General features: G+C 29.7%; 3 protein-coding genes and 2 pseudogenes across 5 annotated transcripts; all 5 read right to left on the bottom strand.

Moving 5' to 3' along the window:
* Positions 1–9,425: 9,425 nt before the first annotated feature.
* On the bottom strand, positions 9,426–10,079 carry LOC111302401 (uncharacterized; annotated as a pseudogene).
* A 4,062-nt stretch (positions 10,080–14,141) lies between these two features.
* On the bottom strand, positions 14,142–22,065 carry LOC111302399 (E3 ubiquitin-protein ligase BIG BROTHER-like). 2 transcript variants are annotated; one of them, XM_022898324.2, is made up of 8 exons: positions 21,422–22,065; positions 20,870–21,029; positions 20,339–20,576; positions 18,675–18,709; positions 18,332–18,376; positions 16,575–16,702; positions 14,583–14,691; positions 14,142–14,430 (listed from the first exon to the last, which is right to left on the bottom strand). In XM_022898324.2, exons 2-8 carry the CDS (start codon positions 21,008–21,010, stop codon positions 14,380–14,382), a joined length of 747 nt encoding a protein of 248 aa, XP_022754059.2. In that variant the 5' UTR covers positions 21,011–21,029; positions 21,422–22,065; the 3' UTR covers positions 14,142–14,379. The 2 variants fall into 2 exon arrangements, with proteins under 2 accessions (XP_022754059.2, XP_022754060.2); XM_022898325.2 differs by having other exon boundaries at positions 20,357–20,576; positions 21,422–21,751.
* Positions 22,066–25,991: 3,926 nt separating this feature from the next.
* On the bottom strand, positions 25,992–32,139 carry LOC111301994 (pentatricopeptide repeat-containing protein At2g22410, mitochondrial pseudogene; annotated as a pseudogene). Its single transcript, XR_016328229.1, has 2 exons — positions 26,992–32,139; positions 25,992–26,326 (listed from the first exon to the last, which is right to left on the bottom strand). The product of XR_016328229.1 is annotated as a pentatricopeptide repeat-containing protein At2g22410, mitochondrial pseudogene (transcript).
* Positions 32,140–34,674: 2,535 nt separating this feature from the next.
* On the bottom strand, positions 34,675–36,891 carry LOC111301840 (uncharacterized). The gene is made up of 2 exons (XM_022897841.2): positions 36,754–36,891; positions 34,675–36,283 (listed from the first exon to the last, which is right to left on the bottom strand). Exon 2 carries the CDS (start codon positions 36,245–36,247, stop codon positions 34,877–34,879), a length of 1,371 nt encoding a protein of 456 aa, XP_022753576.2. The 5' UTR covers positions 36,248–36,283; positions 36,754–36,891; the 3' UTR covers positions 34,675–34,876.
* A 2,560-nt stretch (positions 36,892–39,451) lies between these two features.
* Positions 39,452–46,643, bottom strand: LOC111301839 (copper-transporting ATPase HMA4-like). Its single transcript, XM_022897840.2, has 9 exons — positions 46,359–46,643; positions 45,445–45,731; positions 43,983–44,722; positions 43,347–43,818; positions 43,094–43,261; positions 41,833–42,087; positions 41,055–41,177; positions 40,262–40,759; positions 39,452–40,173 (listed from the first exon to the last, which is right to left on the bottom strand). Exons 2-9 carry the CDS (start codon positions 45,724–45,726, stop codon positions 39,751–39,753), a joined length of 2,961 nt encoding a protein of 986 aa, XP_022753575.2. The 5' UTR covers positions 45,727–45,731; positions 46,359–46,643; the 3' UTR covers positions 39,452–39,750.
* Positions 46,644–72,089: the final 25,446 nt, after the last annotated feature.

The raw sequence follows: 72,089 nt of genomic DNA, 5'->3' as shown, positions 1-72,089 counted from the left end.
CTAAGCCTACTTGGAAATGGATTTCCAAGAAGTTGAAAGGATTCGAGAAGCTCAAAGGCTTTTCGAAAATGAATATCCGAGAATCATTTTAGTTTCTCAAAAATCCATTTTCGAAAACCTTTAAGAATGACTTAATTGAAAATATATGAACTTACGGACCAATTTAGTTGGTCATGTGTGCAAATGGAAGAGATATAATAGTTCTCAAGCATACATAGGCAAAATATGTTCTTATCTTGAGACTCTAGAAAACCAAGAACATCCTTTGGTCAATGTATGTTTGACAACTTGTCTTTAAGACAGGTGCCCATGCATGCTAGTCCACTAACCGAGCTTAAACACCCTATAGAAACAATTTAATTAAAGTCATAAAAATAGTTTAATTACATTGCATTCTCAAAAATAGATTTATGATAATTATATTGTATTTTCAAAAATCAAATTTAAAAAATGCAGTATAATTCTCGAAAATTCATTTCCTAGACTACAATATAATTATCAAAAATTTATTTCTAAGAATTACATGGTTTGTAGGATTTAACAAAGGTTTCAAAATTTTAGTTTTATTTGTAAACATTTAAGGTTTAGCATATGTGAAAGATTGAAGAAAAAAGGAAGAAAAAAAGAAAAAAAAGGAAAAAAATAAGAAGAATAAAAAGAAGGTTTGAGGTGTATAAGCTATTGAAGGTATTTTTGTTATTTACTAAAATCTAAAATTAGTATTTGCTATGTTGGTATTTTTAGAAAAAAATTTAAGAGGTGTACAAAGAAGATTTTGTGGTGTATTTAGAATACCCTTTTTGGCCAAATATGATAGAAAGGATATTTTTGTAATTATAATAAGATAGTATTATAGTAATTTTGGTTAATTACAGCAAAAAGATATTTTTAAAATTATGTAGGAGAGTATTATAATAATTTTGACTAATTATAAGAAGAGAAGTGTTTTCGTAATTATGGCAAAAATGCGTTATAGTATATTTGGATACATGTTAAAATCATACCAAATAAATAAATGGGCATTATAATAATTTTTATAGGAATTATTTTAATATATGTTATTTAAAATTTAATAAGCAATTTAATAAGGGTATTATAGTAAATTTTTTAAAAAAATTCACATCAATTTTTAGCCAATTATATTAGGAGGGTATTTTTGTAATTATTGTAAAATAATAGTATAATAATTTTAACTAACTATAAAAAGAGAAGTATTTTCATAATTATGATAGAAAAACATTGCAATAAATTTGGACACGTGTCGACATTATATCAAATCAACAAAAAATTATTATAATAATTATCAAAGAGATTGTTTTAATATATGTTATTGATTTTAAAACAAAATACCATGTCAACTTCATTAAGTATTAATAAAAGAATTTATGTAATTATGGTATGAGAGGTATTATAGTAATTTTGATTAATTATAAGATAAAGATATTTTCATAATTATGATAAAAAGGTATTATAGTGATTTTGATAGTATTTTTGTAATTATGATATTACGGCATAATAATCAATTTAAGAGAATGGCTATTTTCATAATTGTAGTACGAAAGTATTATAATAAATAATTATAAAAAATATTTTCATGATTATGATATAAAGATAAAATAATCAATTTAGGCACATGTCAATTTTTTATCAAGGAAGAGTAATTTGATAATTTTATTAGGGATTCTTTTCAATATGTGTATAGATTTGGAAGTAATTTTTTCTCGTTCTGTTCCCTCTTCATATTTTGCCCTAAATTTTAATTCAAAACTTCATTAAGGAAGTTGTGAATAAATACATAATAAGGAAGTGGCACTAAAAGATTTGAAATTATTTTTTTTTACGAAGAAATTGGATTTTAAAATAGGGGCGGATTAGTTGAACTTTTTTGTGTCGAATCTCGTGCTACGATTTCTTTTATATAAAAATATTATATTATATAAAAATAAGTTGAATTTTGCACATTTAAAGAATTATTCTCTTTATCTCATTGTAATTGTTCCAGTTTGATTTTTATGACATTTCAAAAAAATAAATGAGATGTATTCTTATATTGTTTATTATATTTATATTAAAATTTTAATTTTTATAAAATTGATTTTTTTAATCCAAAATGTAAGAACATATAATGTAAAATAACTTCGAAAATAAAAAAAAAATTAATAGCCTCACGCGTTCAAAACATATGACAAAGATTCCAAATTGAAAAGGTTAATAATATATCATTAATATAATTGTGTAATCAAGATAAATGTATTATTACTTTCAATTTTTAAAATTTTCATTAGAGAAAAGAGTTTAAAATTTGTTCATTTATTCATTTTAAATAAAATATATTATTACATATTCCAGATTCTGTTATTTCGAATTTAGGTTGATCACTTCAAATTTGAATTGATTTGATTTTGTTATTTTTTTATTTCAAAACTTTGAATTGTTGTTAATCAATATGGGCTGGACCGAGTTCAATTTGAGATGGTTTTCAGGTTCAATCATTTCTTGCCACCTTGACTGGCAAACACAAACCATCAAAAACAAAAACTTCTACGGAGTTATTTTAATGGAGACATGCACAAATTATTTTTGCTGTAAAAGAATATATAACATTTACATAAACACCTAATTTTATTTAAATTGAATGAAATAAATTCGAATTACATTCCTGATTTTAATATGTTTAACTTAAATTGATTTAAACATTTTAATCATATTTATTAGATTTAATTATTATATTTTTATCGATTAATCATTAAAAATAACAAAGAATAAAATATCAAAAAAAATATTCAATTCTGAGAACTAAAATCAAACTACCAAAATGTTTTTCCTTTAAAATTTTGGTGCATTTATCATATCGAAGCCCTTGCAAGGCACCTTGCCACAAACCAAATTTTGCAGCAAAAGTTAAAGAGCCAAAAATTCTTCATTTGAGCTATAAAAGTTTTATTGAATCCTAGATTTTCTACATTTGGAATCTAAATTGGCTTTATAAAAGCTTATTCACGAACACAAAAGGGGAGCGAATTTGGGAAAAATCCCTTATCTCTCTCTATTGCCAATCTCAACAAAAGTGACTCTGTAAAAATAATCCCTATTGACCCAGCTCCACCGAAACCACCTCTGCCACTAGGGACATATTTTTTCTAGACAAAAAAAGACTGCCAAACGCATCAGCCCACCTAGAATTCTACCACCACATCTGTGAGCTTATCTTATCTCCACCATACTACACTCAAAACCCACCCAAAATTAAAAAAAAAAAAAAGAAATCAACAAAGAAAAATCAACACATCCCTAACAGGGAGCCGCAGAAAATAAGAAACAAAAAAAAAAAATCATAAATAAAAAGGGAGATGTGTTTCGGGTGTGGGGATTTTTTGGGTTTGGAGGTATTTTAAGTAAGGTTTAGAGAAGAAAATAAGACGGAGAGGAAGAGAACCATCACCGTTGTGGGTGATAGCAGCTGCAAAGGTGTTGGTTCATGGTAGTGTAGGCTTTTGGGAGACACAGACAGTGAAAAAGTAGATCTAATAAAGGAGAAGTACATACTAAAATTTTTTAGGGATCCGATAGCGGAAAAGGGGTGAAAGCCACCAACTTTGAGTTTAAATCTAGGAAAATCCGGTAAAATTTATGCAAAACCGAGGATGGAATGGTGATATGGGGGCTCAAAAGTGCTAATGGTAAAAATTTGGAGAGGATACATCATCGGACAGCGACGACAGCAAACGACGGTCTGACCGACTCCGACCACCATAATCTAGGGTCTCACAACGGGTTTTTTTTTTTTTTTTTTTTTTGAAAAGATAAGAAAATTTTTTTAGAGAAGAAGTTAGAAGGAAAATAAAAGGAAAAGTTTGGGTGTAGGTTTGAACACAAAAAAAAAGTTTGAGTGGGTCGACTCGACCCGATTCATGCGCCTGATATATCCACTGACTTGGTTCGACCCAATCGTACTCAAACTAAGTTGACCAAAGCTCTTATGTGAACAAGACCATATTGGTTTTCAACCCAACAACTTAGTTTTTTAGGTTCAATGGTGGTCTTTGGGCTTCATTGTTAAAGCTTTGTTGAGTTATAATTTTTTTCTTCCTTTAGTTATTTATTTTATTATTCTTTTATTTTTTATTTTGTTGTTTTAGGAATTGTGGAAAATAAAATAGTTGTAAAAATTATTTAAAAAATTGTGTGAAAAATAATTTTTTAAGATATTTGTAGAAAATAAATTAAAAAAAAATTGAAATACCAATTTTTCTTAAAATAAAATTTTGAAAATATTTAGGAAAAAATTAAAATATCAATTTTTCTCAAATACTTTGAAAAATAAAAATTTTTCTTCTTTCTTCTTAGTTATCATAAGTAAAATATTTCTTGGAAGTCACCAAAATATTGGGATAATTCAAGAAATATTTCTATTAAGAAAAAAAATTTTACAAATAATAAATAAATTAAAAATATTAAATTATTTGAATAAATTTTCAGAAATGTAATTTTTAAAGAAAATTGAAAGAGCTCAATTTTCTTTAATTATTATAAGAAAAAATATTTTTAGATTTCACCAAAAAGTTGAAATAATCTAAAAATTATTTTTTTAAATAAAAATTTATTTAAATAACTCAAAATAAATTAATAATAATAAATAATAAATAATGAAAGAATAAAAGTGCTTATTTAAATAAATCTCTTAAATGAAATTTTTAAGGAAAATTGAAAAAGTCTTATTTTCCTTAATTATTTCCAAGGAAAAATGATTTTGGGGTTTCACAAAAAAGTTAAGATAATCTTAAAATTAATTTTTATAAATAAAAGCTTTATTTAAATAATCACATAATAATAATAATAATAATAGAAAATAAATAAATAAATAATTTATAATACTTTAAATTGTACATGTTGTTTGTGAATAAAAAATATCTGTGGATAGAATTTTGAGAAATTTTATGAATGGTCAACTTTTTCAAAATTTTCTCAAATGAAGATATTCTCTATAAATTCTACCAAAGTGATAAAGAATTTATAAAATGTGTAAATCATAATTTTTTAAAATAATAAAATATGTTTGTCATAAATAAATTTTAAGGAATTAATTTTAAGTACAGAAAAGATTGTATTATTAAAATAAATGGATAACATATGTTTAATTTGAACCATTCTTTAAACGAACAATGTGGATGTGTTAATGCATTCTCTCGCACGTAATCGTATTCTCAAACTTAAATCTTATTTTTATAGATCCATACACCTTATAGTTGACCTTAACTAATTTTAAAGTTTTTATTACAAAATGATATTTTGAGTGGCCAATCATATCCTCGTAAAAAAAATTTAATAATGACTCTTAAATTTTATGTTTAGTAATTAAGTTTCTAAGAAAAATTCGTTACGACAATTTGAATTCTTTCTTCTCATCCTTCGACAAATTTAAAACAGTTACAAAATTTATCATACACACAATTCATGCAATTCAATTCCTTCCAAGATAATAATAGCGATAATTTTACTTATTTATTCCTACAAGTTAATTATAGCACAAAAACTAAATCTCAAAAACAAAGTAAGCATGATATTTTGATTCATAGTAAAAGAAAAAAAAAAAAAGGTAATTTGATTCTAAGAGTAACTAATTATCTGGTAGTAATCCTGTCATATAACAGATTAATGAATCATCATAGACACGCAACTATTAAATAATTAATCAAGATAAAATAAGTGATACAATCAAGACATTTATTACACAAGTAATATATTTAGACACAATAAGATTAATTCAATTAAATATGATTAACTTGTTTAAGCACGAATAATAAATTATTTTATGTATTTTAAATATGAATAATTTAGTAAATCACTTGTAATGAATTAAATATGTTAAGTAATGTGGATTAACCCATTAATTATATAAATATGTTATATAAAAGTTAAATAGATGAACCCGCATGAGTCACAAATATTAGTGTGTCATACATTGGTTGACATGAATATACAAATTCTTTTCTTTTTTGGCTAAGAATATATGCAAAATTTTCTAACCCACTTTAATTGGTGTGGTGTCAAACTTGTCACCTACTGTCGTAACAGTTTTGAGACCGTCAGACATAAAAACGAGTTGTTTTAAAATTGAGAAAAATAAAAAAAAAGGGAGTCGCCACCAATCTTTATTAGGGTGTGATTGGTCACCCAAAAGTTTATCTTTTTAATAAAACTATAAAAACGGGTTTAAAGTTTATCAAAAAGATATATTTCGGTCTACGAAAAATCAGGTTGGGTCCGGGAGTCGGTTACACGTGGGGAAGGATTAGCACCCCCACAACGTCCATAAATTGGTACCATTCAACTATGTGCTATTATCAATGTCGGATAAAAATGGTTTTAATTTGAAATTTAACATTAATTTCCTTTATTTAAAAAAATATTTTTTTTGCCAAAATTTTTATTTAGGAATATTGAGAAAATCTTTAAGTTAAAGAATTATCTTAAAATTCTCCAACATCTAGGCAGAATTTAAAGTAACTCTTTTCGCTTAAGATTTAACACAACAATCCTTAAAATAAAATAACACTCTTTACAGAAAATTGTTGGTGACTCTCCAACATCTAGGCAGAGTACCATGAGTAAATTAAAGAGAGAATAATGCAGACAATTATTGATGATAATACGATAACGTATGTATGCTAATGAATGTCATGTAAAATGAAATGCAATTTAAGAGTTGGATTCTTAAATATAATGAGACCACCCCGACTCTTCAACATCTAGGCAGAGCTTAGGTGCGACTGTTTATATTTAAGATCCCAATTTTATTATACTTTTTTTATTTATTAATCTTATTATTAATAAAATGCAATTTAAGAGTTGGATTCTTAAATATAATGAGACCACCCCGACTCTCCAACATCTAGGCAAAGCTTAGGTGCGACTGTTTATATTTAAAATCCCAATTTTATTATATTTTTTATTTATTAATCTTATTATTAATATGAATTATGAACTCGTGTGAAAAGATTTAATGAAGTAAAATTTTCTAAATACCCCATCATCTAGGCGGCATTCGGGAATAAATTACTTCCAATAGAATTTTCACACGTGTCCTTAGGATTTTTCGGACTTTGGACTTCAAGGATTTTGAATTTCGAGCGGTTTTGGATTTAATGGATTTTGGATTTTTAAAGGTTTTAGAAACCTAGGATTAAGAAATAGCGCTTAAGGTTTCGTTTTTAAGAAAATACGAACATCTCTAAAAATCCCCAACATCTAGGCGGATTTTTGAAGCAAGTTCGATTTTAATAATTTTTGAAAATTAATTAAAAATTTCTTATGTTTATTTATTATTAACAATAATTCCCCAACATCTAGGCAGAATTATTGTTTTAGAAAAATATTTTTATTCCCTCCAACATCTAGGCAGGGAAAATTATTATTATTATTTTAAAGCATTTTAATATATTTTAATTATTATTTGTTTTTAATTTTATTATTATTAAAATGATTAAACATTTATTCTAACAAATTTATAAATTTATCATGCATAAATATAAAAATATATTTAAAATAACAAAATAATAATAACAATAAAAAATTAGAAAATTCAAAAAAAAAAATTTTTTTACCTGAACCGGACCAGTCAACGGTCCGGTCAACGCTGGTCCGGGCGGTCTGATCGGTTCGGCGGTTGGATCGGCGGTTCGATTCGGTCTGGTTGGTTCGGCGGTTCAGTATCGGTTCGGTTTTGTCTGGCGGTTCGGTCCGGTCCAGTCAGACCGAGCAGAGCGGATGAAGGAAGCGGGTCGCGGGTCTGACGCGCGGACCCCGGGTCGGGTCGAGGATTGACGCGCAGATCTTTGGGCTTAAAACGACGTCGTTTTGGGCCTTTAATGAAACGACGTCGTTTTGGGCCTTTAATGAAACGACGTCATTTTGATTTTGGCAATTTATATAAAAGGCTCAAAAAAATTTTTTTTTTGGTCAGTTTTTCATTTTTCCAGAAAAAAAAACTTTTTTTTCTTCTTCTTCAGCAGATCGCCGGTCAACCGTTGGTGCCACCGCCGTCCGTCGTCACCGCCGTCTCCGGTGGTCGAAAAATTTTAAAATTCTCCCACAAGCTCTTCTCGACCCCCTGAGCGTAGATCTGACCTCCTTTTCACCAAAAGGAGTCTCAAAATGCCTAGATCTGTCTCCAAAGTTTCGGCCAAAAAAAAAATTTTTTTTTTTTGCGTTCTTTCTTTTTTTTTTTTTTTTTTGAAGCTGACCTTTCTTTCTCTTCTTCGTGCAAGAAGCTTGGCGCTGAGGTTCCTCGCCGTAGGCGAGGATTGTGTATTTTTTTTATTTTTGTTTCTGTTTTGGTTTTTTTGTGGCGGTTCTATTTGTGGTTGTTTTCGGTTGGTTTTTGTGTTTGGGTATTTTGGGTGTTTGGGTGGGTAGATCGAAATTTTTCGTTTCTGAACTCTCAAGCTGAAAAATTTTTTTGTTTCAGAACTCTCACCTGAAAAATTTTTTTTTCCCCCCCTCTTTTTTTTTGGAGTTTATGTGTTAATTTTATAGAGTTTCAATTAAGTGAGATTTTGCTGGCTGTAGGGTGGTTAGTTGGTAGCTGTAGGGTGGCTGGCAGGAAGCTGGTCGGGGGGGCTGGTTGGGTTGCTGATAAGGAGTTGGTCAAGGAGTTGGTCGAGGCAGCTCGACATCGCACCAACTCCTTGACTTCTTTCTTTTCTTTTTTTTGTTTGTTTACTTGTTTTGTTTTTTTCTGTTTTTTTTTTTTTTTTTTTTTGTTAAATATTATTATTATTATAAAAAAAATAAAATAGTAGATCCGGATAAAATCGGTGTCTACACCTACTATCCTGCCATGTCATTATAATCAATTAATTGTACCGACTTGGAGCATATGCAGAAAAAAAAAATTATGTACAAAAGTTTTGAAATGGAAGAGAAAGCTAGGGAGGAGAGACTAAAACAGGGACAAAAATAAGGGAGATCATATAACTTCATAGCTAATTGATAAGGAAAGAAGAGATATTTCAAAATTATAATAAAGAAAAAAGTTAGCATTAAAACGGAGAGGGTAGCTATCTCTTAAATTTGACTTGATACGAAATGCTTGACCAATTCGACCGTACAATTGCCATGTCTAAATTTATAACAAATATTACCAAGTAATATTTCGATTATAAATAAAGAACTTTTTTTTTTCACTTCGATAGCTTTATGCCATATTTAGAATAATAATAAAATTCTTTTCAAAATGAAATTACTCATTTTCATTGATTAGAACAAATGATACAATAAATATCTCATACATATAAATTTCAAAAAGGTTCTTAAACCCTTCATTATTCAGAAAAATGCAACCAACAAATTCGTAAAATATTTGATGAAAAATCAATTAATCTTGCTTGAATTGAAATTAACTAAATCAACCGATAACCACATGCTTAGTAGCCTTTAGGAGGTGGTAGTGACTTGTAATAATGAGGAGAAGACTTGGATGGTGGAGAAGGTGATTTATAATGGTACGAAGGATTTGCATAATGAGACAGAGGTATTGGAAACTCGTACAAATGGGGAAAAGGAGGTCATTTATAATAGTATGGAGGTGGAGGGGACTTGTACATGTATGAAAGAGGTGGTGGAGATTTGTAAATGTAAGGAGGTGGTGGAGACTTGTACACATATGGAGGAGATGGTGAGGGTGATGGTGGTGGTGGAGACTTGTAACTGTAAAGAGGAGGAGGTGATGGAGATGAAGGTGGTGGAGACTTATAAACATATGGAGGAGGTGGAGAGGGTGATGGTGGTGGTGGAGACTTGTAGACATATGGAGGTGGTGGTGGAGATTTGTAAATATAAGGAGGTGGTGGAGACTTGTAGACATAAGGAGAGAGATAATGTTCCGGAGGTGGATGCCAAATTTTCTTAAAATGTGGTGGTGATTTGGAATGGTCGAGGGGAAGCCATAGCTGCTTCTCTGGCGGGGGTAAAGTGAACTCATAAGGTTGGTAATCAGCTATAACAGTAGTGGCGATAAGGCAGCAAGCAACTGCATAAATCAGATGAGGCCATAGCCCCCGCTGTCCGGGGGTGACCATTTTATTCTAGCAATTAAACTTTATTGCCAGAAGATGAATCTGAGGACTAATGTTGTTTCACTTGCCTAATATCCTTGTTGCAAAGCCCTTTTATAGTGTTCTCTTCAATTTTCGACAAAGCCTTTTCCACACCACCAACATCACAGGCTGGGTTAAAGCTTCAAATTATTGCTCTAAAGATTCCTCTTTTGACATTAAATTTATCGTTCTTTATTCCCACTAGTAAAAAAATTTTTTTGTGGCTTCCCATTCGTTGGGCCAAGTTTGTGCATGAAATGCCATGAACAAGTCAAAATATAGAGTGGTTGAGATGCTGTATGGCTGGATAAGCCATTTCAATTGTTGATTATTGTGCACAGGCTTTATCTTTCTGTTCTTTTTTTTTTAATTTTTTGGAATAATTTAGGCACAAGTTCTTCAATAAAACGTCGGTGACATTTAAAATTAGCATCAAGAGGCGAACTATATGTGCCTCAATTAATTGAATTTATATAAGATTTAGAAATGATTTATTTTTTGTTATTGTGTTATTGCTTTCATAAACAATAAGCTCCAATGCCAAAAAGAACATAGTCCAATTGGACCCAAAAAAAAGAAGATGATGTAACATGCACATTTTGTCAAACAGGACAAAAAGATATGACGCTGGCAAAACCATTAAAAGTACAAAATCATTATCGGACAATCAATATCCGATGCATGTTCTTGTGTAGGAATTGTAAACGTATAAAGTTAATAATATTTAAATTTGGAATTTAGAATTTAATTCAAATAATTTATATAATTATTTTTAAAAAATAATTATATAAATTAAAATTAAAATATTTATAATTTTTTGCTCTATCATCAGGTTGTGAATTTTTTTATTAAAAAAATCTTAAACTTCATGATTAAAGGATGAATACTTTTAATGTGCTCTTCAAATAACTTTACCTAAAATAAAGCACAACTTATTACATTATTAATCTCTTTTCCAGGCATTTCTGCTTTCCATATGTAATTATATATTGAAAGAATAGATCTATATGATTCATTTCTATTGGCTGCTAAGAGTAATTTTAATTCAACTAATAAAATAGTACATTTAGCACCGCAGTTCACCCCAATTGACTGCTTGCAATACAATAAATGTGTTTGACATGATCACACCTATCGGACCATTGATTTCAATTAGTAGCATAACATTAGAGTAATTGTAAAGTATTACTACAAAAAATTGCGCCAAAATCGTTGCAGTTGTAAAAACCCTTTGTTTCTTCTACTTAAAGAAAAAAAAAAAAAAAAAAAACCTACAATTCCAAACATTAAGATGATTTTTTATTTTTATCAAATATATATGATTTATATTTATATAATTTTTATCAAATATAGTATCACAATTTATATTAATATATCAAATACAAATTATATAATTTTTTATTTTTATCAAATATATATGATTTATTAAAATTTTAAATCATATTACTTTCAAATATTTTTCGTATCATTTTTATATATTATTATGATATTACTAAAACTACCAAATATGTTCAGAGAAATAGAGGAGTCAACTATACCCTTTTTTTTTTAATTTTAATGCAAAACTGTCATAAAACTACATAAGCAAAGACGATTCCAGTTACTAATTTTAACGCATTTGGCAGTAGATATGGTTTTATTGCACTTGTTAGTTAATTGACAATAGGAAAATAATGAAAGCTTATGAGTACGTGCAAATTTTGGTTGGTGTTCTTCAGGTTTAATTTTAAAGATTATTTTGAACTCTAATCCTTATGGGTGAGCCGATTCGGTTTGAAAAAATTAATAATCGAATTAATTAATTTTTATTTTACAAGCAACCAAACCGACTTACAAAATTTTAAACAATCAATTTAATCGAACCGACCAAAAATTAGTTCGGTTCAATCAATTTGATTAAATAACCAAATTTTTTATCATTTTTCTCTTATTTTAAATAATTATTAAGTACAAATTTAATCCAATAAAACTCAAATTCACATATCATTCAAACAAATCACTAAAGAATTTAATAATTTTAATAATATTTTACAAGAAAAAAGACAAATAAATACTCATCTAAACTTGTTTAATCAAAATAAATTAAACAATAAGTTTTAAAAAGTGTGATCTCAGAAAAAATGCAATTCCAAAGTTTTCTTCCATTTTCAAGGTATCTCGTATTTAGATTTACTCATTTGGATTGGAGAATCTACATATATTAAATCCTGAATAATTACTATAATCTCTTTGGCATATATGATGATAACTTAAATAATCCAATTTTTAATTAAAGGAGATTATTCAATGTGTTTTTGGTCAAAAAATGACTTTAATAATCCTTACAAAAAAATTTAATAGGATTATTCAAGCAGCTTGTGACCAAAAACACCTCGACAAATCGTTGTCAAATTTTTAAAGTGATTATTGAAAGCGATTTTGGCTAAAAATGCCTTGAGTAATCCGTTTCAATTTTTATGAATGGATTATTTAAAGTGTTTCTACCCAGAAAATACTTTAAATAACTCCTTGCAAAAAATTAAATAGGCTTATTAAAGGTGTTTTTGGTAAAAAAAATACCTTGACTAATTCCCTTCAATTTTTTTGAAGGATTATTGATAACGTTTTTGGCCAAAAACGCTTTCAATAGTTCGCTCCCCTTTTTTTTGCAATTATTGAAAGTTTAAAAAAAAAACACCTTAAATAATTCTTTATAAAAAATTGAATAAGGTTAGTGAAAGTAATTATGGCAAAAAATACCTTGAATAATTTTCTTTCAATTTTTGTAAGAGAATTATTCAAGACATTTTTATCTTAAAAATCCCTTAAATAATTCCTTGTAAAAAATTGAATATGGTTATTGAAATCATTTTTAGTTAAAAACGCTTTGAGTAATACAATACAAAAAATTAAATGGAATTACTCAAGTATTTCTGTCCGAAAATACCTTAAATAATTTCTTATAAAAAAAAATCTTTTAATTATTATAAGATCGGTTAATTCGATTATCAATTTTAAAAATCGATAACTAACTAATTTAACAAATCCTAAAATCGACTATAACAAAAAATCAACTAGATTGAATTAAAATGACTATGTTTTATCAATTTTGATCAATTAAATCAATTTGAACCGACATCTGCTCATCCATATTAATCCTTGTCAATTTAACTTTTTGACCGTGATACATTTCAATGAATATTAATTGAGGTATATGTGTTAATATAAAAAAAAGACGAAATAAAGAATTCCAAACTTTGTACCAAAAAAAAAATAATTGCAAACTTTTACCTGGCTCAGGCCCAGGAAAAGCTTACGGCCTATAGTACAAAAAGAATAATGGAAAAAGTATTTTGCTGAGTTAAATGGGTTAAAAAGCTAATATTTCGAGGTCTTGAACTACAATAAATAAAATAAAACATTTAACATGTTTTTCGAATTTTAAAATTTTTTAATATAATACTTAAACTATAAATTTATTGACTACAATACTTAAAAAATTATTTATTCATTACATTACATAATTTAAAATTAATCAAATTTAAAATAAATATCATATTAAATAATAAATTTATAACTCATATTTCATTATAATTTAAAATCATTTGTAACATTAACTCAATAAAAAATTATATCAGACTTTAAACTAAATTTAACAATTTATGTATTTATTTTATATTTATTTCATATCAAATATATATAAAATATAAAAATTATTATATCCAATTCATGTCAACATATTAAACTCTATATATATATATATATATATATATATATATATATATTTTATTTTTATCAAATCCGTTTACCCTAACCTCAATTGATAGGGGTAAAATGAAATTGAAATATAAATGTTCAGCTAGTCCATATATTTAAAAAAAATGCTGGCTTCCTAGTATATATATGCGAAATTATCAAACTAAACAAATTTAAGATTTTAAAAGATTGTCATTCAGCATCCTTCTCCCAGGATGAGACTTGGAGCTTCATTAGCTTATTTGTCTTGAGATTAACTGGCTAGCTTCTTAAAAGTGTGATAATTTCAAAAAAGTAAAGACAAAACAATTGGAAGAAGACTAAAAACATCATTGAAAACTCTATACAATCTCCAGCCTTTCTAGTTAACATATCCATTTTTCTACCATGTTCATACCTTTCATTTATTGCAAAAGCTAATGAACTCTCCTGTTGGAAAGGATCGAAATAAAACATCTTCGTATTAGGGGAAAATACCCAAACTCAAGCCAAAAAAAACAAAATAAAGCATATGAATATTTTCTTTATGTTCGATCCTGATTATTTGTCAACGCTTTGATCCATCACCGAACACCTCAGTGTAACAAATGGGGCAAGCCTGGAGAAATAAAACTGCAGTCAGCGGCTTCTAAAATGCTGCCTAAGAAAATAAAGATAAATGCTTTTAAAGTTTCTTTTTTCTTTTTGGACATTATATGTTACAAATTCAATCAGGAAAAAACGTAAGAAAAGAAAATTTCAGTGACTTACCTTGTTGATGCTAAGCCATCGGTTGCCACATCCAGAGTGGTAGACATGTTTGCATGGCAGGGTAATCTGCCTCTCACCTCTTTTATATTCCATCTGGCAAATTACACATCTAGTCCAAAATAATAATAGTCATAATAAGATTCACCAGCACAATGTCTTGGTCTAGAGAGAAAGAGAGGGAGGAAAATCCAAATTAAAATAAGCTGCAAATTTCAGGTATATGATCGATGTGCCAGACATGCATATCATTCACAAAACCAAGACAATGGCATTATCCACAATCCTGGCTTTATTTTGAAGATTTTAGAATGAATTATGCACACCGTGGACAGTCCTATCACTATCAGTGATCCACTGCTCAGAAGGCAAATGACATTAGATGTTTGGCATACCACAGCCCTAAAGAACGGACCTTCTGAATTATTTCTGAAAAAAAAAAAAATTGCAAACCTGTGCATGGTGAAAGTATCATGGGCCGAGACTTAAGCTTCAAGCTCACAGGATTCTAGGACTCTAGGACACGGGGATGACCTCTTCCACATCCCAAATCAGCATATATCACTGTTCACATCAACTTGTGAGGTATTGTCCACTTCAGCCCACTTGGCCTCATGGTTTTGTCTCACAAAAGGCACTTCACAACTTGAAGGTGATGTGAATATTTATATTCTAAGACCAACTCTAGTACATAGCTGATGTAGGATTCATGACTCCTCACTAGGGCCATGACATCCTCCCCACTCCAACGAAGGCCCACGGTCCTCGGTGGTATATTGCTAGTACCCCAGAGTTGGCTCTGATACCACTTGTCACAATGCGAGACTTAAGCTCCAGGCTCGTGTGGCTTTAGAACACAAAGATGGCCTTTTCCGCGTCTCAGATCAGCCTAACTATTACAATTCACACCAACTTGTAAGGTATTGTCCGTTTCAACTCCCTTTACCTCATGATTTTGTCTCACAAAAAAACACCTCAAAAATTGAATGTGGTATGAACACTTATATCCCAAAATCAACTCTAGTACACAACCGATATGAGATTCATGGCTCTTCACTAAGACCGTGACAAAAAGGCTACCAAATTATTATCTTTCCTTTTCACTGACTCATTATAACCTTTTACAACGTAATTCTAAGCGGGATTCCATAAAATACTATTATTATTGCCGAGGTTGCCAATGGCAGACCATTTATCTACATTTATACATCTATATGCCCACTATTAATTTTAATATATTAACACATTTCAGATTTAATACAACCCCATTAAGTAAATGGACTTTTCCGTCAAGATGAAAGTGGAAAGACTTGACTCAAGACTACAATCCCAATGATCAATAGATTACAGGGCATGAACCTACCTATACATCCTAGTATTACTAGGTTTCTGTACAATGGCATTAAAGGCTGCCTTAAAGAATTTGCTACTCATACATCAAATCTCCCTACTGAAGTCTGCTGACCAGAATGTCTTACTAGTTTCCTAGTTGGTCTTAACTGTTAATAGAACAAATAATCTAATGTGTCCAATTATTTACCTCTTTCAACTTGAGAGTTTAGATTGGTTTTGATGTTTATTCTTGAAAGCATATACACTCAGAGACACTCTCAAGGCATTATCTCTAGCAAATAAATCACTTTTTGTAATCACCCAACCATTTACAAGCTTCTCAATGCTCTATATAAGAATAACTGCTAATAGATAAACACGTTCAATTTGAAGCCTTTTTACAAGAATCAACAATTATACAATAAAAAAAAATGGCAGAGAGAGTTGGTTCATGGAAAGATGAAACCAAGGACACATCTTAAATCTGCATAGATTTATAGTAAATGCAAACAAGACCTTGCAAGCCAGCAAAATTATACATCAAAAAGACCACAAAGAAAAACTAGGGTTGTGTATTACAATTTAAAATCTGTCGACGAACATGACCAGCAGTGACAGGAAATCAAATTTGACAGAGAAAAAAGGTAGAACCACGCACTGTACCTCTCATTCCTTGATTTCTTTCTTGAGAATAAGCTGCACTTGTATTTTGAAACTGGGAGCAAAGAAATAAGTTCTTGGGAGAGACCTCGACTTTGAGTTCCAACAGTCTCCCCTAATTCAAGTAATTCCTACAGTGATAAATACAAACAGCAATGATTGATCAAAACAAAGAACAAGAAAAAAAAATTCACAAATACATAACCAAAATTGTCTGAAATATGTATGAAAATCACTGAATAAAGTTTTATTCAATATTAATTTGTTGTTTTCAATAAAACCAATAGGAATTGACTTACAAAGGATGTTTGCTGCTGAATTACTGTAAAAGATACAATGATTCAACTACAGCGTTTTAACCCTTTAAAATTAAGCAACAATTTCAGCTAGAACAGCAGGCCTTAAGCTATTTCTCTCATCCTGACAGCTTCCTTGTCTGTCTCTAAGTGAGCACAACCAAAAGAGGGGGGGGAGGGCTTAAAACAAGTAGCATGTTGCCTAGACAACTAATGCAGTAATTCTAGCTGGACTTTGAAATAATGCCAGAAATTTTGAATTCAAGGGATCAAAATTAGGCCCTTTGGAGGGAAGAAAATCCTTTGCTCAGAAGCACAGTCAGTCAGGGACAACTAGGAAAAAAAGGTGTCTATTAAATTTTAAAAAAATAATGAGCAGACAGGATTCCAACCTTCTACAGAATTGATTGAACTTAAAGGATGTCAAGTGATTCCAATACTTTATATCTGGCTAATGTTTACCAATAACAATAACCATATACGAGTTAACTTATTTTCTCCTTTTTCTAATTTAAGTTACCACTGCTCTACTGAGAGCACAGTATGAAATCTTTTTCCTGTAATTTCTAAAGAATTCATCAGTGAAAAAAATTCTCTTACCATATAAAAGCAGTTCTGCAGCTGAGTGCTTTTCAAATCAATATGTTGGTTGATCATTATTTATTATTAATTGAAATGTTTGCAATAGATAAGAAATTTTTTCTCAAAGCTAAATTAAGAGGTTCAATGTATCTTTTGCATAAATTAATGTCTAATATTCAAATTTAAACTGCATCTATCAGATGTTATAAGCATTCAAAAGGCAATAGTCATAGATCTTTATTTACTATTAATTGAAACGTTTTTGAAAATATGTTAGCACCCTCATCCCTCGCCTCCCTCCACCCCCAAAAAAAATCAATATATGTTCTATACCCCAAAATATATATACTGCCTGTCATGAATCCACCAACCCAAACAACTAAAACAGGGAGAATGACTTCTGACTCCATCCTGTTTCATAGGTGCCACAATGACATGGCAATCAAATCACAACCCATTCTTTTCTCAATCTGAACTTAATTCTTCCAAACCTAATCACCTACTTCTTCATAGTCTATCTTAATAAAAGGCATTATCAACATAGTTAATTCAACATTTCAGTAAATCTATCTCATGTCTTAAAAGTCAAGTTATCCAAAGCCTGTCTTAACCACAATATATTTTTTTAAAAAAAAGAAATAGAAAGATCAAATAAAACAACAAAGCTAAATAACTTTTTAATGGGTCTTGCAGCCATGGTTTTAATCTTCAAATGCATCTCAATAAACATTTGGCCAATAACTTCATTATATTTTTGTCTTTTTATCAAAATAAGAATTGTACCAAATTAAAAATAAGAGTTAATTGAAATTCTACCAAGAAAAACTTAAGAAATGATACAACTATTAAGCAAGAAAAAAATTAGGAAATTTTGTATCTAACCTCATAAGTCATGTTGTCAGGATCAACGCCATCTTGCCAAATGGCCTGCATATTTTAACAAAGTTTTGCAAAATTTAATTTTTGAACCATGAAACTGAAAACATTAGGATATAAGCCTCCATAACTCTTAAGCATTTAATATTTATTCTTCAAAAAGCATTTACACTCCTCAACATGTAGACAGCATAAAAACTTAGAAGATTCAAATCACAATAAGATGCTGATGCAAATAATCTACTAACATATATAGGTATGAAAATCCATACAATGTGTGTGTGAGAGAGTTATGCACGTGTTCAACAAAGAAAATGAGAGAGAGAGAGAGAGAGAGAGAGAGAGAGACCTGGTAATCATGAGCATTATGTTGTCTCCGTGGACCTATAAAGTCAAAAAAAAAAAAAAAAAAGGGCATTGGATTGGGGAAAATTTTTCAAAAAATCCCAGATAAATATTGTTTTAAGTAAGAATAGGTGCCATCCAACTAATGATAGTGAATTTTGTGATTAATTTACATAATTAGAGAATTTTTATATTAATAAAGTACCACAAAACCAACTTCTGTTTTAACAAATCATACAAACTAATTCAAGTAAGCCACATAACTTCATCTTGGTCAATCAATTTTTTGAACAACTATGCACCTCATGGCAAAAGACATGCACTTGAGAGCATACTCATAAGTAGCTGTTGTTTCTGTTGATGCACCGATTAAGTTAGCTAGGCTGGCGTGAAAGCCATGCTATACCAAACTTAGAGGTATTTGAACTCAGATTGCAACAAAAGCTCAAAATTCAAGATTCAAGCTTTAGTAAACAAGCTCAAATTTCAATTGGATGAGGCTTGAGAACTTCAAGTCAATTAGTCTTGATTTTTCTACAGCAGACACAAGTCAAGATCAGTCTTGCTATATGTGGCAAAGTAATTGTCTCTCTGTAGGGAATGAAGGCAAGGAACTTGCTTGAGAACATAATAAGACTTGACTGCTTGAGTGGTTGTGGACCAGGTCTTAGTCATGGTTTCTCAGTGATACAGCACGTGCTAGTCAGGACCAGGACCACTGTTGTATTGCAAGATTCTAACACAGCTAGTCTAAAAACCATACTAGCTAAGAAGTTGACCAGCTGAACCCAGCAACTCCTCCAGGTAGGAAAAACACATCTCATGAGAACATTGTAAGTCGGTTTTTGTACTAGGAAAAAATATTAAAGAAGGATCCTGAAGAAGCATTAGGGAGGGGGATGAGAAACCAGTAAACCAATGTTATTGCGATTGAGAACTCTCAGTTATTGCTGTATTACAGGTTTGATGATCACTTTAAGACCAGCCTGGTGATACAGAAGAATACATTCTACTTCATGATCAAAAAGGAGGAAATGACACCTCAAAAGTAAAAGACAGCCAACTCTATATTGTCCATCTTGGCAAAAAGTCAAAAACTATCACCAAGGAAAAACGAACTTTTTGGATAGCTTTGAAAATTTTGTATCTCCTAGACTGGGCCCTTTTTTTAGGATCAAAGGAAATATAAACACAAACTAACCATGAAGGTCACTGAATTCTCAATTTTGTCTTCAATCATTAGTGGTTTAAAGTTTAAAATCCACCAAAACAGAGAAGCTGGGTAATCTGGGAGTCAAGAACTTGATTCTTAGAAACCAAGGCATCCAATCATAAAAACTAGGGAAAAGCACAAAGTTGTGAAACAATTTGACAATTCATTGATCATAATAGAAAATTAAAGTCCTATGGAGAAATTTAATTCATCATATTATCCAACACTAGTTAGCACAAGCAATCTTGAGATGGAAAGAGCTAGTTATTAGTGATTTATTAAGGGTATTTTAACAGTTTAACCATGTTGAAACATGTGATTGACATAATGTTTGGCCTAATTGTAAATTTCAACATGTCACAATTTAGACATCACCATAAACCTTCTTATCATTACATTTGATAACTTCAAAAACAAATTTGAAACTAAACACCAAAACAGAACTGAAAACTTACAATCTACTGGGTTTTCACCTGAGGTTGCATTTGCATTTCCTTCATATTCCATATTTATTGCTGCAGTCTGTTCATTGCTCGTTGATGAGGAATTCTCTGATGCCCTTCTATATTCATCAACGCCTAGTTCATAGTTACTCACCTCGTAACTATGACCATGGTCATAATATGAAGTATTTCCAGAATCAGATAATCCAAACTTGTAAAAGCTCGTAGTCATCGATGGGTACACACTCTCCTGCAGACAGAAAATCCATTTTTGGCTGTGACAAATTGCAGCAATTCATTTACAATAAAGCATCTAATATACATGCAAAAGATATGAACCAAATCCTTCAAACACTCCCAGTCCCAGAGACACACATTCTTGCAAGCTAAGAAACAGATACCTCAACACACCAATGGATCAATTACAATCAACTTTCCAAAAAATGGGCATAGGTTTCAACTGATTATTCTCGAACATGCATAGACCTTAAAGGAAATCATTTCAGTAAATTCAAAAGACACAATTTTGATAATAAATGGTACCTGAACATGGGAAGCACCATCGAAAATGAAATTGACATGTTGATAAGTAAGACCTTCGAAATATTCCATAAAGCTCCCAGCGCTATTATAAGGGTAGCTACTGTTGATGTATTGAACTTCCATGTATGGATTCCAACTCATTTCCAAAAATCCAACTAATCTACAAACACAAAAAATACCAAAAGCCATAAACATTTACATTTCAAAATTGTAATAGTAATAGAAACAACATATAAAATTAAAATTATAAAAAAAAATCCAGATGCAAACCTGATCTACTCAAAATTTTCACTAACTGCTAGAATTTGAGTATTCTAGCATTCAAGAAAGATTTATATAGCAATGCAATAAAGAAAGATTAAAAATTAAACTATAAGCAAATTTTAATAATCTCTAGAAGAACAAGTTATGTGAAAAGATGAGTTACTGCAACAAAACGGGCTACGTGTTAGCAGATTTTCAAGTAAATGACAATGTGAAAAACAAATTGATTGATTTTCCGTTCGGCTACATAGAATGCAGGAAAATGAGGAAGAAAGAGAAGAAAATTACTGTTAAGCTTAGTCTGAGCAGATCTATGAGTAATCTACTGACAAGCTTGCTTTCCGGTTACTTTTACCCTGAATTCTCTCCGCAACCAAACAGAAAAACGACAGAGATAAAAAAAACTTAAAACTACGTCATTATACTAATTTCGGATCTCCAGGTGAGAAAATGCGAGATTTTTTCGGGAAAACTGAAAAATGGGAGAGTGAGAAATGGATTGAAGGGATCAATAGAGAGAGATAAAAGAGGCGAGTGAAATATAAAATCCGATTAAATATTAAAAGTAACAATATTTAAATACAAAATATTGAAAAGAAAAGGAAAGTAAATAAAGGGAGAAGAGAAGAGATTCTTTGGGAAATAATGAGGAGATTAAAGAACCCACATTCATCGCTTTTAAACAAACAACTCTCTCTTTCTCTCTTTTTTTTCATTTTTATTTTGTTTTTAATTAATTATATTAGAAGAAATCAAATTTTTTGGTTATATGGCGCCTTTACGCTGTAGTTTCAGGAACACTCTTAACTCCGTTAGATGATAAATGATGGCGTGTCTGGCGGTATCAGATAAGATAATTTAATGCCTCTACTTACTTCCCTCCTTGATTTTCCCCCCTCTTTTCTCTTTACTGTACAACCCCCGAGAAGCGCATTAAATTGGTCCTGAGAAACGTACTTATATCTATTCATTTTATATTAAAAATAAATAAAATATAAAAAAATAATGCTCGTTACATCCCATTTCATATGTCTTCTGTTGATTTTTTTTGTCAAATCAATTCAATTTTGATCACATTTTTATTAAAATCATAAAATTAAAATTTTTAAAATAAATTTTGTAAAGTTTGAATTTTAAAATTTTCAAAATATATTTATAAAAGTTTTTAATTTAATATAATAATTTTCAAAATAATAATCAAAATTTAATTTGTTTGACAAAAAAGTCAAAAGAAACATATAAAATGGGATAGAATAAATATTAAATTTATTTTATTACATTAAAATAAAATATATTCGCTATTTTATAAAAATTTAAATATTCTTTATTTTTATTTTCACGTCCATAAAAACATATACTTATTCAATCCTACTTTAGATGGATCCGATTAATATTTTTATTAAAATTAAAAATAAAAATTAATTACTCCATTTTTTTTCTTTAAATCTCAAGTACCAACGTCATTATGCATTAATTTTTATGGTGGGTGATGGGAAGAAAATGATTTCTTGGCACTTGGCAGTATTTGATCACATGTTGAAACCAAAAATATGTGCTGTCGCTACGTAAAACTACTTTTATAATTATAAAATGGAACCAAATCCCAAAATTATTGTGGTACGCAACTTTTTCCATCACTGATTTCATCCCACATGATTCAAATCTTTTTCTTTTAGATAAAGCTTTACACAATAATATCTCAATTTAGAGATAATTTAAGTATTCTATTTATTTTGTATTAAATATATAACTAATAAAAATTATTGTATTTTAATTTATGTTAATATATTAAATATGAAATATATTTTTTAAGTTTTATCAAATTTATATATAATTTTATCAAAATTTTGAATTATATTATTTTTTATTATTTTTATATTATATCATAATTTGTTTATATATTAAATACGAAATATAATTTTTAATTTTTAATGTTTATTAAATTTATGTATAATTTTTATATTAATTTTTTTATCAATGCCATGCACAAAGTTTTTTATTATATTTTAAATAATTTAAAATTTTAATTTATACTAATTTTTATTATATATAGATAAATAAAAATATTCATAATCACTTATAATTTGTAGTTTCAAATTACAAAAACCGTTTATATATAAATTATTATGAAAGAATCTAAATAAATAATATGAAAGTTTTAAATTTTGAAAGTAAAATTATATGCAAATATCAATGAGAAAATTAATTTATTGTTCACAATTACATATACTTTTAAAAGTATATATTATTTTAATATAAAAATTAAGATTTACACATATGATATATCATGGAAGACTTTTATATTTAATTTTAAAATTTTACCATGTCAAACTTTTATAAAAAAAAAAAATGATTGTGAGAAGAAATTATAAATATATTTGATAATTATTTAATTTTAAAAAATTTTAAAATTTTAAAAATGTAGTTTATCTAGATTTAATTTTAAATTAAGATAAAAGAGATTAGTATATAAATTTAGATATATGTGTAATTTTAAATTGGAAATAAAATATTTTTTATTTTAAATTATAGGAAAATAAAGACAAAAAATGGATAAATAACAATGATTCAATTACAAACTTTATTTATTTAAATTTATGTGAATATTGATTTAGACGGTATATAATTTTTTATGATTCTTAAGATTTAAATATTTAATCTTTAAAAACTATTTGAATTGAATAAGAGTGAAGTATGAGAAGATATATTTTATTAGATTTAAATTAAGACACATCTTATATATTTTGAAAAATTTTGACAAATGTAAATTTTGAAACTTTAAAATTTTTAAAAATTAAATAATTGATTGAATAAACTTATTTAAAAATATTATATATGTCAATAATATAAGTTATTCACTTAGACATTTACATAAACAAATCTTATTGATTTTTTTATATATATTGTAATATAATATGATATATGATATATATATATGATATGATAACATTATTGTATTATATATAAAATTATCAAGTCTCTCAAATTAGGTGAGAAAACATATGATTTTTGTTCGTGATTAAGTTGCCAATTCTAGGCTTCTACTTTAATCCAAGAAAAAGGAATTGTAAACCCCAAAAAGAAGAGAGTTTGAACCAAAATCATGAAAGGACTTTGATTTTTGAAGTTAGGCTTACCAAAATTGAACCCATGGACCCCATTTTCAGGCCAGATCCTATTACAGTTGCCAGGGGGGTTCCTAGTTAGCGGTTGGATGGTGAGCAGAAAAATGAAGCATGTGATTTGGTTGGAAAAGAGAGATCACCAAAACCATCTGATGCTCCCTTGAGTAGGTTGGCGTCGGTTGAGGTTGGTTAAGAATCAACCTTTAATAGAACACACTTCTTTTGTCCAAAAATACAGGGTTTTTGGCTTACCTGTAATATCAAAGTAGTAGATAAAATGTGGAGGTAACATTTGTTTATGGTTATTCATTCCTTTTCTTAATTCATTGGTTGCATCGAACTTTTGTTTTGTGTAGATTTTATAATTTTTGTATTTATATAGCATAAAATATTAATAATTTATATATTCATATTATATTTTATATAAAAATTACTTATCAAATTTGTATAATATAAAAAAACACAAAGTAAATTTTTTTATTTTTATTAAATTCATATATAATTTTTGTTAAAATTTTAATACATATCACATTCATATTTTTAGTATCATTTTTTACCGTATAATTATATTCTATTTTAAATTATCAAATTTAATTTTATATTAATGAAAGTTTATAAACATTAACTTAAAATAATTACGATGTTTTTTAAAAAATTCATTAATATAGAATTCTCATAAATGCTACAATTTTTTTTTTATAAATATCAATACGAATTATAATTAAAACATATAAATATCGATGAATAGTTTTCATGTTTTAATCTTTTTTGCTGTTTTCTAGCCATTTCTATGCCAATTGGTAAAGCAATATTTTTCAACTTGGAATACCAGAAAAAAAAAAAAAATTGGAAGTATAGTAGCAGTACACGATGTTGTGAAGATAAACATGAAAACAAGCCCGTTAAAGTTCATAATCTCAAAAATTCTAAGCACCTATTCTTTATTATGAAAAACAAAATAAGAAACAGCATAAAAAGAATCAAATCATACAACACTTTTTGGAATTTACTGAAATGGGACCTACATTGTTGTTGGCCTGCAAAAGAACTCAACCCAGAATTGAGAATCAAAATTTCAGCAAAGAAATTTATTCCTATGTCATGCCAGGCCTGGTTAGCATAGTATTAGGTTTCCTACCATGTGCGCAAAGAGAAGGAATTTTTTACATATGTTTTATCAACTTTTTATAAAAGAGATTGTAGTCTTAAAATAATAAATGAAGCTGCATCCGAAAAAATGAGTCAAAATTATTCTATTTACATTGATATGCAACAAGTCTGCTAGTTCAAGATATCCTAAAAATGGCTATCAAACTTTTGGGTGTTTTCCTTTTAATGCTGTGTAACACTTGAGTTTGGTCACCTAAGTAAGAAACCGTGATCAATGCATGTGGATCTATCTTTTTTTTTTTTTTTGGTAGATAATGTTGTCAAGATTAAATTTTGATTATTAAAATTAAGAATCTAAAAATAAAATTTAATTCAATCCATAATATTAAACAGATTTAAAATTAAAATATTAACATTTACAATTTTTTATCTTTATTCTCAAACTACACCAAAAAATTTAAGCATCTAATGTTCTATCAACAAATCACATTATTATTAATTATATAGATTTACTTTTATCTTAACATTTATAATTGCGATAATCCTATGAAGAAGTCTTTCTTACCTATCTTTCTTTTTTTTTTAGGTACACTAATATGTAATGATTTAAAAATTTTTTAGACATAGAATTACTTTTTTTCAATTCAAGATTTAAACTCGAAGATTTCAATTTAGAGTAGTAAACTTTAATCCTCATTACAATATCAAGGCAATCACTTCATCTGTATTAAGAAACAATTTCCTATTGAAAAAATAAAAACCAATAAAAACAAGAAGTTTGCCTTTCCCAATTCTTTTGAAAGAATGTTAGATGGCTTCTTCATCCATATGACTAAGCAAGCAGGCAGGCCCACAAGAAAAGGTAGTGCTGCATGCATACCAATAATTTTGTTGTCCAATAACTTTTCCAGTTGGACTCAGAACACAATCTACCAAAGCCAATAGGCTGATGCAATCACTGCCAAGATAAAAGAGAGCAAAAGCTGTAAGGCATGTGGGAGAGAGAGAGAGATGGCGAAGAAGCAGAAATGAATTATAAGTGAGAGACAGTGAAACCCATCAAAACATAGCGTGCAAGCAAGGACGAATCATTCTATTCCTACATTCCTTTTGTCTGTACACTTGTCAGCAAAATCAAAAAGAATCCCAACAGTAAAACCAAACTCATCAAAACATGTATTTCCAATCTCAAGATGTCAAACTACATATTGTTTATGTTGTTTTCTCTTTAAAATATGGTAGCAATAACTTGAAATTGTCCTGAAAGACCATGAAGCAAGATTAGTGTCAATTCTGACTCTGCTGGTGGCAGTAAATAGAAATTGTCTCAAATACCATGAAGATGCAAGCAACATCATTTTCTTGAGCGGAAATAAAAACATTCCTCAATTCTGGCTTCTGTACAGAGACCTAGTCATATAAACAGGCTTTTATGCATCAGTTCAAGAATAAATTTTGGCTTTTCAATCATTTCCAATATAATAAACTTTATTCTATCGATGGACTGCAATGCATCAGTTCCTACAAGGGTCCAAAAATGTGTTATGCATCCTAATTAAAAGAACTAGATAGAGAAAATGGAATATATATATATATATATATATTTATATTTATATACTCAACTCAGCTGGTGCAAGTCTACACCAATCAGAAGAAAGTGCTTCACAGACTTGAGCATATAATCAGAAGCCAATCCTGGGCAACTGCTTGACCTCTGTCTTCACCACCTTTTAAAGTTGACAACAAACCCACAATTTTATTTTGTGTACTCAGAAATGAAATAAAAAGTTTCTCAAATCCAATCCAATGTTTCAATGAATAGTCTTATTTGCCTACGTAGCCAATTTGTGTTGCTAACATGAAAGGTTATCAAATTATTCATGAAGAGGGCTTTGATAACATGCCGGCATGGCTTGATTGCACCCCCAGTTCCATGTCTTTACCTTTTTGTGTTTAGTGCCTCACTTTCTGTGAACACAATATCAACAATCTTTGATCATTGTATTTATCTTTTTGCTTAAACTCCATGTCAAGCCGCCTCCAGTCCTACATGTTATTGCAATGCCATGATAGAAATTATGAAATATTAAACCACATAATAGTGTTGATTCCTGGTTGCTCTAATAATTTCATAAGCATGCTCTGTCATGAATCCCATAAACACAATGATGACAAGATAGATTATCAGTGCTCGAAGCCTGGGAAACTTTAAACACTTAAAGCACATCGTGTAAAAAAGAGAATACCTTCTTGAATCTGTCACCCTACAGTACTAAACCCCTTCGGATTTAGATAGATCATGGAAAAAATGTGCAGTATCCTGATCAGATTTCATCCAATTTTGGATTTAATCTTGGAATATTGAATAATAGAACCATTCCAAAGGCAAGAAAAGCTGCTCTAACAATCATATATTTGCTCAATGGCAAAATACCTGATTGGCAAGCATTCTGCCACTGAGTCTTGAAAACCACAGAGCAATTGAAACAACCAATTATTACAATTCCTCTGATATGGTAAAGCCTTCGTTCAATAATTTCCTTTGAATTAGACTGTTGGGTTTCAAGTTCCAAGCCCAAGAGAAAGTCATTTTAATATTTAGGAAGACCATATGGAAATTCAGCAATTTCCAATTGTCGTGTTAGCTGAATTATGCAATCATAAATCTGTTCAGATTTAGAATGAGACTTATCTCTAACAATGAACTCATAAACAGTGCCATTGACGTCAATTGAGCTAAAACCAGGGATCTTCTCTACTCCTCTCTCTCTCTCATCATCTTCCTAACCTTCCCTGCTTCCTCTCACATATTTGCATCCCCATACATATAGGCAAGCAGTACATAAATGCCACTATCATGAGGGTCCATTTCTAGAAGTTTTAAAGCAACTCTTTCTCCCATTAAAAAGTTTCCATGCATCCGGCATGCAAAGAATAATGCTCCCCACACGACAGCGTCAGGTTCAATTGCCATGCTCTTGACAGGCTCTTCAGCTTCGTCTAAAAGCCCAGCCCTACCAAGAAGGTCCACCATACATGAATAGTGCTTAAGGTGAGGGGACAGCCCGAACTCAGACGTCATCTGGGTAAAATATTTACAACCCTCTTCCACCAAACCACCATGACAGCAAGCTGACAAAACTCCAAGAAAGGTAAGCTAATCTGGCCTCAACCCCACTTCAATCATCTCTGAGAAATAAGATAGGGCATCATGTGCATTTCCATTAGGCACCAAACCTCCAATAATTGATGTCCAAGTCAGAATTTCCAGATGGCATCTCATTGAAAACCTGAAGGGCCTTTGTGATGTTCCCACACTTAGCATAGAGGTCAACTAGAGCAGTCCCAAACGCAACATTCAAATAAAGTTTGTGTTTTTCAGTATAATGATGAATCCAAATTCCGACGTCAAGAGCTCCAAGTTGTGAGCAAGCAATAAACAATAAACCATGGTCACCTCATCAGGCTTTATACCACCAGCCCGCATTTCATGAAACAAAGCCAAAGCCTCCTTAGTGCACTTGGCTTGAACATAACCACCAATCATCGCACTCCACGGTACAATGTCCTTCTCGAGGATCCCATCAAAAAGCTTCCAAGCAGCATCCAAAAGCGCTAATCTAGCATATCCAACGACCATTGTAGTACAGGAAATAATCGTTTTCTTCTCCATATTATCAAATATCCTTTGTGCTACATCAAGACTCCCACACTTAACATACATGTCCATGAGTGCATTAGCTAATGGAATTGTCAAATTCAATCCACACTCTTCAATAAACTTATGAAAATCTCTCCCAAGTTTCAAATCTTCCAACTGTGCACACGAAGAAACTACCCAATCATCGTCACCTCATCTGGCTCAACTTCCTCCTCCTGCATTTTCCTATAAACCCCAATTGCCTTCTTTGCTCTTCCACACCTAACATAGCCGTTAATCAAATAATTTCAAGAAACCAAATTTCTACCTCAACTTTCATCAAACACCTTAGATGCGGATTCCAATTCACCAGTTGAAATAAAAACCTAGATTACACCATTGTGAACATAAATGTTTGCATCAAAACCCAATTTCAAAACATGACCGAGAATTTCAAAACCCAAATAATTCAATATTAAAAAGGAACAAGCTTTAAGCAAAGAAGGGTAAGTATAATTATCCGGCCTAATACACCCATTATTTCTAAGCATTTGCTTATAAACAAAAATGGCTTCTTTGGGGTTTTCACTCGCTGCACAGCCTCTGATAGTAACATTCCCTGAAAAAAAATTGGGGTTTTGCAAATCGTACAAACTTTTAATGCAATGATCAAGATTTTTGTCTTCTGATAAGGCACAAAAGGCGATAAGGCGGCTGGAAAAGAACCAATCTGAAATTAAGCCTTTAATGATCATTTGGGTTTGGATTGTTTCAGTTGGAGTAAGGATTTGCATCTTTGTAGGATCGAGAGAAATGGGTTATTGAGAAAGAAGGCATGGGTGTTGTTACAGTTGGTGGGAGGTTCTTTTCCTTTTGCATGACAGAAGGATGATGGTGCCTATCAACCATAACACAGAAAATAACCTACACAAGAAACCAAATATTATGATTATAATGAGCTGGAGAAAAAAAAAACATGACCCTGATGCCTCAAATCGTGAAACCACAAAATTGAGAAGATATATAAAATTATAACAGCAAAACTGTTAAACACCATTTGGGCATAAAGCAGTTGATAGAGCAAGCATACACAAAAGAAACAGAAACAATATCTGGCACTATACAACAAGAACCCACTTAGGTTCCAGATGTACGCAAAGTCAATTGGAATAAAAACTAGTTCAAGTGAATGAACATTTGTCCCCCCAGCTCACAAAATATAGGCTTTTCTTGCCATTAAGCTTCATTTTGCATGGTTGCACTATCCAAAACTTTCCTCTTTATTATCACTTATTAATTTACACAACACCATCCACCTTGAAACATAAGGGCAATGGCAACATGAATATTTCAGCTCAAAAATTTTAAAATAATAAATGAAAAATGCTCAAATATGAGAGAAAAAAACACTAGAAAAGAGAGGATATGAAACCAACAGATGTAGCAAATCCCTGATAAGCTTAACCATTAAAATTCATGCACTTAAGAAAAGCAAACCAACTAGTATGTCACATACTCATAAGAATGGATTGGGATTAAAATAGGAACAATTAGCAAGGAAATGGTGTTTGAGGAAAAAAATCAATTTAGTCTTTTGATGAGATCAATGTTTAATCTATAAAATTACGTAAATCTAAATAATATGTAAAATGATCCATGAGGACAGATTGAGAGTAAAGTTCTGACTAATGATTAGACTTAACTCATCATAGAGATCTTAAGCCAAGCTGCTTGTCCACCAAAAGCACCAAAATTAGTATACTATGAATGCACAAATTCTGGTCTGCAATGAAATTGAAACCATGCTGCATCCCTTAAAAGTTAAAAGCTACTCCTACCAATTCAAACCAAACCAACTGCCAAAGGCTTGAATAGAAAATTTATATAGTTTTCATTCAAGATAGCAACTTTTTTGTTCAAAGAAAAGATCACATGTTTATTTGATCTGAAAAATAACCCAATAAATTTCAAAAAGAAAAATAACCCAATAAATCAACCTCCCTACTATAATTAGATATAAATGACACCAGAAAAAGACACAACTGGAAATCATGAAACAGTTAATAACCCTCCATCCAAGTGAAACACAAAACATATATATCAGTTTCAATCAGACCCAGATCCAACAGAAGACATACACAATAAAAATACTTAAAAATAACCAAACAAATACATTATACAGGTAAAAAGATGTATATCAGACTAAAAACTGACTGAACTGTAAAAGAGGCCTGAAATGGGTTTTACAAGAAGTAGAAACAAGAGTTCAAATACAAGAGCAAAATGTAAGCCGAAATGAAAACAGCACACCCATTAAACCCAAAGAAAAAAAAAAAAAACTTATCAGTGAAACAATCCCACATTACATAATGATGTAAATGGCAGAGAAAAGCTAGCAGCTTTCTAAGGAAAATGAAATACAAGAAAAGAAAGAAAGAGATAAAAAGCCAACCTTGAAATGTGGAAAGAGTCAGACAAGAGAGAACTACGGAAGGGAAAATGAAATGGAGGAGTTTGGACACAGACTTTTATGTAGACAGAGCTGTTGGTTATGGTTTACGAAGGCTTACTAGATAGAACGATGGGAAGCTTTTATATGTGTGTTGAAGAAGTGCAATTGGGATAGCCTTTTAATGAGAATGTACTTTCCTTAAATCCTTTGATTATCATTTTTCAAAAGAATATTTGATTTTTTTTTCTATATTTGAAATTGTCCAAATCAAATTATTTATTATAGCATAGAATTATGATGAAATTTAAAATCTTCAATTCATATACTTTTAATATGATGCAATTATGATTTAACTATGGTATTTTTTTATTAATGAAAAGAGTGAATATATTTACATATTATCTACACAAATACTTGCATACTAGGAACCATGAAGTTTTTTTTTTTTTTTTTTAATTTTATTGAAAGAACAATGAAAGTTTATGGAATGAAATAAAGTAAAAAAAAAAAAAAAATTTAAATATGTATCTAAATGCTAAATATGATCTCTTAAGTCTTAATCAAAGTGAAATCATTTTATTTTGGATTTATTTCATTATTTTGATTGTTTACTTAGGATATTGTTTAATGCTTGTCTTTAACCATTAAATTCTTTCAAATTCTTTTTCAAGTAATAGTGTCAAATTTGTCTTTTAGGATATTTGATCTCATAAAATGTAAAAATTCAAATGGTATGAAAAGTTCTTTGTAAAAAAAAAAAAAAACTTTATGATGTGGAAGTTGTTCTTATAATTACAATAACAATTAATGATAAAAAAATAAATACAAAGAAGTCTCTTTTAAATTGCTGTAAGGTGTCAAGTTGAATATCCAATCTAAAATTTATGGTGAAATTTTCGTGTACATTCATGGAATATTTGGTCTTTTATTTTGTAAGGAAAACTTGATTTAACCACTATTATCATTATTTAGGGAACATTTCATCTATCATTATTTATATTGTAATCCTACAATTAATCAAGTACAATAAAAAATTATATAAGGATTTATCACTTAAAAACATGAATTTTAGCAAATTTTTTTGATGGAACCAATACACTATTGAAATACTTATAAGCTATATCCTTTCCCTATTTAATAGAAGACTCGAGACCTAAATCCTGATCTTTCCTTGAATCTCATTTATGTATATTTTAAAAATATATATACAAATGAACCTCCCCTTTATGATAGGAAAGGCATGTAAATAAAACGTTGATAAGAAAAACTTTTTTAATTGGATTAGGCAGCAGTTATATATAATAGAGGATTAATGTTAAGGATGATTTTTAAATTATAATAAAATATTTAATATGATTTTAAAATTTAAAAATTTTTTAATGTTTTATTTAAATTATAAATCTATTAATTAGTGTGATATTTGAAATTAGTTATATTAGAGTAAGTATCACATTAATTATTAAATTCATAATTCATGTATCATATAAAAAATTTTTAAAATTCAATTATCACGTTAATATTTTATTATAATTTAAAAATAATTCATGATACTAATTTTATAATAAATTATTAACCCACAAGAGATTAATCTAGCTTATAAGGAGAAGAAGAGTTTCTTTTTCGTGTTACCGAGAGAATATACTCTTAAAACAATCCAAAAGAGGATTAAATTTAGACAAAATTTAAATACATATAAAAAATAGATTATTAAGGAAAGTTGGCATTGAGCAATAAAATGGAATAATTTATATCTATATTGTATTGGGGGTGGGTCCATAGCTTTGCTTGGAATTTTATTTTATGATCCCTGATGAACAATTTTGACAAGCAATCGCAAGACGCAAAGCTGTTCACTTTATCTTTGGTTGGTATGCAATGTGAATGCTACAGTGTTCAAAACTCCTCTTTCTCATTTACAATTTGGCTTTCACATTTGATTTTTTTTTTTTTTTTTTAGAATAGTTCAATTTGGCAGCTATTTCTCGTTTATAACTAAATAACCAAAAACTATTTTGACCATTATTTGCGCGCTTTTACTTTTCTTAAGGTTCCGGTCAACGGGTTAACTGATACATTTATATATTGGTTACGATTTTAGAATATTATTTGTAAGAATATTTTGTTCATTTAATGTTCGATTTTCATTAAATTCAAAAGGAGATTATGTACCCAAAGGAATGTATTAATTATAATTTTTTTTAATGAAATCATCCTAACCATATTAAAAGTAACATATTAATGAATCAAGTTTGGTCTAAGTGATGCCTTAGAATGTTTTAGATCCAATTTTGGGAATTTAATTATTGAATTAGATTCATTGTGAGTAGTGTGTAAAAAAAAAAAAAAAGAAACTGGTGCTTGGCATCAAAAAGATCTTTTTATATCATGTGATTAATCAATGATTAACAGCAATTTTGTGGAAGAAAGAAAGAACAAAGAAGACAGAAGAAAAACCAGAGATGGGAAACAAGTAGAAAAAACAGCAGAAGAAATTTGAGAGAGAGAATAAGTTGTATCTTGATTAATAGGCCCCTAACAGTTTCTTCCTTTCTTTCCATTCTCTCCTATGGGAAAAATAAGAAAACAGAAAGGAAATAAATTAATTTCTAAATTTTCTATTGCTTGGAAATCCAATCCTTCCAAAAGTTAAAAAAAAAAAAACACTCATTTAACTAAATTAACAACTTTCATTTATAATTTTACTAAACTTTTTCCTTTTCCACTATTTTTCTTTCTTCCCTCCATTTTTCTATGTCAAAGAACTTTTTCACAGCAAAAGCACATCTTGCTCTTAACGTCAATCATCTTCAAGCAATATTTGGCACAGGGCACAACCATGTCTGCAGGCATGCATATACAGGAGACATTTTGTTGCACAAACATCAAAACATGTTTGACATTCCATGCACGCCTATTCCGGAGCATTTAAATGCAAACAAAAAGGTAAAACAATCATAGTGTACACACAATTACTTAAGATTAATTATAGAAACCACTGTATAATAAATATGAGGAAAAGAAAAAAGAATTAACTGAGGCAAGTACAGATGCATGGCGTGCTTTCTTTCTACCTTGGCTTCTAAGGACAATATTCTCGAAGGGAAATGACACAATGAAGTCCTCTTCAACAAGAATGGCTACAGGAGTTATTTGATGGTCTGTATATGAAGAGAAGATCAGGAAAGAAAGTATCAAGTTCGTTAGGAAAAACGAATGGGGAAAAAGATATAAAAGATATATTTGTTAATAATTAGATCTCAAACTACATTATCTCACAAGATTAATGTGCTCCTTTCTTATTTGCAAGGTAAAAAAAGTAAGCCTGCCTCGTATGCTTCAGCTATATAAGTCTTATAGCTGAATGGATTTAAATGTGATACGAGAGACAGCAGAAAACTGCCAACTCTTTGCATGAGCTATTGATGCCAGCCCATATCAATCTGATCTCTGCTTTGCAGTCTGTCAATGCCAAGTGAAGTGGGGTCTAAGGATGCATCAGACCTCCTGTAACCTACTTCCAATTCTCTTTGCCTCAGTTGCAATATCCTCTGCTCATTCTCAAGCCTCATTCTTTCATTCTCCAACCTTAAACTCTCTAGTTCTCGGTCTTTCTTGTTGCAGTACCTCAGCCATTTAAAACGTTGTTTTTCAAGATCAAAAGCTTCTGCCTGCAAGTTCACTCTTTCCTCCTGAAGTTGCAGCATCTGTCTCTTAATCCATTCCTTTCGCTCCAATGATGACCTTGCTGGGTCTTGAAATATCCCAGCCATCTCCACCTTGAAACTATCCTTTCCAGCAGATTCTGACCAGAAATGGCCTTCCTCTGCACTTGCCTTCTTCCTTTCATGGAGCTCACCGATTCCTTCTTCCTCACAAACAGCATTATTATCATCTTCTTTGTCTATTTCATCATCATCCTCACTGTCATCATTTCCCTCATCTTCTTCCTCATCCGACCCATTGTTGTCTTTCAAGCATCTCTCAAGAGGAATAGAACATCCCAGCAGATCAAGATCCTGGCAATTAGGTATCCTCTGTCCATTATGGTAAGCACACATTTCCTGGTAAAATAAATGTTTTGAACTCAATATTTTCTTTACGTCATCCTTTGCCTTAGCTGAGAGGTGAGGCATAGAGTCCATTAAAGAAGGGTTCTCAACCACTCTACAACTAGTTCCTCTCCCAAGAATATCATTCAATTTCTTATATCTCTTGTTCAAGTCATTAAATTTATCCTCACACTGTTGAGGTGAAACATGACAACCTTTACTAATCATTATCTTTGACACTGTTTTCCACTTGCCCTTCTTTTGCACAATCCCAGATTTTCTCTGAAGCCCCTCCACACCCTCAATCATACCATCATCACCCACACAAGCAACCACAGCTATTAGAAGCCTAACCACATTATCTGTCCATTTCATTCTCTGCCATGGTGATCTTTTCTTGCCTTTACCTCCATTGGAGTTCTCACCATTTCCATCTTCATTGTAACTTGGCTCATCTTCTTCACTCATGCTTCCATTAGTCATAGTAATAATGGGACTAACTTCTGCCCCTTTACCAAAATTCATTGAACAGCCTTTAGGGTTAGAGCCTTTTGCCTCCATTAATCCAATGGAACGGTGCTCATTTTCAAGGCCAGTCGTCATGATCATATGATTGTGTGGCATCATGGAAGGTTGACCTAAATGGGACTGGTGCTGTCTGTGAACGGATGACTCAAGGTCAAACAACCTTCCATCAGGACCAGACAAAAAACCACCTCCCAAACCCGAATTATCCATCAACTCCACAGTCCAAACCCCCTAATGTACCGTTTTCTTGCAGGGAAAACACACGAAAACAAAGTTAAATTTTCAATATTTATCAAGTACTTGAACTCTCAATAAAACAGAAAACCAACTTCACTGAACCCGATTCAACTAGTTATATTCAGTCAGACCAAGTTTATATCCCCACTGATAGAAACAAAACAACCAGAGAAAACCCATAAACCTCTAAAATTTTTTACATTTCCCTCTTCATCTTGCTAACCAAACAAAAGGGAGATTGAGAAACAAGGAAAACAACTGAATCCACTAACAAGAGTATGTGCAACCCCCAAATCCAATCACAACCCAAATTCAGTAAAGACCCATAAAATCAATTAAAACCCTCAACACGATCCAAAAAGAGAGATTTTTAAACCTTCTTGTACTGTTTGACGATCACTTGAATAATAATGGGCAAGCTAAGAAAATTGAACAAATGGTTTTAATCATTGTACCGAAGAAGAGGAATTCAGGATTACCTTTTTTGAATGATCAACAATGGAGAAATTCCTCGAAAAGTAACAGTTTTTTTTTTTTTTTTTTTGCCTGAAAGAGGGGGAGTAAGTTGAAAGAGTACAGAGGATGGGAATTTGGTATTTTTAGTCGAATAAACTTTCTTTATTTATAAATTGAGACATATCTTATGAGATATGTTTCAAATATACGCGTAGCTTAGTAGTATTATAGTTTGAAAAAAATAGCTTTTACGTTCAAAAATCGTTAAATAACAAAAAAAATGATTTTTTAGTTTAAAATTTTAATTTGTTAATTTAGATCACAAGCTCTTTAAAATGTATTTTTATGATTAAAAAAATATATTTAAAATAAAAAAATTATATATTATTCACTTATTAATAAAACCAAATTAAACCAACAAAATTTATTGATATAATATTAAATTTTTAATCTTAATGATTATGCATTCAGTCTAATATCTATTAAAAAAAAATAACAGTGTGATAGATTTTCATGAGAAAGGAATAGGGCTGCAATTTGAGTGGGGCAAACTCAAAATCCTGATTAATATTAATTGCTTTGGATTAAAAGGAATAAATGATTTATTTATATTCGTAAGTTATTTGAATTTATTTTAAACAAAATTTAAATTTAATTTAATTATTATCGAATCGAATTTAAATTCAAGCAACTTAATTTATCAAGTAAAATTTGAACAATTTGATATTTGAATCAAATAGTTCGTAAATCTAATCGAATTAATATATATTTATTATTTTAAATAAAAAAATATTATTTTATATAATTTATTAATTCAAATTCAAATTAAAAATCCATTATGAAAATCAAACTTGTTTTTTATTTAGTATATAAGATTAATTAAGTAAATTCTAATAATTTGATTCTTTTTCGAGTTAAACTTGAATTTAAAATTTAAAATTCAATCGAATTCGAATCAAATTTCAAATAACAAATTTCAAATCAAATTGATTTCTTTTTCATACCAACTCAATTCGGATTACACTTTAGTTCAAATAGAATAAGAGCTCAACTGGGATAGAGTGTCATGTTGCATTTCACAAATACAAATGTAAATGAATATTAATCTTAAATCTTTTGGAGATGGTATTTTATTTGCTTATGGACAAAATTAGCATACCAAATATGAAAGAAGTCATTGACTCACGTAGATGATGTTTCAAAATCAAGCTCTAAAGTCTAAACCATGAGAAATGTAGCACAATCTTTGAACATTGCTTACTCATTGGATCAATCCATTGGAGAGGGATCCATGTAGATGTCCATTAAATTACAAACATTTTCATTTTTTTATAATTTTCAGTAATTTGACAACCTATTATAATTAAATTATGAATTCTTGTATATTGACATAATAATTTTTAATGACGTATCAAAACTTAATTTTTTGAATTTATAACTAATTAGTTTATTACTTATACAATACACGAATTATCTTACTTTATTAATTTGCTTTTAATTATTTTTCAATCAATTATTTTTCAATTGTAATTGAAACCCTTTTTATAGGAGATTTAGTTTGTAATGTAGCAAGTTAAAAATTACTTATCATTTAATATAGTTATTTGTTATCTATTTAATAAGATAAACATAAATAATTTGTCTAAAAAAATTTATCTTCATGATGACATGTAAGATAATTTTTAATTTTATGTTATTTATCAAATAAATATATTTAAAAAATTATTAGTTATTCAAATTTTTAAAATTTATAAGAAAGATAAAATGATATATATCTAATTATTTATGCTTGAAATTAATTTATAGCTAAAATACAATAGAAAAAATCTTATAAATCATGGTTAATTATAATGTTATTTAAAAAATCACAAATTATTTTTTTAATTTCAATTGTTTTTCTCTTGCCAAATAAGCTCATACACTTTAAGTATAATAATATTATCTATCATATGAAAAATATATAATTTTATATCAATTAAATCTTAAAAAGTTAGTTAAATAAATTTAATTCAATTAAACTAATTAAAATAAATTAAGAAAATAAGTGTTTTTAAATTCATATTCATATTAATATTTGATTAATAAATGTTTTCAAAATTCAAGCAAAGGAAATTAAAAAAAAAAAGGCAAATGGACCATAATTGAATATAATTTTTAACTTTATTAGGAAGTAAATCTGTTTGTTAGTTAGATTATGGGTTGAATTTATGATTTTATGCATAATTTTTTAAGCATGGATTCAAAATATTATTATATTAAAAAATTATTTAATTTTAAATTTAAAATATATTTAATATTATAAAAATTTAAAATTTTAATAATAAATATAAATTGAATAGACGATTTAAGTTACACTTGAAACAAAATCTAAAATTTAGAAATTTTTATAATATATATATATATATATATATATTAGATGTAATAGGAAGTAAAGGAGACCAAGCTCAACCTGTTCTAAATTGGGCTTGGATTTAGATTTTTAACCTTGAAAATAGTAATTCTATATTGTTCTTGATAAAGGGAAGAAAGGAGAGACAGATAAGGAGCCTTGTGCTTCTTGGTCATTCTTCTTTGCTACCCAAGTTATCAAGTACTAAGAATGAAGATAGATTTCTAAATGCTTCTGGACTCACATCTGCTGAAATGCTTGAAACTTTAAGCGGTACTATGCATTAGTTATTATTTAAGCATTCTAAAGCAAAAAGGGCATGAAACAGTCCATGACGTCTAATAGAGTTTTACATCCATAAATCTTTTAGGTAAGCCAATCTTCTCATTGGAAATGATCCAGTTTCCCCAACAACGAACTTTACAATTCTAGTTATACAAGACATATAACTAAATGGTATTCCAAAAGTACACAATTTTGGAGAACATGTGAAGTTAAATTTAATTGCAAGAAAATCTTTAGCAGTAACATCAACCTGTTCGGAAGCCGGGATCTGGTAAGGACCTTCTACATTTGAATATGGGAACAGTAGGACATTATACGGTTACATATGAATTACCAATATATCCCATCATGTAGATTTGGAGCAATGAGTTTGTCCTTTTGTATCTTGAACTACCAATGGCTTCCTATAAGACTGCAACATGAGAGAGGAACAAACTACGCTAAGAGAGGAGGCAGCCATGCATGCACCAGCTAGCCATGGTGGTAACCGAATTCCAGTGAAGGGATATAAGATTCCAGAAGCAACTGGCACACCAAGTATGTTATAGCCAAGGGCCCACACATAGTTAAGCCAAATGCGGGAAATGGTCTTCTTGGACAGGTCTATTGCTGTAACTACATCTTCCAAGTTGCTTTTGATAAGAACTACATCGGCTGCTTCTATAGCTACATCAGTACCTGCACCAATTGCCATGCCTACATCAGCTGCGACTAAAGCAGGTGAGTCATTTATTCCATCTCCCACCATAGCAACAGTCAAACCTTTCATCTGCATCTCATATTCAAGAAAAAACATTTAATCAGATGCTACATACAGAATCAAGCCATGTAAAAAAGAGAAAAAGAAAGAAGTTCACCTGCAAATCTTTGATCCTACCAGCTTTTCCCACTGGATCTGTCTCAGCAACCACATTCTCTATTCCAACCTCCTTTGCTATGGCAGTTGCAGTAGCCCAGTTATCACCAGTTACCATGATGCTTGAGATGCCCATTGAGCGAAGATATGATATGACATGCTTAGCTTCTGGCTTCACTGGATCAGTTACTGCAAAAGCTCCAGCAACCTTTCCATCAATGGCAACTAAGACACATGTTTGAGCCAGTTGCTCGTTTTCTGAAATATAGCCCTCAATTTCAGGACCAACCGTGACATTATAAGTCCGCATAAGCCTCTTGTTCCCAACCAAGACCATTTTTTCACCAACTTTTCCACTCACCCCAGTGCCAGGGTGCACCTCAAATTCCCTTGCCTCTGTTAGGTGTTGGTTGTTGGGTTGATTGTTAGGTTCTATCTTCTGATGCAACTTTCTAGCATAATCCAGGAAAGCTTTGGCTATAGGGTGTTCACTGTTTGCCTGAAAATTTAATGATAAAATGCTCAAGAAGTTAGCTTAAGTCATTCAGTGGCAATAAACAATGTTGCACCTTTCAAGAAGTCATGGCTAAAATTTAATCTAATATATTGAATTGCATATTCATTCAAAATAAGCTTTGATTTAATCTTTCCACTTCCTTGAAACCAAAAATAACAAAATAAGTTCCAGCTGTACAATTAGGGCTCTCCAAATTTCTCACCAAGCTTTTTGTGTATCTGTTCTCGTAGCAACTTCACTAAATACAATCAGAAGAGAACAGAAAATAGACATGTACCTCCGCAGCAATAGCCACATTGCAGAAGTCTCCCATGGACATACTTGAAAAGAGCATAACACTTACAACCTCCGGTTTCCCAACTGTCAACGTCCCTGTCTTATCAAACACAATTGCTTTGACCTATAGGATACAGGGGAAAAGGTAGTTCAGGTCACAACAGTCATCTGCAAGGGAACTTGTGACATAAATGACACAAGTTCCAGGACTTATATTTGCCTTGTATTATTGTTAGACTCATAACCATAAGGAAATAAAAAATACTTCTGAACAAGGCATCTTTTATTGTGATAAAAATGACAATGTGATAGAAGTGTATTGATGCTGATAAGGTTATTTGAAATTAACAAGAAGTGATCTTCAACTACAAAAAACAAATCATAGAAATTAAAATGAAAAGGGTGATGCTGTTTTGAAGATATTTACATTTTTAGCAAATGGTGAGTTAATATACTTTGGTAAGTAATAAATGCTATTTTCCTCAGCAAAACCAATATCTTGGAACGAACCTATAGTAGATAACTTTCAAAAATGATTTGTCACTCAACTTTGTAATGTCAAGGATTTGCAATTCTTGTAATAGCAGTGTTGAGTTTTGATTTTGGTTTATGTGATTTCAACCAAGTATAATTATCAATAGAGACAAACTTTGCAGGAAGTGATATAGCAAGTTGCCAATGATTGCTCAATCATGATTGTGAAACTCATATATACTGAATTATCAACTCAACTTCAATCCTGCTCTATTCTAGCTGTTTCCAAAGAAAAATGGTTTTACCTTGTGTGCCTTCTCAAGTGCATTTCCACCCTTAATAAGCACACCGAGTGAAGCACCCTTCCCAGTGGCAACCATGACTGCTGTAGGGGTTGCTAGTCCTAAAGCGCATGGGCAAGCAACCACCAGCACTGAAATACCAAATTGCAGTGCAAGTTCAAATTTATCCATGCCTTCCGGAATCCAATTTTTAGGGTAAATACCAATAACTCCAGGTATCAACCATCCCAACCAAGTAATGAATGCAGTGAGAACAATCTGATATTGGACCAAAAACAACATGATACATTTCGTCAGCAATTAGAATAGAACATTATGTAACAAATAGAACAGTTAGAATCACATAAGAACTTGCATGATGAACAAGTTCTATACTCTTTCAGCCCACTTTAATAAATGCAAATGGAGTAAGGGAAAAATTGGGCAGTAAAACGAAAAGCACATATACAGCACAACTTGTGAGTCTCAACTATTAGAAACAAAGAAAAAATATTTTAAAAATAGGAAAAAGGTTGCTCTTTCCTAACCATGATGTACCTGTCAAATTCATTTTGCCATGTTGGCCTCATTTTCAAGCCGTATGAATGCAGTTGTGTGTCATATAGAAAACATGTCATCATAAATACGACCATCAGTAATGTCAGTCCCTACTTCTTGTCACATACAGAGTAATTATGAATTCAGCATATTTTTTCTGAGATCATTTCACTATTATACAACAGTAAGCAGCGTATGAAATTTCTTGTTTGGAACTCAAGCATTTGAAAAACAAAATGAGCAGCTCCTTCTTTGAATTAATCTCTAAAGTCCATAAAAGTGCACAAATGAATAAAATTCTACCACAAAAAGTACTAAAGAGTTTTTTCTTTGATTTTTTTTTCTAATGCTGCAGAATATATAATTTATAACTTTGGCTTAATCTAGTAGATCAATTAAAGGTTCAAATGAATAAAACATGTGACAAACAAGTCAACTGTCTACAATTATCTTTAACAAAGCTCCAGACCAAAAACAAAATTTTTCATGTTATAGAATTCAGGGCCTCCAAACTCCAGCTGACAACCCTACATAAAGAACTGGATGGTTAAAGCAATTTGATACATTCCAAGTTGCAAACAACAATTTGAAAGTTTTTAAAGTTTTGAAAGGAAAAATGAAGAAAATAAACCTTTCAACTAATGAAAAAGAAATGAAGTTGATCAGCTTTATGAAAAAGAAATAAAAATGATATAAACAAAATTTGAGGAAGGAAACAGAAACTTACTGCAGGAACAAAAAAACGAGAAATCTGGTCAGCAATTTTCTGAACCGGTGCTCTGGAAAGCTGAGCTGCTTCAACAAGCTGAACAATTTGAGAAAGTGCAGTCTCTGACCCAACATGAGTGGCCTTGACCAGTAAACATCCGTTCTCATTCATAGTTCCACTAATAACCTACTCATGATAATTCAATTAAAAAATGCAGAATTTTATACAGTTTGGTACACATTAAAAAAAAAGAGGCAAAAAAAAAAAAAACCTTGTCACCAGGCTTTTTAGCAATAGGCTGTGCCTCCCCTGTGATCATACTCTCATTCACATAGCTTTGACCATCAGTGATAATGCCATCAACGGGAACCTTCTCCCCAGGAATGATCTTGATTATATCATTCCTTTGTATTAGTTGGGTGCTGATTTCCACCTCTGAGACAACATTTCCATCATCATCTAATGTTAGCAAACGAGCACTATCAGGAGCAAGGTCTGTCAGCTTGGCTAAAGCATCTGATGTTTTCCCTTTAGCCACCACCTCTAAATACTTTCCTAATAGAATAAAGGATATCAACATTGCACTTGTCTCAAAAAAATCTTGCCCTTCGAATGTGTCTGAGCTCAGATCTTTAATTGCTATATAAACAGAGTAAAAATATGCAGCATTGGTGCCCATGGCAACTAAAACATCCATGTTAGCAGATTTTCGTCTCAATGCATGGTATGATCCAGTATAAAACCTGACAGAGACATCAAGAGACAAAGAATTATTATGCTGCAAGAATGGTTTATAATCAGTATATGCTAATTCTATGGAATGGAAATGCTAAAACTTTGACAAAAAGACCAATAACACAAGAAGTAGCTAATATTGTACCCGGAAAAATGAAAAGCAACTCATTACCTTCGACCAACAATGAACTGTACTGGTGTGCAAAGAATCCATCTCAGAAGCAACCCAACAGTAAACATGTTGCAGATCTTGTATTCTAACCAATTTCCAAAAGGAGGAAGCATTGGAAGTACCATGGAGAATATAAATACTGGAACTGAGAATAGGCAACTTAAAAGGAACTGATCTCTATACGTATTAATTTCATGCTGCTGCTCAGTCTCTCTTTGTTTAGGGGGTATATACAAGCTTGCCTTGTATGATCCATGACCAACTTCTTGTACACCTTTAATGAGAGATCTTGGACCAGTAAGGTCTGGGTCATAGTTGACAGTGACCTTATTTTCTTCCAAGTCCATTTCAACGTGATTTACACCTATAGCCGACTCAAGGTAGGATTGAATAGTGTTTATCTCCTCCTTTGAGGACACTCCCTCAAGTTTTAGATGTACTTTGTTTACTTCATTTCCAGAACTGATGAGATCAGCTCCAAAGCCAGTATCTTCTATTGCTTCAACAATATGAACAGCATCGGTAACATTGGGATCAAAGTGAACCTTAGCTTCTTCAAGAGCTAGACCAACCACTGCTTTTTTAACTCCATCCACTGACTTTAGAGCACGTTCAAGGGACTCAGAACAGCTTGTACACGCCATTCCCTTAATCCTGAGCCGGCAGACTGCTATCTCTTGCCTTGAACACTCACTAACGGGGAAACCAGCATCCTCTATTGTCTCTTTAATCATTTTTGTCTAAAATAAATTACACAGAAATGCTTTGAATTCCCAATTGTATAAATATATAAACTAATTATAATGAAAACAACAAAGCAATACCAAAACACAAATTAATTTTACATTTTAAGACAATGAAGATAAACATGACAGAGTTACATTAAACTCTGCATAGTGTTCAAGGCCATAAGAGAAAGATAGTTTAAGAACCGATGATTCAGCACTATAATGTTACCAAACAACTTTTGTTTGTGTGTCAGTGGTGCCATGGTGGTTTGGAACCAATCAGCAAATAGTTTTACCAAACACACATAGAGTAGGATTAGACAACTCCATCACAAACTCTCTTCTACATAAATCTTAACTTAAGTTTCAAATATTCCCTCCCTTCCCTTGTCATTTCAGCACCTTAATAGAAAACACCAAAAGAAAGGTACAGGCAAAGAGAATGATTATGATCCAGAGTTTGTATCACAAATTAAAGCATAGGTCTTGCTAAAGGATACATTTATTAGCAAGAGGAGAGACAAAAAGCTCATAATAGTATGTTAAGAAACAAAAATGCAAGCAAAATTATAATACAATAGCTACAAGAAATTACAAGAAAACAATAATACATTGGAAAAGAGGAAAGCAAAAAAATTAAACACTACAGAACCCTGTAGTAAAGTAGCTAGAGTGATCATAAATCATTCTCCGCATAAAGAGGATAAAGATTCACAGAATTTCTTAAAACTTACATTGATTAGCTTTGGATCATATTCAATTGCCGCTTGACCTTGAATTGGTGACACTGAGACACTCTCAACCCCCTTGACCTGTCCAAGTACAGATTCTATGGAAGTTACACAAGATGCACACTTGATATTCCCAATTCTGAACATCACTGTTTTCTTCTTATCCAACTTATCAACAGGTTCAGGTATAGTTATAAAAATACTATCTGGGGCCTCCAGCAAAGGCCTCTTAAGATCATCCGTCCCATTCAGTTCCATTTTCTTGTCTTGAACATTAGCATTCATGGCTTCTGCAAAAACACAGTAAGCAAAACATTAAAAAAAAAAGTTTGGATTTTGTATCAGTAATAAAACAGTTTTTAATGCAAAACTTCGAAACCTTAAAAAAAAAGTTTAGCGAAAGATAGGAGCAAAACATTTTCTTTTCAAGGTTACATATAATTAAACAAAAAAGAAACAACAAAATCAGGGCTAAATCATGGCTTAAAAACAACTGTAGATATCAGATAGCCAAAAGAAAAAAAAACTGAATTGAAGTATTAAATAATTAAATAATTACAAAAACAAAGCACATAAAAACAGCCGCCAACACTTTGTACTAATCAAACCTGATGAAACTTGGTTAGAATTATAATTTATCAAACATAAAACTTAAAAAAGAAAAACAAAACCTGAAGTGCACAGCTTTCATAAAAACAAAACAAACCCAGAAGAGAAATTCACAATTCAAATGAAAACGAATCTTTTTGCTTCAAAAAAGATCATCGAAGTTGGGTCAACCCAGAATATGGAGCAATAAACAAAGAACAGAACCTTCAAAAAAGAAACACAGAAGTTTAAACAAACAAAAGAACTAAAACCCATAGTCCAAACAGCAAAAACAAACACACACACATATATAAAAACATCAAAGAGACCTTTTCTTCAGGGCAGTTTAGGGTTGTATTATTTTGATTGGGGAAAAAGATAGAGTAAAGTGCGCAATTTTTTTATTTTTCTATGATAAAAGAGGGGAATTCAATTATGGTTTTCGAATCAGAATCAAGATTTATGAAAGTGGATTATATTTGCTAGGGATCTTGGAAGGGAAGGGAAAGGGAAAGGGAAAGGGAAAGGGAAAGGGCATTGGAAACGACGGTTGTGGTAGAGAGAGAATAACAGAAAAAGAAAACAGAGAAGTGGCAGAATTGGCTTTTGGGGGGAGGGTTTGACTTTGTGTAGATATATATATAGAGGTGGCGACCCTTTTGAATTTTTAAACCTAACGTCTTATATGTCGTTCCCACCGCCTTGTTTAATAATTTACCCTCGCTATTCGCCACCCATTTACTATTTTTTATGTAGTTATGTTTATTAACCCGCCGAAACGCACCCCTTGTTTAATCACCCCTTGTTTAATCACGCTCCTCGACTATTAGATGAGTTGCTTCAACCTTCAGATTAAAGCATACGGTTATATTTTCAAAATTTGATTAATTAATTTATATAATTATCTTTAAATAATGATAGTTATTAAATTTGAATTCAAAATTTGTATTAACAATTTATTTTTTATTTTTATATTATAATTTTTTTAATAAAAAAAAGCATATATTTTAATGTTGAATAAAATATTAGAATCAATTATCTTTCTAAATAATAACATTAACATAAATTATTAATAAAATTTGAAGCTTGAATTGATTTTAATGTTGGATAAAGCTTGAATTGATTAATATAATTTTTTTTTAAAATTGATTATACAAGTCCTTTCAAAACTGATTTTAAGTAAATTTCAAATTTAATTCTTAACAATCACAATTCTTTTTTATTTTCAAGCTGCGATTCAAATTTGAATCTAGAATCATTTATTTTTAAGAAGAACAATGGTGAAAATTGAGACAATTTATTATTATAATACATTAGTATCATGTATATATAAACTTTTTCATTCTTTTTTTTTTCAATTTTCTTTATTATGGTATATTGGAAACAAATACAATGAATCAATGTTAAAATGTGGCTTGATGGTTGGCTGTGTTAATAAGAAATTGTATCTTGTATGTCTCGTATATTCATCTGAACATATCATCAAATTACAAATATGCCATTCTTTCTATTATTGGATGGTTTGGTTCTCTTGGATTTCTTGAAGTTGGAAGATTTGATGCATCATGTTGAATGCACTTTTTAGTTAGAAAAATAAATAATTAAATCTTTATATTTGGAAATGTCATGATCTTTGCTTGAAAAATCTAGAGATCCGTACTTTTCGACTGGTTATCTGATATTTTTGTAAATAATTTTTGTTGAAAAAAAAACCTGGCAAATTTAAGAGAATTGGATTTCATTTCATTACCGATTTGCTTCCGACTAACATCTTTTTTCGGTTGAGATTGAGAAATAGATTTGTATTTTGAAGGTTGAAGGCTTAGAAAATCACATTTTAATTGAGTGAATTATGATAGTCACTAAAGCTTATCTTAAGAGAGTGTTTGGTGTGGGATGATTTGTTTAAAAATCATGATAATTTACACTCTGTAATTATATCATTTTGTTTGATAGCAATTTAGAAATATTACATAACAATAATCTCGAATCACTAGAGTGATAAGATCACTATTTCGAGGAATAATCCGATAACCTAAAGGATGAAATAATTTTATTACCATGAGAAAGTAAATTTTAATATTATTTTTTGATTAATTTACTCTTATGAAAAATATAATTAATATTATCCTAAGAAGCTAGTCACTAAAAATTTTAAAAAATCGATTTTTTAATCGCTTATTCTAAAAATAATTTTATGTTATAAATTTATATTGATTAGATAAAGATAATAAATTTATTTAATATTTTTTAAAAAATTATTTTTATCCAAATTGATTTATACTTTATAATTTTTTATAAAATAACATTTAATTATTTTATAAATTGTTGATTCAATAAGTATTAAATATATTTTTCAAGGTTATTTTGGATCTTATGTATTATATGATTTATTTTTTCATACAATATTAAATACAATGATTTAAAAGTACTAATGATCTATAATATTATATCAAACATGATAATTTTAAGATCATTGGTGATCAAATCACCTTAGTAATTTTATCATTATAATAATTAAATCATCATGATAATTTTGAAAATGATATCAAGTACTACCTAAAAGAATTCATCTTACCTTTCAAACTAAAAATTTCAAGTTCAAATGCTCTTATCAACTATTATAAAAATTAATGATAAATATTGCATATAAAATGTACTAGACAATAATCCTATCACTATAGCAAAATGGCGTATTAGCGATAATTTTGTAGCAGCCTTTCACTTGCAAATGCTGTTAGCTTTCGTGTTTTTATAAAACTTCAGGCATTTATTATCCAAACGTCATTAAATATTCAAATAGAGGTGTTGTTATTTATAAACGCCACGCAAGACTTGATATTAGAGGCGTTTCTTGACTAAAATGCCATAAATTTTTTTTATTAAAAATTTCAGTGAATAGTTAAGGCATATTTTTAGCAGACAATGCCTTTAATAATCATGTCATAAAAAATTGTATGAGATTAATGAAGACGTTATCTACAAGAAATGCCTTTAATATTTGGACCAAAATATTCTACAGGCTTATTGAATTTATTTTGTTCAAAAATACATTTAATATTAAGCTTATCAAATTTTTTGGATCGTACAGATGTTACCATAAAGTTGTTGGTTCGATTCATCTTGTAGCCTTTTTTTGGGTTTTTGCACATATTATTTGTTATTGATTATTCTAGGCGTTTTCTTGACAAAAATGCTTTCACCAATTGCTTTAAAAAAATTTTCATAGAATATTGAAGGCATTTTTCTTAGAGAGACGCCCTTAATAATCCATAAGAAAAATATGGAGTCGATTCTTGAAGGCGTTTTTGGCTAAACTCGCATTCTATAATCCAATCAGTAAACTTTTTTGGTGATTTTTAAAAGGCGGTTTTGTAAAAAACGCCTTCAATATTTCATAGACAAAACTTGGATGAGATGCTTGAAGGCGTTTTTGGCTCAAAAAGCCTTTAATATTCCCAACAATAAATTTTAATGATCGGATTATTGAAGGCGACTATATCCAAAAATCCCTTCATAAACATTTTGTTAGGGATTATTGAAGGCGTTACCATAGGAAAACGCCCTTTATAATCCATTCGATTAATTTTTAATTGGTATTATTGAAGGAGTTTTTTGCTCAAAATGCCTTTAATATTTCACACAATAATTTCCTGGGAGGATTATTAAAGGCGATTTTGATAAAAAAAACGCCTTCAATATTCTCTGTTAGAGGTGATTGAAGGCGTTTTCTTGCTAAAAATGTCTTTATTAATCGCATAAAAAAAAACATATTTTATACTGTATATGTGAAGTCAGTTGTAAGTTTATGTCCAAAAAATGTTTGCTGTCAGTTGTATATTTATGCCCAAAAAATATTTGGTTTATATATCTGATACTATGAATTACATTTTGAAATTTACATACTGAACATTGTTGTATTTCAATAAATTGACCAAACATCCGAAATTAAAACTGATAACGTTGCCATATTAATATACTTTTCTGAAATAATCATACTTAGTAATTTATTAAGTACACATAGTGCATTCATATTAAGTATAACAATAATATTAAACCAATACCCCCAATGTACAAACCTAAAGTTTCTATTCAACATGACATGTTAAAAACATTGTAACAATTTGTTTCATATATATTTACATTCAACCAACAATGTATAACCTGAAAGTTTATCAACATTGATAAATGACAATACATAATCACACCATTATTTATGGACTTCATTAGCTCCTTTTCTGTGAAGCTTTCTTTACCCTCCCACTAAAAAAAAATCAGAAGTAAATGTTAAGAAATGAGAACATAATGTACCATTTTATTTTGAAGAATATATAACGAGTTTATGAAATTTATACTAACCTTGAATGGTGTGGTCATAAAATCATGTAACGCTATCTCTCGAATAAAACAAAGGACATAATATCCACATTCAGTATTACTAGGTTGAGAGGTACCTGGAAATTAAATTGAGTCGGTTTAAAAAATATTTATCTACACAAACTCAGTATTAAAAGAATATATTTCACATTTACCAGTAATGACACCAATTTCGATTTTTTTATCTTCTTATTAAATGCAGATATTACCCTAAATTGAAAAGAAAAAAATTAATGGGAACATAAATAAAATTACTTATGAAGAAACAGAACATATATAATATAATAAAGTACTATAATACCTCTTTATAAAAGTTTGAATATCAGGGTTAGACATCACTGTTGGAGTAACTGAATTAAGAAGGTATGGCATTAAGGATTTGGTGTCAATCACAATAAGCACCTAATGACGACTGTAAAATAATAATAATGATATACTCAGAATACGCATAAGATCATCGAATCGAGTAGGTTGGAATAATTAAGGTTAAAATATAGCTTACTGCACATTATACGGGAGCAAATAATAATCAGTCGATCTTTTATGCATATGATTACATGATTAGTATGATACACGATTGTACCACTCTGCTCACTAATGAAGTTGGGGTCAATGAATCTAAATATGTTTGTCAACTGTCTTTCCTTCAGCTCTTTATATAGGAAGCTACACGATAACAATCAATACTGTTGGTTAGTAATACACCCTAATACTAACTTACTACATATTGAATGTGCATATTTGTATTTATAAGCTAACCTCATATAAGCAACGATTTCAGCAGCTAATAATTCGTCCATTTCACAAAATTCTTTCACCTTATCCACACCAATGAAAAAAAAATGATTGTTTATCAAATAAGTCTTCCTCAGACTCAATGGATATGAAGTTTTCGTCGGATAAATGCTCTAGCGAATAATTTGTTAACTCATCTATGGAAGCTTGGGCAAGGGTCATACTTTGAGTCTGAACATCCTCCTACAATATTTAATGAAATATAAGTATTAGAATCAAATCAATCAATATAATAAACAAATTAATATTCAAATTATAAATAATATCATACTTCTTGGGTGGTAGCGGATGATGGGATCGCTTTCTTAAGAGCAATGGAAGCTTCTCGTATGGGGATGATACTATCAGGCCGGGCTACTGGCATAACCTGCTGCATTGCTGCCAATATGGACTCCAAAACAGCGATTGAGGCAATGCTCCTGGTCATTAATTTGTTGTTGTTGTTGTTCAATTATTGCTTCATATTATACATTTCTCATTCGTGGGGTTTTTGGTTGTTTACCAAAATATGTTGATGGCAAGATAAATTTACCAATCCCATGAACCTGATCAAGCCTTTCTTTAGTGCCTAATGCTAAAGACAAATGATCTTCGCCATACTGGGTTACCAGTTTACTAGATTTTACTTTGGCAGATAATCATCTTGAAAAACAATAATAAGTTGGGCTGTTAGAACAAATCTACACAAGCTAGTATACATTCATGCATACAACCATAATGCCAATCATACATTATATAAAAAAAGTAGTTATACATACAATCTTTTTTGCCATTTCCTTGATTGCTTCATCTGTGAAGGATCCATCTTTCCATAGATGTCCTTATTTCCAGACATCCCATTTGAAAACTTTTGTGTTTGAGCTCACTGATTCTTATTAAATTATCGTAATAAAAAAATCAGAATGTATGAAATAAATGTTCATAAATATTCATTAATGAGTATAAAACAAGTGTGCGAATACATACCAGTTCATACTTTATATTTGCATATCCTTTTCTTACTGTCCGATGGTGATATTGCTGTTTGGCCCAAATGTCTCGATGTTGTCCTTTGATTTTCTATAAAATAAAAAAATTACATATGAAGATCAAAGGCTATATTGTATAAAAACTTATAAACTTGGATTATTTTGGTAATGTGTTTGCATACTAAGAAATCTTCTGAAAGTCGATATTAAACAAAATTTATCCAATCTTCAACACTTATGACATCTGCATATGTCGCAGGTGGAACAACCAAAATATCACCTTCACCATCCAACGGTAAAATATATTATATTGTCAATCTGCTTTTAAAGTCTCTGAAAGCTTTTTCAGTATATTGCAACATAATTTTTTTACACTCAATTGGGACATCGAACCGTTCCTAAATAAGTTAATACAATTAGTGTCAACACATTAAATTTCAATTAAATGATCATTTAACAAATTTTATGAAATAGTTGAATAAACATACCACAACAAACTGCCATATCTCATCTTTTAGATCATCAGAAACTCATCGTCAATCGGTATACGTAATTGAAATCCTCCGACGGACGATGGCTCTAATATAAGTAGCCATCTTGATAGTTTCTTCCGACACAGGCTGCCCATTTTGATTGAAGTCAACATGAATTTTTTGTTAGTCACTTTGATTTGTATATTTGGACCCATTCTTTTTTTTTTTTTTGGCTTACACTTCTTTCTTTTACATGTTCATTAGAAAGAGAATGATGTTGTTTGGAGTCTATAATACCTACAATATTGATCATAATTATAAGAATTACATAATATGATCCTCTAAATTGATCATTGTACTTAATTTAATACAACCAAATACCATACTATGTACATAAATAACATTTAACACACCATTCAACAATGTGCTTATACACACCCTTTAGCAAACCACTCAGAAACACCATTCAGCATACGATTTAGCCCCTAAATTTCATTCAAACCCATTCAGCAAAATAATATCGACAACAAGGTTCAACAAACCATTCAACATGAAATATGATTCAGACCCCCAATATCATACAATACTATTCGACAATACAATATCAGTCAACAAGATTCAGCAAACTATAATATTTAATACGTACTACATAGAAACAACATACTTGCAATATGAATAGAATCATGGACGACTATGCTGATGGTGATGTTAATAAAAATATATAAAAGCATATGTCAATATTAAGAAACTAAAAAAACAAAAATTCTCTATTGAATATTGTAAATAATATAGTAAACTAAAAAAAAAAAACTTACTGGTTAAAACAGAGGTTCGCAGTGGTGATTTGTTGAAGGTCAGTAGTGACAAATAAGAGAAAGAAACAAATGGTCTGCTAGAAATATATTTAAGGGTTTGGTTTGTTTGGTTGAATAACGTAATTTTTAATCATTTTGTGTACTAGCCCTCTATAAATTGCTATATTCAAAGCAAGGAAACAAGTATAAAATTAATTATTAAAGGCATTTCTATGGAACAACGCCTTTAATAATCACCTGAAAATTTTATTGGAGATTATTGAAGGTATTTTTTACAAAAAAGATACCTTTAATTATAAACCTTTAAAATTATCCAACCAACTTATTAAAGGCTTTTTTTTTTTTTTTTTTTATAAAACAATGCCTTTTCTAATTCTTAAAAATTATAAAAGATATTTTCAGTAAAAAATCGCCTTCAATAAGTATGGATTTTCAAAGTTTATAACAAATTATTGAAGGCATTTTATAATAAAAGACGTCTTTAATAATCCAATTTTTTTTTTTGAAAAATTATTGAAGGCATTGTTATCTGTAACTGCTTTTACTAATTATCTACAAACTATGATAGGAATTATTAAATGAGTATTTCTTAGATATATGTCTTCAATAACCATGTTAGAATTTGTGTGGCGGTATATAGAAGGCATTTTACATTAGAAAACGCCTTTAATAATTTTTAAAATTTTTAATGAGAAAATTTTGAAGACGTTTGTTATTAATAAACGCCTTCAGTAATGGATTACTAAGTTTAAAGGTATATTGAAGGTACCTTTTTAAATAAACACCTTCCATAACCATGGTGGTATATTGAAGGCGTTTCATAATAAAAGACGCCTTTAATAATCCAAAAAAATTTTTTTAAAAAAATTATTGAAAGCGTTGTTATCTGTAATCGCCTTCACTAATTATCTACAAACTGTGATAGAAATTATTAAAGGCGTCTTTCTTGGATATACACCTTTAATAACAATATTAAAATTTGTATGACGGTATATAAAACATATTTTACAGTAGAAGACACCTTTAATGATTCCTAAAATTTTTAGTGAAAAAATTTTGAAGGCATATGTTATTAACAAACGCCTTTAATAATGGATTACTAAGTTTAAAGGTATATTGAATGCGTCTTTTCGAATAAATGCCTTCCATAACCATCGTAGTATATTGAAGGCGTTTCATAATAAAAGACACCTTTAATAATCCAAAAATTTTTTGTTAAGCAAATTATTGAAGCCGTTAACGTAGAAAACACCTTCACTAATTATCTACAAATTATGATAGAAATTATTAAAGGCGTCTTTCTTGGATATATGCCTTCAATAACCAAGTTAAAATTTGTGTGGCGATATGTTCAAGGCGCCTATAATATATTTAAAAAATATTTAGAAGGGAATTATTGTTGACATTTTTTGTTAGTAAACGCCTTTTATAACCCTGTCCAATAAAAATCTTCTCAAACTTAATGCATCTAATCACCAACATCAAGCTTCATCTTCATTATTATACTATTTCTCTTTCCAAACTAAGTATAATTTATTTTCCCTTTCCTTTCGCTTTTAGTATTCGAGCATTATCTTTTAGAATCATATTTTAACTATTCATTACTTATTGACTTTAGCTTTTACTTCATTTGACTATTCTTTCAGCTTTTGCAATTCGCAATTATCTTTTTGGTGAAAAAAATTTTCTCCAAAACCCACCTTATTTCACCTTATGTCAACCCTAACTACAAATACTCTTGGGTATTGTCACGTTAGCAGCAGAGTTTTAACAATCATAATATTTGGTAGCTGATAAATTACTTCACAACAACGAGTTCTCGTTTTGTGTAAGTACTGATCTTGTTATTATCTTTTGTTTAAAACATAATAAACTTAAGTATTGTACATGTTTGTTTTCATATTAATTATTTATATACATTTGGCCTGATAATGTAACAACTAATAAATGTATAAGAGTTGGATGCAAAAGTCAAGATTAAGTAAAGAGTACAGAGATGGAGTGAAAAATTTTTTTAATTTTACATTTAAGAATACAGGTGAAGATAATATGATATTATGCCCATGTATGAAATGTGCTAATATCGAGTGGTAAATGCATCAAGTTGTTTATGAGAATTTAATTTGTATTGGATTTCTATCGGGATATGTTAATTGTTATTTTTATGGAGAGTCTATACCGTTAATGTCTTCCACTACAGTTTCTTCAACATCAAAGGCTCTCCATCACCAACATGATCTTTTTATAGTAGATGACATTGAAGGCATGTTGCGAGATACTTTTAACATTCATAACCAAAATTTTCATAATCTTTCTCCCCAAAATGCATGAATTTAATTAGTCCAATTTTATCATGATGTTTTATAGTGAGTATAAAAATAATTTGATAGATCCTGCACATTATCGACTATCAAACCCTCGAAAGATTGATAAGTTGTTCGCTGAAAACTTTCATGAATGGTTAGGAGCAATTGTAAGTAATGCCATACTTTCCATTATTTTTTATCTACATAGAATGCTTACGGTAAAAATAACATTAATAACATATATATATTTATTCCACTTTTATAGGTTTAGAGTGAAAAGCTTGTTAGTGAAGAGGTGAAGTGTCTTTCATACGGTCTGAACCGGATTGTGAAATGATACAAAGGTTTCATCATCACTGGATTTAGATTTCACACAAAATCACCTGAGAGATTTAAAAATACATAAAATTCAATAGTTGTTGTGACTTCATCAACTAGTAGCTATGCTAGTGCTAGGGACACAAACCCTTTAGAGGGAAATGTTGACTATTATGGCATGATTAATGACATCATTGAGTTGGATTATTATGGTAAGTTGAAAGTTATCTTATTTCGGTGTGATTGGGCTGTTGTGAATAGTGTGAAAGGTCTTGAGAAAGATCAGTATGGATTTACACTTGTGAATTTTTTTCGATTAATTCACACTGGACAACAACTCATCGATGAACATTATGTATTTTCATCTCAAGTCAAATAAGTATTTTACTCTGAAGATACGAAAGAATTGGGTTGGTTTGTTGTTCTTCGAAACACACTTAGAGACTTATTTGAGATGGGGTTGATACCAAAGATGATGTTGAACATGAAACTGAATGTTATTCTTTTGCTGAACAAAACTTGGATGAGATATCTCCAGTACCTACGCTCAATGGGTCCGCAAAGATGTTATTGAAGATATTTACAAATCATGATTCTGTGCATTTATAATTTGTAATTCGAGTGTTTAAGACATAATGTAGTAAATAATAATATGTAAATAATGTCACTTCGCTATTGTATAATTATTGTCTTCTAAATCATACATTGTATTTTGATTTAATTAAATCGATATGTTCTTTATATATCGTAGGTTTTGATTTCTTAAATTGTCAATGTCTTTATATATCTTCTGAACTAACAATTTTTCTATATTTGTTTTTATGATGTAGGTAAGCTATACTATGGAGAAGTAGGTTGAAAGAAAAATATATCAAAGATATTAGTTCAAAACCGTCTACGACACCTGTAGATATTGGCTATAGACTGAATCCTTTAGAGGTAAATGAATGTACTGTCAGATTTAACTTCGTCACTTCTAACCTTTCAACTGATATTGGATCTGGTAATATAAGAGGTTCAGGTTTAGATAATACCCTATCAATTGATTATGCTTTAAATTTGAATGCATGTATGATATACTCCAATTTTAGAATTCAAGTATAATGATAAAAATATTATGATTTTACAAATATATTTTATATTTGTTATTGCTGATAACAATGGTCAACATAGGATCAGAGGCTAGACAACTTTGAAGGAATTGTTTGCACTACCTCCTAACGAGCATATTGTAGTGTCTGCAAACTCTGATAGGCAACCAATTGGTGAAGAGACTTAACTATTGGCTGGATTTCTAAGCATGCTAGCTCGTAATAGAATGAAATTACCTATTCATTATGAAACATGGCATAATGTTCCAGAAGAAGTTAAGGCCGATGCGTTAAACTTTATTGAGCTATTAGTATAATTAATTAGATATATTCAAAATTTTTATTTACATTTTGTTTACTTATTCAAACTTTTCTTATTGTATTATTACAGTCAAGATTTGTACTTGAAATACCAACTTTATTTGTGCTTAAGTCATTATGAAAAAAATGGAAAGATTATAAGCATAGTTTGAAGAATAAGTATTTTGATTGAAATACTATTGTAGAGGCGATGATGCAAAATCTACCCCGTAATGTGATTAGGTGGCAATATGAACAACGATTAGATTTTAGTTCTCAAGAAAAGGAGAGGTACTAGTTTATAACTTTATATAATAGAATGAAATGATGAAAGTGTTTGATGGTTTCAGTTGGTAATATTTATATTTCTATCATATACACAATTATTTTTTCTGACAAGAAAGAGAACAGATTGGGATTGGTAGTAGAAAGCAACAGAAATATAATCACATAAATGGATCAAAAACTTTTGCAAGAAAGTAAAAAGAAATCGTAAGTTTATGATAATTAACTTATTCCAATGAATGAACTTTTTCTGCCATTAAAAGGTATATATGCAAATTAACATTTTTTGTTCTGTTTTAATAGATTTGATTGTTTTAATACATGATATTAAACTTATCAAAAGTTTTAAACTTAGTTACACAGATGATATGTATGAAAAGTTACTGTTTATGTATATTTATGCCTTTAATATATGGTTGTTGTTATTATTGTATTTTAATAGTTTCGATAGCTTCAATACTTGATATTAAGCTTGTCGATTAATTGAACTTAGTTTCTATGGTTGATATGAGAGAAAAAGTTATCAGTTATGTCTGTTTGAGAATATTTTTGCATATAAAAGGTAAATATATAAATAAATTTTGGATGCTTTTCAACATATTGAATGGCTTCAATCCTTCATATTAAATCGGGAGAAAATAATTGAATTTGGTTTCCATGATCGATATGTGCGAAAGCCTAAAATGCTTTTATATTTTGCATATGTTTAAGACTATTATGTTGTTACAAGGCCAAAATATAAATAAATGAGATTAAAGTTATTCAAAATTTTAATACTTGATTACCAGGATTGATATGCATAAATAAGTTACGATTGATATGTTTCCTATCAAATAACTTATGTTTTGGTATAAGAGAATGAGATGGGCAGTACAATTGGACATGTGAAACTTTTTCGCATAACACACACAAAAAAAGATGAATCTTACATGAATGTCGAAACACAATAAATTATGGTAATTTGTATCATCTATTTTAACATAAAGTAAATATTTACTCTTTTTAACATATAATCAATTAATCATTAAACTTGATAGTTGTATATGACAAATTCATAGGAGAAAGAGAAAGAGAAAGAGAAAATGGTTACTAAGATTAAAGTAGCATCTGAAGGTTCTCTCAACATGTAAGAAATGAAAAATCGAATATTCACAGAAATTGCTCGAAAAGAAAGGCATGGACAGGTTTGAGGCCTTGGATTGAGTCTAACACCATTTGCCTACTATAGATATAACTCTCCGCAATTTATACTCACAGTAAATCAGTATTCGTGAGACATTTCAATATTAAAAGGAGAGTTGCAAACTATACAACAACGTTTTCAGCAAATGAAAGCATAAAGAGAACATGAGCGTGCCAAAATTGAAGAAGAATGTGCTAGAATGGAGCTAGAGCATGCAAAATTTCAACAGTTGCATGATCGATTTGATCATCTTATGAATTTTGTGCAACAAAAATTACAAGAAATGATCTTGGTGCTCTACCAACTCAGGTATTATATTTAGTAAATATTAAAATTTTTAAATAAAAAAAAGCATACAATGAAGTGTTAAAAATTATATGGTATTATTCAGTAGGTTCTTGAGCATGCTAGTGACCAAGGTGAAAAATTTTCTTCATCAATTAGCAGCCAACAAAATGTATGCAGTCATCCATTTCATACATTTTAATTTTTTATTTTGTTAATATATTAAAAATATTTGAATGTTATTATACTAATTATTAAACTTTGTATTAATTATATGTATATTTAAACGTGAATAAAGTTAATATTAATTTTAGTTTCTGAATTTAAACTCTTTACTGAAAATAAAATTTATTATAAGAAATAAAAAAAAAATATTTTTACATAATGGCGGCGTTTGCGTTGAGCAATATCGCTAAATGAATAATTTAATGACGTTTGTAGCATAGAACGCCACTATAAGTAGCGACGCTCTTTCCAGCAAACGCCGCTAGTTAGGTGGCATTTTTATAGAAACGCCACTAAAGCGACGGTGTTTTTCTCATAACAATGCTATTGAATTAACGGCACCTACAAGATACAAACGCCACTAATATTAAGGCATTTTCAAATTCAAAAGCCTCTAAAGTAGTGATGTTTTCTATTACAAACGTCGTCAATGCAATGGCTTTTTTCTCATAAAAACATCACTGAATTAGCGGCGACTAAAAGATACAAATGCTGCTAATATTGAGCCTTTTTTAGATTCAAATACCTCTAAAGTAGCGGCATCTCAAAATATAAACACAGTTAAAATGACAGCATTTCAGATATAAACGTCACTAATATTGAAGCGTTTTTTTCGAAAATACCGCTATTTACTGCGACACATGTATAGGTAGCACTCTGCATGACATTTTTCGCAAACGTCGCAAACCTTATAGTGACGTTAATAAACGCCACTAAATGGTAAAAAAAAACGTCACTAAAAACTAAAACCCTTGTAGTGTGTAATCTATTAATAAAATATTAAACTTTTAACTTAAATAATCATAATTCAATTTTTAATAATCTTAAATAAAAAAATATACTAAGAAATCTTTTGGTTAGATGGCTCAGCCAAACAAGCTCTTAAATTAACCTAAAAAGCATTTGTTTTCGTCTCTATTCTATCATCAAAATTGCGTCCTTTTACATCTATTTTTATTTTCATATTTCATTTTATCACTTTCAATCAAGAATTTCTTGTATTAATTCTTTTGATAGTGTTAAAACATTTAACTCAATTGATTAGCATATGATTCTCTATTGAAAAAATATGATTCGAATCCTTTTTTTTCAATAAACTTTATCTAAATTCTTATGCCACAAGGTAGATATATTGATTCTTACCCCACAAGGTAGATATATTGACTTAAATTACAAGATGACACATAAATTGAGATGCATGCAAAACTTTGGCTTGTAAGTTCTAAGGGGTCTTGTGAACAAACCGAACAGCAAAAATGGAGGGGAGGCTGCAAGCTAGGCTATAAAAATAGAATATTTCAACTTGATAACTGTACAAGTTTTAACCAATGATCGATTTTTACCTAAGCCTTACCGGCTCACCATGTTCAGGAATTACAATTGACAACAGCTTTTAACAGTGCCCTGGATCTTTGTATGCAAAAATTAACCAAGCAGTAAAAATGGAGGGGAGGCTACAAGGTAAGTGATATATTTATATTTTTTTTACTTTAACATCTCTTTTTGGAGTTATCTTGATCTCATTTCTAACAATTCTACTTTTGCAACGAACAATCCAACAATGTAAGAACATGATGAATTAGGTTGTCTCCCATTATAACCAAAGGAAAACAGGTTTTGCATAGGAGAACTAGTAGCTGTCAATGTGGATAATTCTTGGCAAGGGCAATTACGAAAATAAAATTCGATTAAGCGGTTGATGCATATTTTCTGTATAAGATTATATAATTAACAGATTAAAGTGTACATTATCAATGAGTTATTAGCTCAGTAATATTGGAATCAATTCTAAAATTGAAGATTTCGAATTCAAATCCTCATCATAATTCAAGAGAAAAAAAAAAAAAAAACACTCCAGCAATATGCTACTATTCTTTTGTAATAAAGGCGAAAAACATATTGTCTTTCTCTGAAATTGCAGAAACAGTTTATGAATTTTCTTTAATAGATTTGAAGAAATTGAAGGAAAATAGGTAGGATTAGGGTTCAGATCTTAGACCTAAACCCTTTAATGAGGAATAACAATTAACAAATTAATTAATTTTAAGTCGTTGATTTTATGATCATGTTTCCAACCAATAGCAAATCCCCTTTACGTTGCTTTTTTTTTTTTTTTTTTTTAAAAAGGTCCATGGCAGGTTAGCATTGGTAGTTTGTTAAACTTGGACCACAAAAGAAAAAAAAAGGACAAAAAGATGGTCCAATTGACATGGTTATTCTTTCAAGGCACGAGTGGCATGGCAGAATATTCATAAATCATGCATGCATCAGCATTTCTGCTGCATGCACCTTAAGTACTACCCACTATAACGATTCAACTCGTGCACATGGTGGCCAGCAGCACTATTTATATGCTTTGGGTATCTGCGAAAAGACTGATAGCCATTGATACAGAATGGGAATAAGCTATAGCAAAGAGCAAATGTCAATTTCATTTCTTATGTTTTAGCAGAAGCCAAAGTTACCAAGTCCTTTTCTAAGCTGCAGCTTTTCTTTTTCACTTTCTTATCAACAAATCTTTCGGAATTTCACTTACTCTCTCTCTATTTTTCAATTTTTTTTTTGGTTACATTGCTGTCAGCCACACCTCGCTACTTTATTTGATTGATGATTTCAAGTAAGAGGGAAAGAGCGTATGAGAGAGAATCTTAAAAGGGGTGTACGTGTATATGAGGGAACTAGTGATTGGACAGTAGAGAGATTCCCTAAAGTGAGATGGACTAGTTAAAGAAGCCTTTTTTTTTTTTTTTAATTATTCTATTACAATTAATTAATTATAAGTTAAAATTACTTATAATAATTAAAATATTATTTGATGTTATATTTATAAATAATAAATTTTTATATAATTTTTTATTATGAGAAAAAATTCACTTGTATCGATGCAAGTTTTTACACTCTTTTTCTTGAATCTTGAATCATTAGTCTTGAACTTACTTTTGATTCAATGATAAAAAGAGTATAAAACTTACGTTGATATCAATGGATCCTTACTATTTTATTATAATCGAATAATTATATAATTATAATAAAAAAGCTAGTAAATAAAATGCTCCTTCTAATGGGTGTGCATGAGGTTATTGACCTTCATTCCAGATGAATTTTTTTTTTCTTTATTCCCTTTAAAACTTTGCGCACATGAAACAAAAGAGAGTGGAAATATGTGTCCCCTGCTCATGGGCCTAGTTTGAACCTTGACCTTGATCCACAATTAGGCAATATGATAAATCAATAAGTCCTCCAATTTTACTCTCAAACTTTATTCTAAAATTTAAATAAGCTTTTAATCTTTTATTACATAAATTAAAACTATAAACTTTAATTTTGTTGTAAATAGAACATTGCTGGAATAAAATATTTAATGTTTTGTTTAATTTTTTTAAGTGGATGATTTAATTTGTAAAAAATTGTTTCTTAGATTCACTTGGATAAGTTAAATGATAAATATTTAAACAATATTATTTTAAAATTTCTATCAATTGGACATTATTCATCCAATTTTAAAATTGGCTAAAATACTAAAAAAGCTCTTGACCTATTTAATTTTATTTAGATAAGTCATTATTCTATTATGGTTCCAAATAAGCTTTTATTTTTTCATTTATATACAGATAACCCTTTACTTAAAATAAAAAATTGATTTATATTATGGGTTTATTTAAGTTTAAATTAAAATATTAATTACTTGTTTTCATACAAATTAAAAAGTTAAGAGCTTATTTGAATGCAAATTAAAGATTAATAACTTATTTTGATGTAATAAAAATATAAAGGTTTTATTTAAGTATACTGATAAAGTTTGGGGGCTTTTTTTAAAATTATTTTAGCCTTTAAGATTTAATTATTATAATTACAATAAAATAAAAATTTATGTCTTAATTTCATACAATAAAATATCACTAACTTATTTACATTTTTAAGAAAAGTTGGAGAATTTATCGAATTAAGCCAATTAACAACTAAAGAAATAAATCTACTATTTCATGCTAGCTAGGTTTTTTTAGAAAGATTCTTTTGTTTTTCCTTTTTGACTTTCTCCTTCCTAAATAAACAATAGAAGAATCCATGTGAAAAAAGAAGAAAAAAAGCAATGGAAGAATCCAATACTTGAATCCTTTATTTGATTCATTGGCTGTAATTTATGGTTGGTTCATAATAAGGTAATGAAAAATCTATTTTCATCTCTGTTACCTAATCACCTTGATACCAAATCCAAATCTTCAAAACTGTTGCAGGGAAACAGATATTACTAACTTTTATGATGATTAATTGGTTGTATCATATGATAAAGTTGATTTGATCATATATTAAGTTACATTTCAGCAAACACAAGGAAATTAGTTATTCTTTTTTCCCCTTAATATAAGAGAAGAGTGTTAGCAATTAAATAAAATGGAAATTCAACCATTGACGGGGTCAAAATGGGCCGGTCGAGTGATGGGCAGTCAATTCTTTGCCCGGTTTTGTCCATTTAAAAGGTCAACTGATTTTGGGTTGACTCGAATGCAAAATTTGATGCTTACAGAGTTGAAAGCAGTACTTAAACATAGTAAAGATATATTCACCTCAAGAAAAAAAAAAAGGAAGCAAAAAGAACACTTACTTGAGCCTCTTTATGGCAAATTCAAAAACCATATACAACAATCAGCATGCAAATCATACAAAGGACTTCTAGCAAACAAATAACAACACTTACCATCATGCCCTAAAATGAAGTCAGTTGAAGCAGGCAAAGGCTTAAGGGGAACATCAACGACGAAATGGTGTTCTAAAGAAAAAAAAAAAAGGAGAGTTCCAACCCAAAAAAATGTATGCCTCAAAACATTAAAAAACTTAAAAAAAATTTGAGAAACCCACAAAATTTTCTAAGAAAATTGAATCTTTCATCGAACCTATAAAATGAAGACCTTAAAATACATTAACGGAAAACTTTAGGAATGTCTGAATATTTCATCCTAATCGAACTTGGCTAATGGTTTTCAAATATCAAACGGTTCAAAACCCATTTCATTAAAATCAGAAATGTAATTCAATTATCAAAGCACACCAAATTTAATTTTGATAATGTACATATATAATAGCCTAATGTGACCGTTTTATATTTTGACAAAGGTTTTTTTTTATCATTAATAAGAATTCAAGCTTAGGATAAAAGGGATAATTTATCTAATTCAAATATCTTAGCACCTGATAATGTCATTTTTTTATTGGATCAAGATGTTTTTCAAAGAATTTCAAAGTTATTTCTTTAACTAACCAAATAAAATTTAATAATGCTAAAGCATTTTATTCTGGTCAATGATGATCGCAAGATCAGCTTTTCAAGTTGTATTTATCAACAAAAAATTCATTAATATCAAATGAAATCAAAGAACGTAAATAAAAGGAAATTTTTTTGGTTAACATAGCAACCATTGTAAACAGTCATTATGAACATCATAATAAGTTAAAAAAAAAAAACCACAATCAACGATGAGTGAGGAATTTAGTACTATACAAAGAATAAAGAAAATGCAGAAGGAAAAGGGTAAACAAATTTCCAATGTTTACCAAAAAAGAATATTACTAGAAAACAGTTGCTACAAGACAACCAAATTTACTTTTGCACTTGTAGTGTTTATCCATTTAAATCCATTATACAAAGCATGCTACAAAAATAGTCATTAACTATGGCAAACAATAATGTTGCTTTAAAATACTGATATATGATATCATTATTTCATAAAAGAATCTGTTATGAATAATTAAATTAACATTTTCTTATAAACTTTTTTTTAGATTTTAGTTATATGTATTTGAATTGACCCAACAATGAAGCAAAAAAGAAACTTATACATACAACTTAAAATTGATATAACTCATAATATTTTGAATAAAATAATATAATCTTAATGAAATTAAATGCGTCTATAATACATTGAACAAAAGCAATTAAGAAAAATCAATACCAAACCTTTCTCAATTAAAAATTTTCAGTTTTTCAAATACACACATAGGATACAAATACATTAAAATTTGATATTTGAATATAATATTAGCCAATATTACATAATATGTATCAACAGATAAAAAAAATACAACTCCTCTGTCCCTTCTCCTATCTCTCATGCTGTTTAATTATGTTTGGTCATTTTTGAGTATTGCGTGTAAGAAAGACCATGGATTTTTTTTCTTTGTCTCTATCACAACACAATTTAATAATAAGAAAAATGGTTTTTTTTCTACAATCTAATATATTATCATGGATGATTAACTTTTATGAAATTAAAATGAATTAAGAGTCTTTCAGTTCACGTTACATATAAAAATTAACAATTCCATTATCCTCTTTATTTAAATAGCCAATCAACTTATTGAATTCAAAGCTAAATAGCAACACTACATAGCAAGTCAAGAACAAAACTAATACATATTCATGCCTCTTTATAAAGTTGTTTGTCATCGTCATCACAAAAATTATGCAATAATACAAATCTAATTATAAAAAAATATGTTACTTGATTGAAATTCTGAAAAATAATTACCAAAATAAAATTGAAATCTGTAAATATAGAAACAAAATTAACCCAAGACAAATATTACAAAAAAAAAAAAAACAAATAAGAGAACAAATACAGTATATATGCTTACTCAACCGATAAAAAATAGGGGTTAGGTCCATCCACAATGGGTGAATCGAACACCCCATTAGTAGAAACTGCTTTAGGTAATTTTTTGCTATTTTGCTTTTTAGGAATGAAATTGTCCTAGTGATAATTTTATGTTTTTATAGAATTATCATATTTTTTTAGACTTTTTATGATGAATTATTGCTTATTCCTTGAGAAAATATGACAAAAATATTCTTAAATGCACAATTATTTAATGTGTAGGTAAAATCATGGAAAAAGAGGAAAAAACATGAATTGAAGTCAAATTGGATGCATTTTGATGGAAATTCTACTAGTTAGCCGAACCTAGTTTTGGATCTTGCCTACATGCCACTATTGGGGAGAATTTCCTAACTTTTTTTCATTACTTTCTTTGCATTTTGAGCTTAATTGAATTTTAGTTCAAGTCTTAATCTTTGTATTTTCCATGCTTATTTTTTCATTTTATCTCATTAAAGTGTTTGTTTCCTTTGCAGTAAAGTTACATGAGTTTAAGAAGGAAAAAAAGCATAGTAGCAATTGTGGAGCTAGAATTTTCTAAAACTTACATGGATGAGTTGGCAATTAGATGACTTCCTATTGGTTGGAAATTGAAGAAGAAGGTTAGCAAAAATTGACGCCTAAAATTTCATAAAGAATGCTTGCAAGCTATGTGATGTATCATGAATGCTTGGATAAAAGTGGAGCCTAAATTTGATTCAATTGGAAGGCCAATGGACAGCTACTTAGTTGGAGCTTTGTAGGCTCCTATTCAATCATAATTTTGACTTTTTGGATATATAAGGATCAAAGGAAGAAAGCTCGAAGAGAATAGAAGAGGAAGAGTGCAAATGGAAAGCTTATGAAGCAAGTTTTGATAACATGGAAATATCTAACTTATGTGGCATCCTAGCTGGATTTTTTTCATAATATGATTGGCTAGAACACATCACTTATTGCCTATAAATAGGAGTAATAAGTGGCAAAAAGAGGTAGTTGGTTAGTTAGTTAGCATTTTTCATTTTCTTGCAATTTACATTTCTTACACATTTTCTCTCTAAATAGTTTCCTTCTTGTTTATTCTAAGGGCTATTTTGAGATAAAATTCTTTAATTTTCTAGAAAAAATTACTTTTTTTACACTTAAATTTCATGTCATTTTAATTTTTTGTAATACACTTTTATTTTTTAAAAGATTTCTTGCACTTTCAATTGCATTCTTTTTACATTTATAATGCTATTCAGCTATATTTTCCTTTACACTACTTTTAGTTTTTCGAGCTTTTCTCAATGATTTCTTATGAGTTTTGATCCAATTTTTTTTTGCACATTCTCAATTCATAATTCTTTATATTTTTTGTTTCTATTAAATTTATAGTTTTTATTAGTCCATTGTAGCTTTAAAATTTTAAAATTTTTATGAATTTGGTGCTTTTAATGTGTGAAATCTTAATGTTAGGGTTTGGTACATATAGATATAAATGCAATGTAACTCATGCAAGATAATGGAGTTATTCGGCCAAGACCAAAATTCAAGCTATTTGACCATAACCTGATAGATATAACTAAACTGAATAGCCAAAGTTTGATTGTGATAAATTCAGCCAAAGAGGAGTTGTAGACGCATGAGAAATCTTTGTTTATCTTAAAAAAGTTTCACTCAAAGAAGAACACATCAAATAAGATAAAAGCTAGAGTTATTGTTAACAAAGACATATGAGTTTTAATCTAAAAGAGTTTGAATTCAAGATAAACAAATGAAGAAGATTGGTCTTGGATTTCAGCTTAGCCAAAACTCATTCAAATGACAAGATAAAGGTGACATGGTAAGACACATAAATGTGGAGATCCAATGAAAGAAGTCCATTTAGCCAACATATGCTCCATGTCATCGAAGATTTTCTCACATTCTGATAACCTCTATCAAGATGATATGTAATCTTTTAAGAGTTTGAGTTAAATTAGGACTTTGTAATATTTATCCCTTTTTGTCTAAACTTGATCCTATAAATAAACAAGGCATTCACTTTTGTAAAGCACTCAATTCTTTCAACCCTTTTTTATTTTATTTTCTTGTTTGGTTTTTTTTAAGTTTTCTTTGTAATTTTCTTAGTTTGGCTAGGGTGATAGACTAGCCATAATCTTGTTTTTTAAAGCATTCTTTAAATGCAAGTTTATTTACATTCAAAGATATCTCTTTCTCTATTTGCATACACAACCTTTTTTTTCTTTACAAGCTTTCAAGTCTTGATTTTATACTTTATTTATATTCGGCCAACTTTAAATTCTTCTACAAGCTTTCTTTTTTCTTTTGTTTCTTGTATATTTGACTTGCTTTTGGAGTTACCAAGTACAAATTGGATAGCTTGGCATTCGGTTATCATATTTACAACAATTTACAATTTCCATTATTTACTTTTGCTTTCAATTAACCAATTATCTTTTGATATATTTAAATATAAAGTTAATAAGAAATATCTTTGGTACTTGATTTTGCACCATAATCATAATCTTTATAGGAATGATACTCTACTTCATCACTTTATTACTTGATAACATTTTGTTCACTTGTAGGCTATAAAAAATAGCAATCAAGTTTTTAACGTCATTGTCGAGGATTATATTGGTTCTAGAAGACCAGTATCTATAACATTTCTCTTTACTTTGTAATTTAGATTTTTATTTTCTTGTTCTAATGTGTTCTTTTTTTTTTCTTTTATGTCTGATTTTTATTGTAGTAAGGCTAGAACATTTTGAGACTATGTCAAATCATTTTTTGAGTATTCTCACATTCAACTGTTATTTCAAAATCCTAGACCAAGGATTGCTAGTGAAAGATATGACTTAGACCCTTTTATTGTCATAACCTAACAATTGGCCTCTTTAACTGAAAAGATAGATGCCCTTGAAAGAAATCATAATTTTAGTCATGTTTATTTAGTTCAAAGCCTAAATGAAAAGTGTAATGCTTGTGGAGGAAATCACTATAGTGATAGGTGTTAGTATGCCCAACAATCCAACTTATACTCAAACACCTACACTTAAGATTGAGAGGATTATCTTAATTATGCATGGAAAAATAATTAATAGTCGTCATCTATATATAGCCCCACCTACCTTATGAACCTTCCACCACAACAATACTCTCTTCCATCGTATAACCCATCTCCTCAATACCATCTATCATCACAACATATCCTATCATTTACTTAATATCACCCACCAACTCTCTTTTGAGAAAGGAAACCTTTCTTTGAAGAAATGTTCATAGAATTTATTCAAAATCAAACCAACCTCCTCAAAATCCAAGTTGCCAATTTGAGAAGCCTTAACAAAATAGTAGATCCAAGTTCGTTGAGTGGAGTGGAATGCACATTAAATGATGATCAAAAGAAAGAAATGGTGTTTATTATTGATGATGATGATGAAAACCAAATGGATAAGCCCATAGTGGTGAATGTCGCTAGTTTTGTATAAGTACCTAAAGAATATATTGAGAAGGAAGATGAAATCAAAAAATGGTTTGACGAGGAAAACAACTTTGAAGAAATGGAGAAAGAGTATGACATTAAGGAAGTTCCTAAAAAAGATCCCAAAGAAGAACAAGATGACATGGAGGTATCTATGGAAGAAAAAAAAGTGGTAGAAGTGGATGATCATTTTGACAAAATAGAAATAAAAGTAGTTTTAAGATCTAACATTCATAAAGATTCTATTATACTAGAATTTGTTAAGGAGATAAGAAAAAGAGATAGATTTTAAGGACAATGAATCAATTTTGGGATATAAACCTTAAGAAAGGCATAGTTTTAATCCCATTAAAGTTGAGTTGAGCCTTACAATTTACCCTTGCCAAGTCTCGAACCCTAAAAAGATCAAATGCATGATTTCAAATTGAATAAGGTGGAAAAGCCTATTATTAAGCGTTGTGCAATTGAAAACTTGCTTGAACCTTTAAAAACACATTTTGTTAAGCCCGATGAAAAGGAAGAAGACACTTTACCCATTGCGCCTATCCAAATTAAATCGATCATGGATGAATCTTTATATTTAGAGATTAATCTTATATTTTTCATGGTTATACCTCTTTCATTGGTACTAAAGCCATGCTCACTTATCTTAGTCTAGTTAGAGCTATAATGAAGATATTGCTAGAAATAAGATATATATCCATTTTTACCACAATTAATGAGCACCGCCACTTAGAATTTATTATTAAAGATGTGGTGAGTAAAAAGACCATTAAATGGGTGGATGCTTGTGTTAAGTCTGGGGTAATTACGTAATTCCTTTAGGAAAAATATGGTCCAACTTAACCTAAAACTGGCGCTACTTTAGAGGCAATTCAAGTTTTACATTTTCAAGTTTTTCAAGTTTTGCATTTCTTTTATTATTTGTTTTATTATTAGGACATGTATGCTTTTATCTTTTGTTTGCTTTTGAGTTTGTTTCTTAGGAATGGGGAGATGAAAAAGATGCCTAAAACAGGTCCACAAGTTTTGGCTTCAAGAAACAAAGATAAATGAGTATTCATTTTCCTATTTAAAATGTTCAATATGAGTTATTGTGTAATTCAAGTGTGGGGAAATGAAGCTTTTTTTTTTGTGTGCAAAATATGTTTCAAATTTTTTCAAAAGATTACCTTAAAATCTTTGTTTTCAAAACAAGTTAATATGCCTATGATCATGATAATGTGTTCTGAGTTAATTTTTCCTAAGCTAATCATGTTTGACTTATGTATGATGTTAGGATAAGTATGAATGCAGTGAAAACATGAAATGAAGTTTTAAGTATGTAATCTTTGGGTTATTAATTTTTATGTCATGTGCATTTAATCTTAATCTTTAATATGCATTAGTTTTTGTGAAATGTCATGTGAATATAAAGTTGCATAAAGATTTAAGGCATGAGTATAACTTTAGAATTTATCTACCCTTGAGGTAAAATTCTAGACTTTATTTGACTTAAGAAATGATTTAGGCAATCTTTAGATTATTTGAGCATTTTCAAGCCCACTTATGAATAAAGCATCCTTAGTATCTTACTTTGAGCCTTTATATTCCTTTTTCTTTGTTATTTACCCATATTAATAAGCCCAAGACTTTTTCTATGATTTATCCCTCTTGTTATTACCCAACCCCTATTGCTTATGTATATTAAGGATAAAATAAAGAGACAAGTTACATTTGGAAGGCCAAGAGGTGTAAATAAAAAAAAAATGCTAAAATAGCCAAAAAGAAAAAAAAATGCAAAAAAGGGTTAAGAAAAATAAAAAATAAAAAATATAAATGCCTCAAGTCTTGTAAAAGTCTCAAAAGTTCTCAAGTTTAAGTTCTAAAAGTAAGTAAAGGGTTTTAACCCTAAAATATACTTTTTTCTACCTTGACCTAAGCCTTACATTACAAGTCTATAAAAACTTTATGATCTTGAGTCAAGTATATAAATTTACATTAGTGGAGAGAGAATGAAGAAAGTAAACATATGAAGTATGCTTTATTTTTAAGTTGATATGTAATGGCATATGTTACATACTTTTTTCTTATATTGTATGTATAGATTAAAGATAGATTAACTTCACATACATAAAAGTTACATGAAATTGAGAAGCTTATTTTTGAATAAATTTATTGACTGATTATATTCATAACTATCTTGACATTATACCATAATGCATGATTGATAACTTGTAAAATTTTGACTTTATGTGCATTTATTTCAATTGTTAACATAGTTAATTTGAGGATTTTACTTGAGGATAAACAAAAGCTAAGTGTGGGGATGTGATGATTGTTAAATTTATAGTTTTTATAAGTCAATTTTAACTTTAAAGTTCTGAAATTTTTTTTGAATTCGGTGTTTTTAATGTGTGAAATCCTAATGTTAGGGTTTGCTATATATGGACGTGAATGCCATGCAACCAATGTAAGATGGTGGAGTTATTCAGCCAAGACCAAAATTCAAGCCATTTAGCCATGCAGTAATGGATATAATCAAACCAAATATCTAAGGAT

The sequence above is a fragment of the Durio zibethinus genome, chromosome 15 (assembly GCF_047325235.1).
Source record: "Durio zibethinus cultivar Kanyao isolate XHJ-2024 chromosome 15, ASM4732523v1, whole genome shotgun sequence".
Taxonomy (NCBI): Eukaryota; Viridiplantae; Streptophyta; class Magnoliopsida; order Malvales; family Malvaceae; genus Durio; species Durio zibethinus.
Note: the sequence above shows the minus strand (reverse complement) of the source record. Positions and strands in the feature narration are given on the sequence as shown.

What these genes read in the sequence shown, in the direction of transcription:
- LOC111302399 (XM_022898324.2), bottom strand. Translation starts at nt 21,010, where the DNA reads ATGAGTTGGAATCCATACATGGAAGTTCAATACATCAACAGTAGCTAC. An exon ending in ATGGTGCTTCCCATGTTCAG is followed by an intron (nt 20,577 to 20,869) that starts GTACCATTTATT and finishes TTCTGTCTGCAG; the next exon opens with GAGAGTGTGTACCCATCGAT. An exon ending in GATGGCTTAGCATCAACAAG is followed by an intron (nt 14,431 to 14,582) that starts GTAAGTCACTGA and finishes TTATTTCTCCAG; the next exon opens with GCTTGCCCCATTTGTTACAC.
- LOC111301840 (XM_022897841.2), bottom strand. Translation starts at nt 36,247, where the DNA reads ATGGATAATTCGGGTTTGGGAGGTGGTTTTTTGTCTGGTCCTGATGGA.
- LOC111301839 (XM_022897840.2), bottom strand. Translation starts at nt 45,726, where the DNA reads ATGAATGCTAATGTTCAAGACAAGAAAATGGAACTGAATGGGACGGAT. An exon ending in CTCGTTTTTTTGTTCCTGCA is followed by an intron (nt 42,088 to 43,093) that starts GTAAGTTTCTGT and finishes GTCCAATATCAG; the next exon opens with ATTGTTCTCACTGCATTCAT. An exon ending in GTAGGATCAAAGATTTGCAG is followed by an intron (nt 40,174 to 40,261) that starts GTGAACTTCTTT and finishes TATGAGATGCAG; the next exon opens with ATGAAAGGTTTGACTGTTGC.